The 72,089-nt window shown below is 44.1% G+C and overlaps 1 protein-coding gene across 1 annotated transcript; it reads right to left on the bottom strand.

Moving 5' to 3' along the window:
* Window positions 1–21,889: 21,889 nt before the first annotated feature.
* LOC311111230 (cyclic AMP-responsive element-binding protein 3-like protein 1) lies at window positions 21,890–49,680 on the bottom strand. The gene is made up of 12 exons (XM_084153946.1): window positions 49,351–49,680; window positions 39,397–39,601; window positions 33,377–33,543; window positions 32,452–32,536; window positions 30,369–30,526; window positions 29,668–29,817; window positions 29,418–29,476; window positions 28,800–28,868; window positions 26,629–26,728; window positions 26,113–26,242; window positions 25,053–25,302; window positions 21,890–24,825 (listed from the first exon to the last, which is right to left on the bottom strand). The coding sequence occupies exons 1-12, from the start codon at window positions 49,450–49,452 to the stop codon at window positions 24,789–24,791; spliced, it is 1,512 nt and encodes a 503-aa protein (XP_084010072.1). The 5' UTR covers window positions 49,453–49,680; the 3' UTR covers window positions 21,890–24,788.
* Between the last annotated feature and the right edge of the window lie 22,409 nt (window positions 49,681–72,089).

Raw genomic sequence — 72,089 nt, forward strand, 5'->3', positions numbered from 1 at the left:
CTGTTGGGGGTGCTGGAGGACCAGGGTTGGGAAACACTCCCATAGAGCAGGTATTGATTTTGAGCATGAACAGACACAATGGCAGACACTTCCTGGAAAACCAGATTACTTGACTGTGAGAAATAATAAATAACTCCCACAGACAGGGCAGTCTTTGCAGAATCAGACAATTCAGAGCCCTGGCAGAGTAAAATAGGCCACCGGAAACTTTCAGTTTTGTGCAATCGAGGTGTGAGAGAGTCATGGTCTGAGAACAAAAACTTGTCGTGGTCAGAGATACATGTGACATATGTATCTCTGTCTAGCCCAGACTTTCTCTGACACATACAAAATACACATATGTATTTCTTTACAGTTCTTTTTTTAAAGTCAGGGTTTGTTGTTTAAATGGAAATGTACCCTGTTAGTAATTGTGTGCAGCACAATAATCAAAAGTAATTTGGTAAATGTGGGTAATTACAAATAACTCTCTGGAGAGAAGGGTTTACGATCAGCATCCATTAGTGTCAGTGGTCGATGGAGAGTCCAGATGAGACAGTTAGTTCCCTTCATTAGAGGGGCTGTAGCCCTGCATCTCCCTCAATCAAACCACAAACAGCCTTAACGGGAGAGTCAATAGAGCCATAAGGACCTACCTTATAGGCGACCGACCCATGGCACAGAGACAGAGGACCTAATATGAGCTGAAATTAGCCTTGTCTGTTTGTTCAGTGTAAATACAGCCTGTTAAATTAGATTTTGTGTCAACACTGAGTGACCCAATGTCAATGACAGGATGATAATTTCCTTAATCTTTATAACATGCAAAAGACTCAGGAAAGGAGTACAAAGGGTATTCTCCATATTTCAGAGAGGCCTGGTTGCTTTAATGTCATTATGCATTTCAATGTGGAGCACGTCGTCGTGCAGGCTTTACAGAGGGAGGCACAGCTGGTGCTGGTTCATTTCAGTAAGGATGGATCTGGTCCGGTATTGGACTCTTATCATCTACGTAGGTCAACACTGTCTCCACAGAATACAATATATCATAGCTCTCATCGATGAAACAATCTCATCGGTTTTCATCACTGAATGATCTGGAGGGCCGGTTGCACCAGTTGGGTCTAAAAAAGTTGGTCTTAAATGCTAGGTCGGGCGTAGCTACGTCCGACTTTGGGATGAGAATTTACACCTGTTAAACCAACCAAAAATAAGACTAGTCGTAGCTAAATCCGGCGTAAGCAATGCACGTTCATGAGATTTTATGCTTCATTATGATGGTTGCTAGGCAGTGCCGTTACTAGGCTGTTACCATCCTCGTGGCAGTTCTAAACTTTGCGAGGGATGCCCCATCACTTCGCAAAGCTCACCACTATGAATGCACGTTTTCTTAACCACAACTGGATGGATCCATAAAGAATTACTGTGGGAATGAATATCACTGAATGATGAAACTACTGGAATGAAGTAGACTAATGCCATTGAAGGCATTTATCATATCGCTGCTTATTGAAACTCCCAAAGTCATCCAACCGTTTTAAATACTTTAAAGCAATAGTCAACTATAATTTCAGCACCGTTATGATTGGGACAGAGTTATCGCTCTGCTTTGAGACAAGCGTGGGGACATCTTGATAAATCAATCAATGTCCGATCAATCAATTTGTTTTGACAGAATTTCAATTTCTATATTTGGTTACAATTAGGCTGGGAAAATTTTAGCCAAATTGAGGTGAGTGTTTATGATGATAATATTTTGTCTAGTTTGCTCGTCTAACAGCGTTATCAGAACATTTTGCTAGCATGTTATGTTGCCTACGCTAGCCTAGCATAAAATCTGGGTGGTCCTCTGTAGCTCAGCTGGTAGAGCACGGCGCTTGTAACGCCAAGGTAGTGGGTTTGATCCCCGGGACCACCCATACACAAAAATGTAAGCACACATGACTGTAAGTCGCTTTGGATAAAAGCGTCTGCTAAATGGCATATTATTATTATTTATAAAATACGGATTATTTTGCTCTTCACTCACGTAGTAGCCTAGGCTATATCCCGACGGAGATTCAGTGAAACAAAATCACATTGATTGATTATCAGAAGTTCTGATAATCAATCGTGATTTTGTTTCACTGAATCTCCGTCTGTATATCTGGTTATTTGATCTCTGGCTGGGGAAATAAGTGGAGGTGGCAGCTCATCTATTAGTTTGTTAATATCTAATCAGACACATTTAGCATGCTATAATGTAGCACAAATCAAGTGTATTCTTTTGCTATTGACTCGTGCACAGGCCACTTGAAAAGCCTGCGGAGGTTTTGAAATATGAACACGAGACTCGCATCATTTTGAAAATATAGATTGCTATTATTTTCTGTGCATATCATGGAAGATAGTCCCAGGCATAGCTCATAGAGGTGGTGCAACAGGTATAATGTTTTGGTACAGCGTAAAGCACATTTTACGTCGGATGTAGAGTTACGACCCACTTACGACCAACTAGTGGAACAGGCTTGATGTGTTGGTGATCTGATCTAAAGCTCAGGATAAACTCAACCTTATCCTGAACACCAGAAACAACATTCTGCGATGAAATGGAATTAAAAATCTCTACCTTAATATGTTGCTCCCATTTCTCCACATAAAAATCCAAACATTTAGCAGACACTCTTATCCAGAGCGACTTACAGTTAGTGAATACATATATATATATATTTATATACTGGCCCCCCGTGGGAAACAAACCCATAACCCTGGCGTTGCAAACACCATGCTCTATCAATTGAGCTACATCCCTGCCGGCCAATCAACTTGTAACTTCTCAGTCATCCTTTACCCTTACTTACACTGCATGGCACCATTTACTTACCAGGTTAATCCCATTGAGATTAAATAGGTTTCTTTCCCTTTGTCTGGTGGCCTAGAAACTAAGCCTAATTCATCCTAGTATAAAGATTGTGAGAAAACTTGGGACTTAAAATGTTTTGCTGCCATTCATGGATGTGTTCATTTTGTAACTGTTCAATTTCCCCCAGTTTTAATCTGCTGGACAGAAGAGCACGCACCAGTCTGTGTCCTTGAGCCTGCCCCAAATAACAAACGAGAACAATTTAGCATTCAGAGAGCGGAAAGCCTGGAGGTCCAAATGATCAGGACTGTTACTATAAATCAGGGTTTGGAACTGAGATTATTTTCCAATCGTTTCGTTCGAACAGAACAATTTTTTGGTTTGTTTCCGTTCCACTGTTCCGACGAGCAAAATAAAGTTCTGAACCGGTTCGAACTCCGAAAAAAGTAATGGTTTATATCATTCCTTTCTAAACCTCTGAAATATATATTTATATTTACATTTGGCTCGACACTAAATGACTTCACCAATCAATGTGGATAGAGCAGCTTGCTATGGAGCGGGCAAACTATACAGTTGATTACATGCATTGGACAGACAAGTGTCGGGCGCGAGATGCGACTGACATTTTGCGGGTGGGAGAGAGCGAGAGAAGGTGGAGGAGGCTTGGCTTGAAGCGCAGGGCATCTTGTTATGGCATGCATTATATGAATTAGGCCCACGGAAGAGCGGCTTCTATGAAGGAACTTTTAATGTCTTTGAACTTCCGAGAGTTGGCTTAACGTTGGACCAGAGCTAGCTAGCTAACAAGAGCGGCACCAGAATTAAAATAAAAATACGTTTTACCTTTTTGTAGTTTATAAATCTAATGTGAAACGTGATAACTATAGTATCCTTAACTAGCATTAAAAAAGTTAATCCATTCTTCTTTAAAAATCTCTCCCTAATTTCTGAATCACACTTGTAACGTCAGTAAACTACAGTAGCCTATGCTTCGGAGGGGGAGGGGCAGGTATTTACATTTACGAGACGCTCTTATCCAGAGCGACTTACAGTTAGTGAATACAATTTTTTTTTAATACTGGCCCCCCGTGGGAATCAAACCCACAACCCTGGCATTGCAAACACCATGCTCTATCAATTGAGCTACATCCCTGCCGGCCATTCCCTCCCCTACCCTGGACGACGCTGGGCCAATTGTGCGCCGCCCATGAGTCTCCCGGTCGCGGCCGGCTGCGACAGAGCCTGGATTCGAACCAGGATCTCTAGTGGCACAGTTAACACTGCGATGCAGTGCCTTAGACCACTGCGCCACTCATGTATATAGCCTACACACGCACTGGCAAAGATTTTCAGCTGGCAGGCAGACACTAAAATAATTGAGGGTGAGTGAGGGCTTTGCATAGGCGCTTTGTTGTGTTTTTTTGTGGGACTGGAAAAAAATGCCAGGAACATAGTATAACAATAGAACAGACCTAGTGAAAATCCTTCACCTTAGGTTGAGCAATACAGTGAGCTCCAGTGAGAAAATTACAGACACACAAATATCATACCCCCAAAAAATGCTAACCTCCCCTGTTATTGTAATGGTGAGAGGTTAGCATGTCTTGGGGGTATAATATTTGTGCATCTGTAACTTTCTCACTCATCATTATTCACAATCCATTCAGAATTATCCGTAATCATGGAAGCATCTACATTAATGTAGAAGTGTTTAGAAACGTATTCTATTCTTATTTACAATAAAAGTGACTCCAAAAATCACACAATACATTATTTACCATTCATTTCTATAGGACACAAAATAATCTGAAACACAATCAAAACAAACAGCAAATTCATTTCTATTGGGCACAAAATAATCTGAAACACAATCAAAACAAACAGCAAATTCATTTCTATTGGGCACAAAATAATCTGAAACACAATCAAAACAAACAGCAAATTCATTTCTATTGGGCACAAAATAATCTGAAACACAATCAAAACAAACAGCAAATGCATCTAACAAATGTGTAGAGTCACAATATTGATGTAGTCATTGCGTGCTATGAATATGGGACCAAATACTTAACATTTTACTACTTTAATACACATATAAGTGAATTTGTCCCAATACTTTTGGTCCCCTAAAATGGGGGGACTATGTTCAAAAAGTCCTGTGATTTCTAAACGGTTCACCAGATATGGATGAAAATACCCTCAAATTAAAGCTGACAGTCTGCATGTCATAGTCTTTGTATCATTTCCAAATCCAAAGTGCTGGAGTACAGATTCAAAACAACAACAAATATTTCACTGTCCCAATACTTTTGGAGTTCACTGTAGATTGTGTATTTATCAAAAATATCAGCTTTTCAAAAAATCTACAATACTCATTGAATTGAAAACAAAACAAAAGAAAGTTATCATTACTATGCAATTATACAACAGCTTTGGTGAATAATCGATTCTGATAGGAGACTGAGGGGGGCACATAATTTTTATAATGGACGGGTGCAGTTTGGTCTTCAATAACATCTGAATCACACTCGAGACCACTACCCCAGGCATTGTAGTTTGAGTCACTATATTGACGCTGTTAGTCACAGACACAGAGAAAAGCAATGGGTAATCTGTGTTTATGTAGCCAGACTGACATGGCCTCAGCCTCACTCACTGCCAGGCCAGCCTTAACCATCCAGCATCATCAGGCCTCTACGGACCATGGACCAGCCAGTCAGCCAGTGGATGCAGCCAGCCCAGCCCAGCGCTCTGCTCACTAAGCCCCTTTCTTAAACGCCTCTAATTTACAATGCAAAAAACCTCCTGATCCCTAGCTGCTGCTGCTTCTCATCCCATTACATAAGAGCCACGAATGCATCACAGCATCCACTGGCAGTGACAGACTCTCAATAACCAGAACCCAGGGACCAGAGTCACATCATTCTACACAGCCCGCACAGAAAAAGGGTCCCTCAAATCCTTACATAAAATGAAAAATATGGAATGTGAGTCAGTCAGGAGTACAGACAATTGCGCCATCCTCTACAATCAAGCTAGAAACAGTTGGGATTGTGGAGGAAAAACTACATTGTAAACCAAATATTTTGTATGAAGTGGTCTGCTGGATGTTATACAATGACAGATTATACGGTTATGCTGTATATCAGTCCAAATCTTCCTGTACACCAAATCCTGTACTGAAGCCAAATCCTTTGTATTTTTTGGGGTGAACTAACACTCGCACTTTACTTTTTTCCCCCTTACTAGCACTGACTTTGCTGATAGCTACTTTATTGAGGGAAAATGTACTTACTATGACTGAGATATGTGATTTCCCACCTAGCTATTTTAAGATGAATGCACTAACTATAAGTCACTCTGGAAAAGAGTGTCTGCTAAATGACTAAAATGTAAAAATGTAACAGAGAGTATGGTAGTAATGTCTGTGTGAATGTTTAATAAAACATGTCCAAGGGTCATGTGTAAGGGGTCATGGTCAAAGGTCATTCTGTGCATCACTGCCTCCTTACAGAAGACTGTTTTGCCTCTAGCAGGCAAGTTGCTCGCTCTGTCATGTCATTCACTTGCACAGCACACTGAGTTACAACAAACATGGTCAGGAAACCGTCAACAGCCCTCGGGCAACCAGCCAAATATACAATACTATGAACCAGTTGAAATAGCCCGGATTCCAATAAGAAGCAAGATTTGCAGTCCTAAAACGCTAGTCTGAGATTATGAAGGGTCATGTATTTGATCCAAAAACTCAGAAATTAATGGAGTGAGGTCTGTGTTATGACTGAGGAGGACACAGAACTATTTTTTCTTGACATCCCCATTCCTGACATGAATGAGCATGTATTTACTATACTCCATAGGACATCAGCAGGTGCTTTTAGTAAGAATGATATTCATCAGTGTGGTAACTGAACATTAGTATGTCCTTGCTGACAGATGTGATATTGCTATTGCTATAATGCTATAAAAATGCTATAGTGGATTATGTAGCCTAATAATAACTTTTAATGTAGATCTATTAGATCAGGGGTGTCAAACGTCCAGGCCGCGGGCCGGATCAGGCCTGCAAACGGGTTTAATCCGGCCCGCGAGATGATAAAAAAAATATATAATAATAATAATAATAATAATAATAATAATTTTGTAAAGTATAAAATGCGCTGCAATTTTTCAATAAAATAAACTGCTGTTCCAATTGCGTAGCAATTGTGTTAAGCAAGCAAACTGTTTATACCGGGGCAGAGCAAGTAGGTCAATCACGTGCAGCCAATGAGCTACTTTGTTTTGCCCGCGATATTTATTACGGCTTCTACTTTTAACATTATGTGCTTTGTCACCCTCATTGCCCCAATATGTCTCTGTCAAAAAAGAGAAAAGTGGACGCAGAGTGCAGAGTGTTCCAAGAAAAATGGTCATCCTATTTATTCACTGAATTGAATGGGAAAGCTGTATGTTTGGTGTGTTCAGAGCATGTTGCAGTGCTGAAAGAATATAACCTTCGTTGCCACTATGTGAGTCTTCATGCCGACAAATATGACAACTTTCAAGGACAGCGGAGATGAGAGAAGGTGAATGAACTGTTGGCGGGTCTGAAGAAACAGCAGTCTGTGTTTACTCACAGCCGAGACATCAGTGACGCTGCAGTGAAAGCTAGCTACCTCATTGCTAATGAAATCGCAGTGGCTTCAAAACCATTTAGTGAGGGTGAATTTGTAAAAACATGCATGATGAAGGCAGCGGAGATTGTGTGCCCTGAAAAGCGGCAGGCTTTTGCAAATATCAGCCTGACAAGAAACACAGTTGCAGACAGGATTTCCGATCTTTCAGTGGATTTGGACAGCCAGTTGAAGCAAAAAGTAAAGTCATTTATTGCGTTTTCGGTTGCAATTGATGAAAGCACGGACATTACAGATGTTGCACAACTGGCCATTTTCATCCGCGGAGTTGATGACACATTGACCGTCACCGAGGAGTTCGTGGAGTTGGTGCCGATGACAGATACAACGACAGCAGCTGATATTTTTACCGCACTCGTCTGCGCGCTGGACAGGGTCGGAGTGGACTGGTCCCGCGCTGTCAGCCTGGCTACAGATGGTGCGCCCTCAATGATCGGGAAAAAAGCAGGCGTTGTGACAAAGTTCAGAGAGAAAGTGCAATCTGCAAATGGAGGACGTGATTTTTTGACTTTTCACTGTATTTTGCACCAGGAGGCTTTGTGTTGCAAGTCATTAAAGATGGATAACGTCATGAAGGTGGTCATCCAAACTGTTAATTTCATCCGATCCAGAAGCCTGAATCACCGTCAGTTTGACAGCCTTCTCAGAGAGAAAGACCACATCTATGGCCTGCCATACCACACTGAGGTAAGATGGTTAAGCCGAGGTGCTGTGCTGAGGCGTTTCTTTGATTTACGAGAAGAAATTGAACAGTTCATGGAAGAAAAGGGCAAACCAGTGTTAGAATTTCATTCCGCAGAATGGATGCAGGACCTTGCATTTATGGTGGATGTTACAGAGCACCTGAATAACTTGAACAAACAGCTGCAAGGGCGCAACAAAGTTGTCACGCAGTATTATGACAGCATACGTTCTTTCAAGTTGAAGCTGTCATTGTGGGAGACGCAACTTGCCTGTGGTGATGCAGCTCACTTCCCCTGTCTGAAAAATGTGTGCGCGACCCAACATGTGGCAGACATGAAGCGGTTCAAAGATAAAATAACGGGACTGTTACGGGAGTTTGAGCAACGCTTTCAGATTTATGTTTATATGTTTTTATGTTGATGTGCTATTGTTTTTAATTGATTTTATTTTATTTGTATATTTAACCTATTCTTGACTCTGTGGTTCTTGCACTTGTTTGGGGAACAGGATTTCATTATTTTTATCTACATTTCTGCCTGAGAAATGACACCCTGATATAGTTCTGTGATCTGTGAAACAGTTCTGTTAATCACTGAGGCATTGTGTGTTTGTGTGTTCTTTGTCCTCAGAACTTTCAAATAACTTGAGGTGTTTTATGATTAATAGTGATGTTGTGCTTTTGGACACTGTCCTCAGGCTCCAGCTTTATGTTTATATGTTTTTATGTTGATGTGCTATTGTTTTTAATTGATTTTATTTTATTTGTATATTTAACCTATTCTTGACTCTGTGGTTCTTGTACTTGTTTGGGGAACAGGATTTCATTATTTTTATCTACATTTCTGCCTGAGAAATGACACTCTGATATAGTTCTGTGATCTGTGATATACTTCTGTGAATCACTGAGGCATTGTGTGTTTGTGTGTTCTTTTTCTTTAGAATTTTCAAATAAACTTGACGTGTTTTATGATTAATAGTGATGTTGTGCTTGTACTATTTTGGACACACTGTCCTCAGGCTCCAGCTTTATGTTGTATGTTGATCGTATTAAAACAAAGAAAACAATCTGAAGTTGTTGTTTTTAAGTTATATATACCATGATTTTTCCGGTCCGGCCCACTTGGGAATAGATTTTCCTCCATGTGGCCCCTGAGCTAAAATGAGTTTGACACCCCTGTATTAGATGAAGAACCATATTGAAATGGGGTGTCAGCTCACATGAACAAATGTTGTCTAGCTGCCACACTAAGAGGTGCATTATCGGGTGAGATAGTGATGGCTACAGGTGATGTTACAGTCCCCTGTAGCTCAGTTGGTAGAGCATGGCGCTTGCAACCCCATGGTTGTGGGTTCGTTTCCCACGGGGGGCCAGTATGAAAATGTATGCACTCACTACCTGTAAGTCGGATAAGAGCGTCTGCTAAATGACTAAAATGTAAATGTTGACTTTTTCAAGTTGCAATTTTGAGAAAACTTTACACATTTGGTAGCCAATTTAAGTAGTTATATGAAATATCGTGCGGGTATGGGATAGGAAGTGCGGATAAATTCCAAATGTATTACCTGTATGACACCTGCTTCCTAATATTGAGATGTAAAAAGTCGTTCTCCAACTGCTCTGCTGTCAATCCCCCCGCACTTCCCAACCGCGTTGACACTTTTCCTGGACAATCTCCCGTTTTGAAGACTGGACAAGGTGATACCATTTCGGGCAGGAAAACGTCCTCCTCCTCAGTCAGTTCTTCTAAGGTTGGTGGCACCAGTATCGCCGTGGGTGAATCCGTAGAGCTATGGACGATACGGGTTATACGGTCCCCGGTATCCCGTGCCTCAGCCATCGATACCGTGCTGTGTAGCAACTGTGGAGCGCGGTAACCTAAAAAAAGTAGCTTGTTTCCAACACTGGAAGTCCAAAGCAAAACTATGACTTGTCTTGTAATGTGACAAATATGCTTACAGATACTGACTTTGTTACGCAGAATATACCTGGTTGTAGTCGCAAGTATTCACGCGAAGAAGGAAATCCTGTGTCCGTAGGTTTACAGAGTCGTCACTAGTTTCTACAGCCACAAAGTCATAAACCCGCCCATTTCTACAGTTGATCTTCTTAAAATGTGATTTTAAACCTAACCCTAACCCTAACCGTAACCACATTGCTAAGCGTATGTCTAACCTTAAATAAAGAACAAAAAGCTATTGTTTGTTATAGTCTGCATTTTTACGGTATAGGCATATATGACTAATGACTTTGTGGTTGTGATAACTAGTAGAAACCGGTTTTACAGTTGTGCGGCTCGCTCCCGTCTCTCATCTCGCTGATCTCTGCGCGTAACCACATGTGGGGTCGTGAATAACATTAGCTTGATCACAATAGTGGAATCCGCGGTTCGCCTTCAAAATAAATATCCCCGATTGAAACTGATGCAAAGGGATGAAAATAGTGGAATCATGACACAATTGTACAAAATAATGCTAAACAAAGTTGGAGTATTGTTGTATAAATTATACAAAAGACAAAAAAAGATTTCAGTTGAAATAGACAATAGACTGACTGGGAAGGTGATTCCCCCTGATTGCAGTTTTGAAACTGCTGTAAAAGTGCAGTAACTGCAGTCGACTGTGGTATTCTGGACGCAGTAATTGCAGAATAACTGCTGAATAACTGCTGAACTGCAGTTATACTTCACTGTAACTGCAGTTACACTGAAAAATTACTGCAGTAAAAATGTGTTATTTTAGACGCAGTTTTTGCAGCATATGGCAGTTATAGTGCACTCTGACTGCAATCTTTTTTCGTAAGGGACACAACCATATTCACATAGAAATGTGAGTTATAGAACTGTCATTTGCATTGAAAGCATGTCTAAGAGGCTGTAGATCTGTTCTATGTGCTCTATTTCTATGCTTCCCGTTCTCACGTTTCGGTTTTTACATCTTTTACTTTCGGTTTTGTACACCAGCTTCAAACAGCTGAAAATACAATAATTTTGGTTATTGAAAATATATTTCACCGCAGTTTAGATGGTACAAGATTCTCTACATTTTATTTGCTTGTTTTGTCACATAAACTGAAATTAGGCAAACTATTAGAATTTTTGCAACCAGGAAATTCTGGAGTCTATACATCCACAGTGCGATTTCAACAGATTTGTACTATTTTTTTGTGTCAAATTAACTAATTATTGTCTTTTGTTGAATTGATATAACAACATTCCAACCTTGTTTAGCATTATGTAGTACAATTGTGGCATGATTCAAATATTTGCATCAGTTTCAATGGGGGACTTAGAAGGCAAACCGCCGATTCCACTATTGTTGCTCATGCTTATGTTGTTCATAACACACTGGTCTCTCCCCTGGCTTTTGCATTCACGGGCGTCAGGCGGTATCTCTGTAAACTCTGTCTGAGAAAATAAAAATACTTTCAATCAAATTAAAGATTGGAGGTAAAACTGGAATTGTTCTAACCTACTTTACATTTTCTAGTGAACCAAACATGTAATTAGGCCTATAGGCTACTCTTCTTCAATAGGGTATGTTACCAAATTGATCCATTGTATTGTTCATAGTTTGCCTATTGTTTTTTTCTTAGGAAGACTACGTCACTGTGGTGACCTAACTCAAACAATACTTTGAAAAGGCCTGAGTGATGATTAACCTGTGTAACCTTATGTTAGTCAACCAAGGTATGCTACACACAATATAGCCTACTTTAAGCCATTCATCAAATCGTCCTTAGAAAGGGCTGTAAAACTGGTTGTACTGGTTAATGCAATTCATTAGGAAACAGGAAACTGCCTTACACAAATAACCCCAAAGGAAAACCACACCCAAACGGATCATTTGCAGTTGATTGGGTTATTTTGGGCATTTTGTTATAGGTAGACTATTGTACTTGATCTTTGATGTAGCCTAGTTTGCTGTAGGCCTAATTAGTTGTTGGACCCACTGCAATTTAGAACTATTTGAATGATTAGTGCAGCGATGTTGGTTATGACAACGGTTACAGTGGAACTGGGGCAATCAATGTCTGACCTCTCATGGGCTATTGTTATATGTGACCTCGTGTTACCCAGTGAGTCAGACCATCACAGCTACAAGGTGAAATATGCCTGAATGATTGTTGGAAATGCTGCCATTTTTCCTAACCAGGGAGTCAAAATATGACTTACAAGTAGGCAAGAACTTGTTTTAGTTTATCAAAAGGGGACAGTTGAATGCGGACATGAACAGTCTCTAACTTTATTCCAATACCAACAAATGTAGAACAATCCATGCGGCACAGAGCACAGCTATATGGATCCGGGTCTTTTTTCATTATGGTCAGTTTATGGAGCATTAGGCTGCGGTTGATTACTCCAGCTAAGGATCTTATGTAGGATAGGAGGATGTTAAAAGGGAATTACTCTAAATTCACTGTGTGATCATTTGGTGGCAGACCAAGACACTGGCTAATGGTTATCTGAGAGCACCACCTGTATCCTATTATCACAGTGAACTAAACAAAGCAGATATAATGTTAGGTCATGGATGTGGAAAACACTACATCAATGTACATCCTTTCATCTCTCAATATACCACGGTGCATGTTCCCGTCAAAGTGTACGTTATAACATGCATACAACATGTTTTGCATTCTGTTCTGTTGCATTATGCATGTATATAAAGTATCATGTACCTGCCATAGACAATGTAACGCTCCAAACATATAGTCATGTAATCAGGCATCCATACAGTTAATTTACATTGCAGTTTGGATGGAACAGTTGCTCTGTCACGACTTCCGCCGTGGCTGCCTCCCCTCCTTGCTCGGGCAGGCTTCGGCGTTCATCGTCACCGGCTTACTAGCCACTGCCGCTCCATTATTCATCATTCCGTTTGTCTTGTCTTGTCAATCACACACACCTGGTTCTTATCCCCTCATTCGTCCATGTATACAGTGGGGGGAAAAAATATTTAGTCAGCCACCAATTGTGCAAGTTCTCCCACTTAAAAAGATGAGAGAGGCCTGTAATTTTCATCATAGGTACACGTCAACTATGACAGACAAACTGAGATTTTTTTTCTCCAGAAAATCACATTGTAGGATTTTTAATGAATTTATTTGCAAATTATGGTGGAAAATAAGTATTTGGTCACCTACAAACAAGCAAGATTTCTGGCTCTCACAGACCTGTAACTTCTTCTTTAAGAGGCTCCTCTGTCCTCCACTCGTTACCTGTATTAATGGCACCTGTTTGAACTTGTTATCAGTATAAAAGACACCTGTCCACAACCTCAAACAGTCACACTCCAAACTCCACTATGGCCAAGACCAAAGAGCTGTCAAAGGACACCAGAAACAAAATTGTAGACCTGCACCAGGCTGGGAAGACTGAATCTGCAATAGGGAAGCAGCTTGGTTTGAAGAAATCAACTGTGGGAGCAATTATTAGGAAATGGAAGACATACAAGACCACTGATCATCTCCCTCGATCTGGGGCTCCACGCAAGATCTCACCCCGTGGGGTCAAAATGATCACAAGAACGGTGAGCAAAAATCCCAGAACCACACGGGGGGACCTAGTGAATGACCTGCAGAGAGCTGGGACCAAAGTAACAAAGCCTACCATCAGTAACACACTACGCCGCCAGGGACTCAAATCCTGCAGTGCGAGACTTGTCCCCCTGCTTAAGCCAGTACATGTCCAGGCCCGTCTGAAGTTTGCTAGAGTGCATTTGGATGATCCAGAAGAGGATTGGGAGAATGTCATATGGTCAGATGAAACCAAAATATAACTTTTTGGTAAAAACTCAACTCGTCGTGTTTGGAGGACAAAGAATGCTGAGTTGCATCCAAAGAACACCATACCTACTGTGAAGCATGGGGGTGGAAACATCATGCTTTGGGGCTGTTTTTCTGCAAAGGGACCAGGACGACTGATCTGTGTAAAGGAAATAATGAATGGGGCCATGTATCGTGAGATTTTGAGTGAAAACCTCCTTCCATCAGCAAGGGCATTGAAGATGAAACGTGGCTGGGTCTTTCAGCATGACAATGATCCCAAACACACCGCCCGGGCAACGAAGGAGTGGCTTCGTAAGAAGCATTTCAAGGTCCTGGAATGGCCTAGCCAGTCTCCAGATCTCAACCCCATAGAAAATCTTTGGAGGGAGTTGAAAGTCCGTTTTGCCCAGCGACAGCCCCAAAACATCACTGCTCTAGAGGAGATCTGCATGGAGGAATGGGCCTAAATACCAGCAACAGTGTGTGAAAACCTTGTGAAGACTTACAGAAAACGTTTGACCTGTGTCATTGCCAACAAAGGGTATATAACAAAGTATTGAGAAACTGTTGTTATTGACCAAATACTTATTTTCCACCATAATTTGCAAACAAATTCATAAAAAATCCTACAATGTGATTTTCTGGATTTTTTTTCTCATTTTGTCTGTCATAGTTGACGTGTACCTATGATGAAAATTACAGGCCTCTCTCATCTTTTTAAGTGGGAGAACTTGCACAATTGGTGGCTGACTAAATACTTTTTTTTCCCCACTGTAAGTGTTCCCTCTGCCACCCTTGTCCTCGTGGGTGATTGTTCATTTGTGAGAGTAGTGTAGCTCGGTGGAGCTACTCGTACCTTGTTATTGCCGGGGTAGATATTTCCCCTATGCCTGTTATTGTTGGAGCTACCGTTACCTTGTATTGCCAGGGTAGATTTTTCCCTGTGCCTGTTTCGTTTGTCGTTATCCAGCGCTATTTTTCTACGACGGAATAAACTCTGCATTCAGTGATTACCCTCCTGCGCCTGACTCCTTCTATCACACTCATCACAGAATCACCCACCCGCTATGGAGTCAGCGGGAGAAGAGCGCATGCCTGGAGTTGTGGCACGGGTCCAGGAGCATTCCATGATGCTGGCCAGCTTGGGGGAAGCGATGGATCGGGTTCTTCAGGTCGTCCAACGCCTGGAGAGGAGAGGACCCGATCTGTCGAGACCAGCTGGCCAACCGGATCCAGCCACCTACACCCCAGCACCCGGAGGGATCCAGATATCCCGACCACGGGCGTTCAACGGGACGGCGGTGCTCTGCCAAGGATTCCTCCTCCAACTGGAGCTTTACTTCTCCATCATCAGGCCGGCGCCATCGGAGTGAGAGAAGGTGTCCGTCCTCGTTTCCTGCCTCTCGGGGAAAGCCCTGGAGTGGGACAACGCGGTTTGGAACGAAGGAGGAGCTGCGTTGGAGGACTATGGGGAGTTCGCTCGCCTCTTTCGGGCAGTCTTCGATCACCCGCCCGAGGGTCGAGAGCCGGGCGAGCGGCTGGTCCACCTGAGGCAGGGGACGAGGACCACGCAGGACTTGGAGGCGTTGGAGTTTCGGACGCTGGCAGCGGGTTCCGGGTGGAACGAGCGGGCCCTGATCGACCATTTCCGTTGCCATCTGCGGGAGGATATCCGACAGGAGCTAGCCTGCCGGGACACCATGTTGTCTTTCACGAAACTGGTGGACATGGCCATCCGTTTGGACAACCTGCTGGCAACCAGAGGACATCCTGGTAGGGGTCTGACCGTTTCCACCCCGGACGACTCGGATCCCGAGCTGATGGAGCTGGGTGGAGCCGCCGTCCGAGAGAGCGGAGGACGACAGCGACAGTGCCACTCTGGTGGCACGAAGGGACAGTACACCACACGTCGTAGTCAATGCTCTTTTTGGGCCTGGAGGCGGCAGGCAGGGCACTCTCGCATCACCCCAGGTATCGAACACCCACACTCGTTCAGAGCCCTGTGCTGCGCACTGTACCCTACCTATCCACTTTCCCGATCACATGGTAGTTCCCCAGTGTAAGGCGCTAGTCGATTCAGGCACAGCTGGGAACTTTATGGACAGGGCATTCTTACACCGTCAAGGCATTTCATTGGTTCCCCTATCCATTCCACACCCATCAGAGCACTTGATAGTCAACCATTAGGGTTTGGGTTTGTAAAGGAAGTCACTGTACCAGTCACCATGATCACCCAGGAGACTCATTGTGAGCAGGTTACTTTTTCGATTATTGAATCTCCTGCTTTCCCTGTGGTATTAGGTATCCCTTGGCTAGCACTCCACAACCCCACCTTCTCATGGCCGCAGAGGGTTCTCACGGGGTGGTCGCGAGAGTGTCAGGGTAGGTGTCTAGGTGTTTCCGTTGGTGCAACCACGGTGGAAAGTCCAGACAGTACCTCCACCGTGCGACAAATCGAGGTATTCGGGGGGAATGCGCACGGTGGAGGTACTGTCTGGACTTTCCACCGTGGTTGCACCAACGGAAACACCTAGACACCTACCCTGACACTCCACAACCCCACCTTCTCATGGCCGCAGAGGGTTCTCACGGGGTGGTCGCGAGAGTGTCAGGGTAGGTGTCTAGGTGTTTCCGTTGGTGCAACCACGGTGGAAAGTCCAGACAGTACCTCCACCGTGCGCATTCCCCCCGAATACCTCGATTTGTCGCACGCGTTTTCTAAGACGCGTGTGACTAAATTACCACCTCATCGGGCAGGGGATTGCGCGATAAACCTTCGGGTAGACGCTGTACCTCCCAGGAGTCATGTGTACCCCCTGTCACAGGCTGAAACGGAGGCTATGGGAACATACATCACCGAGTCCCTGGGCCAGGGGTATATACATCCCTCCACTTCACCCACCTCCTCGAGTTTCTTCTTTGTGAAGAAGAAAGACGGCGGTCTGCGCCCGTGCATTGATTATCGATCACTGAACAAGGAAACGATAAGATTTAGTTATCCTCTCCCCCTCATTCCTTCAGTGATTGAGTCAATGCATGGGGACAGCATTCAGCACAACCACAGGGCATTATGAATACCTGGTGATGCCCTACGGTTTGATGAATGCTCCATCCGTCTTCCAGTCCTTTGTGAACGAGGTGTTTCGGGACATGCTTGGTCGCGGTGTGGTGGTCTACATCGATGACATCCTGGTGTATTCCGCTACGCGCGCCGAGGATGTGTCCCTGTTTCGCAAGGTGCTGGCCCGACTGTTGGAAAATGACCTTTATGTCAAGGCAGAGAAGTGTATGTTTTTCCAGCAGTCTGTCTCCTTCCTCGGATACCGCATTACCACCTCAGGTGTGGAGATGAAAGGAGATCGCATTTCAGCTGTGTGTAATTGGCCGACTCCAACCACGGTTGAGGAGGTGCAGCGCTTCCTTGGCTTTGCCAACTACTATTGGAGGTTTATCCGGGGCTTTGGCAAGGTCGCAGCTCCCATTACCTCCCTGTTGAAGGGTGGGCCGTCCCGGCTCTGCTGGTCTGCTAAGGCTGACCTGGCCTTCAGGAGACTGCGGGGTCTGTTCACCTCAGCCACGGTACTGGCCCACCCCGATCCATCACTACCGTTCGTAGTGGAGGTGGATGCGTCCGAGGTAGGGATATACGCTGTCCTATCCCAACGCTCAGGCACGCCACCCAAGCTCCGCCCCTGTGCCTTCTTCTCTAAGAAGCTCAGCCCGGCGGAGCAGAACTACGACGTTGGTGATCGGGAGCTGTTGGCTGTTGTGCGAGCTTTGACCGTGTGGAGGCATTGGCTCGAAGGGGCGAAACACCCTTTCCTCGTCTGGACGGACCACCGTAACCTGGAGTACATTCGGGCAGCGAGGAGGCTGAATCCTCACCAGGCCAGGTGGGCCCTAATCTTCACCCGGTTTGATTTTACACTGTCATACATTCCGTGTATGAAGAACGTGAAGGCAGACACACTGTCCCGGCTGTATGATACAGAGGAGAGGCCCAGAGACAACACCCCCATACTCCCGGACTCCTGCATTGTGGCAACGGTAGTATGGGCGATGGACGCGGATATAGAGCAGGCATTACGCACAGATCCATCTCCACCTCAGTGTCCAGCTGGGCTGTGGTACGTGCCTGCTCTTATCCGTGATCGTCTGATCTTCTGGGCACACACGTCACCCTCCTCTGGTCACCCAGATATCGGTCGTACAGTGCGCTGCCTGATCGGAAAGTACTGGTGGCCTACCTTGGCTAAGGACGTGAGGGTGTACGTCTCCTCCTGCTCGGTGTGCGCCCAGAGTAAGGCACCTAGGCACCTCCCAGCGGGTAAGTTACAACCTTTACCAGTTCCACAACGACCATGGTCTCACCTTAGTGTTGATTTCTTGACTGATCTTCCCCTCTCCCAAGGTAACACCACCATCCTGGTCGTTGTGGACCACTTTTCCAAGTCCTGCCGCCTCCTTCCTCTGCCCGGTCTCCCCACGGCCCTGCAGACTGTGGAGGCCCTGTTTACTCACATCTTCCGGCACTACGGGGTGCCAGAGGATATAGTGTCCGACCAAGGTCCCCAGTTCACGTGCAAGGTTTGGAAGGCGTTCATGGAACGTCTGGGGTCTCGGTCAGCCTGACCTCTGGGTTCCACCCCGAGTCAAATGGGCAGGTGGAACAGGTAAATCAGGATGTGTAAGGTTCCTGCGGTCCTACTGCCAGGACCGGCTGGGGGAGTGGTCGGTGTTCTTGCCATGGGCAGAATATACCCATAACTCTCTCCGCCACTCCTCTACTAACCTAACGCCATTCCAATGTGTTTTAGGTTACCAACCGGTTCTGGCACCGTGGCACCAGAGCCAGACCGAGGCTCCTGCGGTGGATGACTGGTTTCGGTGCGCGGAGGAGACGTGGGACGCTGCCCACGTTCAACTCCAGCGCGCCGTGCGTCGTCAGAAGGCCAACGCTGACCGTCACCGCAGTGAGGCCCCGGGGGATCGGGTCTGGCTCTCGACCCGGAATCTGCCCCTCTGCCTGCCCTGCCGGAAGCTGAGCCCGCGGTTTGTGGGGCCGTTCAAAGTCCTGAGGAGAATCAACGAGGTCACTTATAGGTTATTACTTCCCCCTGATTACCATATTAACCCCTCGTTTCATGTGTCTCTCCTCAGGCCGGTGGTGGTTGGTCCGCTCCAGGAGTCTGAGATGCGGGAGGTTCCTCCACCTCCTCTGGACATCGAGGGGGCCCTGGCATACTCTGTCCATTCCATCCTGGATTCGATTCGTCGGGTGGGGGGCCTTCAGTACCTCGTGGGGTGGGAGATGTACGGTCCGGAGGAACGGTGCTGGGTCCCGGTGAGGGATATCCTCGATCCCTCCCTGTTGCGGGATTTCCACCGTCGCCATCCGGCTCGCCCTGCTCCGCGTCCTCCTGGCCGTCCCCGAGGCCGGGGTCGGCGCGCTGCTGGAGCTGCGCGTCAAGGGGGGGTTACTGTCACGACTTCCGCCGAGGCTGCCTCCCTTCCTTGTTCGGACAGGCTTCGGCATTCGTCGTCACCGGCTTACTAGCCACTGCCTCTCCATTATTCATCATTCCATTTGTCTTGTCTTGTTTATTACACACACCTGGTTCTTATCCCCTCATTTGTCCCTGTATAAGTGTTCCCTCTGCCCCCCTTGTCCTTGTGGGTGATTGTTCATTTGTGAGAGTAGTGTAGCTTGGTGGAGCTACTCGTACCTTGTTATTGCCGGGGTAGATATTTCCCCTGTGCCTGTTATTGTTGGAGCTACCGTTACCTTGTATTGCCAGGGTAGATTTTTCCCTGTGCCTGTTTCGTTTGTCGCTATCCAGCGCTATTTGTGTACGACGGAATAAACTCTGCATTCGGTGATTACCCTCCTGCGCCTGACTCCTTCTATCACACTCATCACATGCTCCGCCGCCCAAAGTCAATAGGAGGGAGCCACACCTCTGTATAGAGCCCTGACTGAAATAACAGACTGTTGGATGTTTGACAAATACCAACAAAAATAAGTATACATGCAAAGCCTTTGGGGCATGCAAATGACTAGTGACAGTCAACCTCCTTGGAAATGTGGGAAATGTAATGGAGCAGATCAAAAACTATTTTCATTGATTTAGACAAGACATTAGGTTTTAGAAAGGTGTTTGTCTAGAGACTTTTTTCTGACAAAGAATCATTGTATTGTACTGTGGTGAGAAGTGTGCTCAGGTGGTTTGTGCTGGATGAAGAAGAGGTAGTTAGACTGTTCAGCCTTGTGAATTGACGTTGCCATGGAAATGAGAGGACTAGGAACTCTCATCACCTCCAACCACTCACTAGGGTGACTATGAGTGAGAAACAGACAGCCAGGGATTTCCACTCTTTATAATTGTCTGCTCTTTGCCATGGCAGCCCAGTCTTGAGTCTTGAATCAAATACCCCATCACAGGACAAAGCTGTTGCATACTATCATGGTAACAATAAATACATTAAAAACACTTCTCCATAAAACAGAGCAAATGCGCAGAGCAAACTGATCAATCTAAATACATGACTGTCATATATCAGGAATAGTAGGCTCTTGTATATGTGCAAAACAAACAGATATATTAAGATGCACACAGGAGAGCAACACCTAAACATGAGGATGCAAAAACTGAAGCGAAAGACCATTCTTTGGCCTTTATACAGAGATTAAGGCAAGGGCCATATGAGGATTACATAAAACTGCATGGTAAATGCTATTGGGACAAAGCCCCTTCCCCCCTTTCTAATACAAAGAGTGAGTTATCACACTAACATGTAGTTGGTATAAACAAGGGGGAAAGAGGACATTCTGTTTCCTACTCAAATTAGATTATGTGTTTATGAAATGAAAATATAGCAAGAAAAATGTGTGGGCTGTTTCTGACAACAACAATCTTTGAATCTCATTCAAATGTGCAGTTTCAAGCCATCCTGTGCACAATACTGTACCGTGGTCCCTAAATTACACCAAATCAACTACAGATAACTGGTAACACTTTATTTGAAGGGGGTATATAAACATTTTGGTTTCTATCACATTCCCATGATATTCTGCCACTGGATTGGCAGTGAATACTTGTGATTGAACTGGCTCACCACCTCTGGATCACCAGCTCCTATGTTTTAGAGCTGTGATTTCCAGGGTGTAAGTGACCATATTTCCATATTGATACCAAACAAACACTAATGCTGTTCAGTATGTTTGGGTGGGAGGGTTCAGGGACTGGCACATTTAGTCTTCTATCCAACTGTATGAATATAGGTACATTATCATTTGTACACAGTTTCGATTTGGTTTTAGTCATTTTAAAGTATATTGAGTTAGTCCCCCCCCCCCAAAAAAAATGTCCAATACACTGTCTCTCTCTCTCTCTCTCTCTCTCTCTCTCTCTCTCTCTCTCTCTCTCTCTCTCTCTCTCTCTCTCTATATATATATATATATATACATTTTTTTCTTCTCAAACCTCCCTGGATTGGACTGGATTGGACCCCCTTGCAGGCCGGATCCGGCTCGCGGGCTGTATATTTGGCACCCCTGGTGTAGACGGACAGGACAGAAGTTCAATACTAATGTGGGTTATGTCCGGGCAGGCTATGAACAACTGGTTCTGATATAATACAGTGGAGCCAGCCACTTGGGTAAGGGCTTGTGTGTTAGTGTTTTATGATTCAGTTAGGAAGGCACACAGTGGTCTACTTTTTGAGGGATGATGGGGTTAGAATCAGGTTAGCCAGAATAGATTCACTAACAAAGTACGACCTCTTGTGGCGATACTGAGAATCAAGCTTGCCTGCACTTCCCAATTATGTAACAACCACTAGGCACAAAAACTAGATTGCAATGAACGCAAATGATTGCACAGAATGCATTTCTCAATGATATCAGGGCACAGAGACACAGTAACGAAGGAGACGGTGTTATGCTGATGCAATTTTTATATTTTGCTTGATACTAACGCTACTTACTAACTACTTTTAAAGAGACTGATACAGAAAGGCAATACAGAGAGGCTCCTGTGGCTTGCCCAGAAATACATGCATTTTAATGTACAGCCACAGTGTGAAAGGTCAGCAACTGGCCAGTTCCTTCCCAAAGGCGCCAGGTGAATACCAAAATACATTTCAAATACAAAAATACATCCCCCTATTTACAGCAAAAGTATTAACTTTTTCTTATGTACAAAAGGGCACACATTATGTAAGAACGCCAACAAATACATGGAATGTTTGGTAAGATTTGCATCATTTCACTTTGAATTATAATAGCTTTGTAAAATCCCTCACACAGGTTTTGAAACAGGTTTTTACCACACATTTGGGGGACGGATTCCAAAAGATTGACCCTGGTTCAACCAGATAACATAGTCTGACTTGATTTATTGTGTTATGCATGATCACAGTGGTTTAGTGTTGACACAGTCATCAAAGAGCCTGTTCAAGATCAGCACATTTGACAGATTATAGAATATAGAGTAGCAGTCATTTATCCCAGGTACTGCTTTAAGACAGCCTAAAGATGGTGGGGCAGGTAGGGTAGATGGGGCTGGGGTGGGTTTGGGTCGTGAGTGTGGGGGGGGGGGGGGGGGGGGGACAACAACTAAGCAACCATTTGATCAGTAAAAGGTGTGTTTATAGAAGGCAAGTGGGTGAGGGCTGGTCAGCATCCAGAGCATCTGGTTGAACCTTAGTTAAACATCTATTAATAAAACCAAAGGACAAACATAGACCAACAGTATTTTGACAGGAAGCAATCTACATTTTCAATATACACACATTATCAGTGTACTCAGTTAACCAACTCTACATTGGTCAGGTAATGTGCACTAAGATATATGACAGGTGACAACAGGGAATCAAAACCAATGTATAAATTATATGAATCTGATTAATAGGGTAGGTTGTGATTTTACAAACCATTTGACAGAAAATGAATAATGCAAATCTAATGACATGTTAGGGTAAAATACATATTACTCATATGGCAGGATTGTGAGTCTGGCCTCCCCTGATTATTCACAGACAAGACACAGTTGTGAATAAGCAAATGGAATCTATGAAAAGCAACAGACTGGATGTTAAGATAAGACTCCAAGGCCACTGGCTGACCCAGATCCTCCATGCCTCCTCCACAGAGCCTGGGCTGTGTACTCACACCCTCCTACCTAGCATTACGCAATCTCACTGAGCGTCAGTGGGCCGCCCCACGCACTCCTTACACAATCTCTCCCTCCCTCTCGCGCCCTCAAACAACACAGCAGGAAGAGGAGGGAACACCAGAATATCTTCTATTCAATGTAACAAGGTTTTTCACAACAATAACTCTGCATGAAAAGCTTTTTGTATTATATTGCTGCTGGAGTCACTAACGTTTTTCAGAAGCATTATCAACAGAATAGTGTTCTTTAGAGTGAACTGTTTTTTGGGCACTACTGTAAATTGTGATGGAATTTATTTTCCCGCAGTCGATTCTGAGGTTTGATATTCAATTTAAAATATACTCTATTTTCACATTAACAATGACATTAGGCCTGAATTGACTTTTGGCATAATTATGATATTCATTCATTTTTTTGTGGAGAAAATGTATTCTCTTGGTAGTGTATTGACTAAGATTTTTGTAAAGATTAGCAGTTTTTCCGAGTATTTTGGACTAGAGAAGGCTTTGCTCCAGTGAGGGAGTATTGTACACCCTTGGTATGTATTTACACTGATTGTCCCTGTTCACGTTTTTTCAATATATACAAAACTTTCTTGATACAGAAATAAATACAAAAACAGACAAACTGTGTAACAGTTAAGACAACAAGATCATGTAAACATTACATCATAATTGATATCATAAAAAGAAAAGTTCACAATATTTTTTTGCATAAAATAAATATGCTATTTTTTGATGCCAAGAATACGTATATATTACATATGATTTAGATTGCATAAAGAGTAAAATAATACAATTAACAACCCCATGTGGATGGTGTGAGAATACAAAAACTGAAAGAGTTTGAAGGCACTTATACCCATTAGCTTGCAATGTCGACCTGAAGAAAAAAAAAGTGCAATGCATATACAAGCTTAAACATTATGGGACAAGAAATGCCATTGAATGATGTATAATTCTAGCATGAGGCACTAGAGTCCATTTTAAGCGCTTAAGCGAAAGGTAATGGAGGACAATCTTTGGAATGTATGTATTAAAAGATTTGCATTACCAATTGTAAAGTAGGAGAGGGAATTTCTATAACAGAACAAATGGAATTGTAAATACAGGCCCCCGTATTCCTATCCCCCTCACCCTCCAATCCAATTTGCTAAAGATCCGCTTCACCCTTCACCTGAAGTACCCCATGTGTTCTAAATATTTTTTGCAGTCCTTGAAAAAGCAACAGTGTGATGGAATCTGAGGACCACTTCATCTGCGCAGAAGCACTGCAACCACACTCACGCACTTGAAAGTGCAGGCAGACACACATAGCACACAGAGGTTTCAACAAGTCACTAAATTCAAGCCCCTCTCACACACCCTGCTTATGCCTCCAGTCAAACACAGCAGTCAAAGATGAAAAGTTGCTGTGGAGCTTTGATTGGAGTTGCCCATCATTTCTATCTTCTTCACATACCCTCTTCATCCACTCTATCGGGTGGGACTTCAGGGAATGGGGTGGAACAGGAAGGCAAGGGAGCTACTGTAGGAGGTCAGGGAGTGCAGGGAGAGGTGGGTTGGGGATGGCACACTAGGGGGCGCCGTAGTGTCACTACACATCCACATGGGTAAGGTGTCTGGAGAGCTGTGTGTTTTTGGCAGCTCCGCCCCTAAAGGTTAAAAGTACTCTGCTCCTCCTTCAGGGTTTGGCTCTCTGTGGAGGGGAGAAATAGTCCATCAGTATCACAACATACACCACTTGGCAAACTCTGGTAACCTTACAATCTCATTCAAATAAATTATTCTTGTTGATGTTTGAGTAATTACAAGGAGCACTGATAAAATAATGAGTCCCTGGTTCTGAAGTGCAATTTGTGAGAATCCTCTCATAAACACAGATGGAGACACAGATACAGCCCTACTTGTCTGGCCTCAGCTTACATTTTGTGGTACTGCGGCTCTTCTTGGAGGAACTGGGCGCCGGTCCTGTTGTAGTCCACCGGGTCGGAGTGAGCCTTGCTGAGGTACTTGGTGTTCTCGTGTTCGCCTCCGTGGCTGTCACGTGCCGACCGGTCCTCGGTGTAGTCGAGGGGCGCCCCCTCCGAGCCGTCCCCCTCCATCTTCAGGAAGCCCCCGTGACCGTCCTCCAACGAGGAGCTCTCGTCGTAGAAGAGTAGGCTGCGGGAGCGGACTAAACAGACACAAACAGAGACAAATAGAGGATGTTAATCACTGCCTTGGTCCTTCAAACACTACAAAGGAACATAGAACCATCCCTATATTGTAATTGTTTTTAAACAAACAGTCAAAATTGGGTTTCTTTTGAAGAATGGAATGGTTTTGAGCAGGATGGTCATCTTTATTCAGCAGGTGTATGACGATCATGTGAGTTCTCCAGGGAGAACAACTCATTACAGCTTCCTGTGCCATGCTGACCTCAGGTTTCTAAAGCAACCCAGCCCTCACCAACCAATTCTGAGTAGTCAGTAGGTCCATGTATGATTTCCATTTTGTGGTCATTAAGCTGAATATTATAACAGAAGGATATTGTGATTTCAGCTAACATACTCGCCTGAGTCTGTTGCTTTTGAAATACTACAAGATAAGATGTAATGCCACATTGACGTGTTATTCAACTACACAATGTTCCCTTTTACATTATTTCCAGAAATGCTGGCGGGCAAGCAACATATGACCTGAAAATATGTGATATGTATGGGACAACCAACTAAAGACTTTGTGTTTCTCATGCTGTAGATGGTAGACTATTCTAGGTCGGGGTTTCCCGAACTCGGTCCTGGGGCCCCCACTGGATGCACGTTTAGTTTTTTTCCCTAGCACTACACAGCTGATTCAAATAACCAACTCATCATCAAGCTTAGATTATTCTAATCAGCTGTGTAGTGCTAGGGAAAAAACCAAAAGGTGCACCCATGGGGGTCCCAGGACCGAGTTTCCTGAAACCCTGTTCTAGGTGACAGGTGAAGGGTATGGGACATACCCTGGCTGGCTGTGTAGACATCAGCCGAGGGGAGGGGCGAGGAGGACTTCACGGTATGGGACAGGGAGGAGAGCTCAGGCAGACAAGGCACAAGGGAGCCCAGCACCAGGAAAAAGCACAGCGCCACCACCTGGCGGGAGGGAACCAGAAACCATCAACAAAAGCACATGGTCAACATGAGCGACATGAGCACAGTGTGCTAGTGAGGTTCTGTTCTCCAGCTGAGAAGGCTTTTGCCAGTTTGAGTTTATGGGGTCGCCTCAGTGTGTTATAGTAAAGTAGGGCAGGCCATAAGCCAGTGACCCTGTCCATTGCAGTGAGTCTTTTCACAAACAAAGCAGTCATTTTCCATTTTTGACAGGCATGACTATCCGGTCCACGGAACACTAAACGCACAGTATTTTAAGTCAGTGGGGAGCACAGAAAAATCCCCACATTTTTATGGGATTTTGCATTGTTTAGGAGAGTGAGAATGATGGTGCATGTGTGTATGAGAATAAATAGTATGCAAAGTACCATAAGGCATGTTCCTGTTTGCGTTGAGGCCATCTTGCAGGATTGGGGCACTTTTCCTGTGACCAGGGCCTGGAGTTTCTGGAGCTGCTGTAGTAGAGTTCTGGAGAGAGGAGGTAGAGAATCCATGTTTCAGATTGACTAATAATACAACTGTATTCACTTACAGAATCTACAATACTGATCCTCATGTGAACTTAAAACATGTTCTCCATAACCATCCAGCTTAGCTCCAGCTGTTGGATAACACAAGGCTAGCCTTGCAAATAGTACACACACAAACACGCACAGATGACTGACAGTGAAATTTCCCAGAAATGTATTGTAAATCCAAAAAATTATCCCTCTCCATCTGGCTATTTCCATGACTTTAGAGTGAGCACAAAGTCAACTAAGACTGAACATAAAATAAAAATTACAAAAACAATCATAATTGTCTGGCTCTTCTGAGCATCCAGGACATTGAAGTTCATCTCTGAGAAAAAAGATCATGTGAGGATAACACATTGAGGAATCAGAACTGGAAATTATATAAGACATCTGTACTTCTAGTGTGTGAGCCATGCTCCCACAGTCTCTCCCTCACCACAAAATACAAGCTTTGCCAAAATAGAAAGCAATTCAAAACCACTAGCAATGCAGACGCCCACTCGGACTCTACCTCCTCCATACATTTCTCCCTCTCCCTCTCCCTCTCCCTCTCCCTCTCCCTCTCCCTCTCCCTCTCCCTCTCTCGCTCTCTCTCTCTCTCCCTCTTTAGACATTAATTACTGAATGGTAGACAGGCATGAGTGTTGGGTCGGGCTGCAATAAGAAATAAAACCAGGTGAACTTTCATATTTTCACCACGAGAGGGAGCATGTTGTACACTAATGCTAGAAAAGACATATCCAGTGTTGGCCTTCACATTACCCAAACACCATGAAACTATTTGCCATAACCACAATATGTGACTATAACACTTGTATAAAGTTTAAACACATGCAAACAGCTATACTAACATTATATTGGTCCTTTGGGATACCCCAGATACACTATAACAATTTGCATGCTGTTAATACCAGAGATTGAAAATACAGTATATTCTGATAGAAGAAGAGCTTCATACAATGGTCTGTTTGGATATGAAGGTGATTATATATTTTTTGTCAAATCTTAACAGGATAATTCTCATGGAATCTCTGGAAATGGAACATTAACGTCCCATATGAGGAATGTCCATTGCATCATCACGTTTGAATTGAATCACGGTTGGTCAGTGATTACACAGTTGTGATCTATAAACCATATTGTTCCCAAGGGACTAAAATAGACTGTGTAAAAGAAAAAGAAAAACACTAGTAGATCTTGACTGGGAAACATCTGCATGAGGGACTCTGTGACTCCTTCAACTTCTCAAGAGCTACCTTGGCCCTCCTCATGAACCAAACCTTTTCAGCCTTTATAATTTAAAGTACAGCATGCACCTAGTATCCAGCTAACTGTATGCAAGATGCATACATCACCAGTAAAAAAATAAAAAAATAAACTTGAGTACATTAGGACAACAGATTGCTTGTTGGGCTGCCATCGTGCATTGACAGATAAGCCCATTTTGTCCTCTCTTTACCAGCCAAGGCATATGCTGTTGGAACACACGCCCCACAAGTTGTTGCTAGCTGGCTCCTGTGTGTTCTATTTGGACTGCCTGCTAGGAGCTGAGTCAGAGGGATCTGTCTTTGTAGGAGGCCTGTGGTTTCCTTCTCAGGCCTCAAATTATTATGAGGCAGATTCGAGTGAGCACTTTTTGAGATGGTTCACTCTGTGCTGTAATTAGGGAGAGGTATACTGTCACGCTGTTACTTTGATCCAAGCAACTTTAAATGCCCATTGTAAATTAAAGGCTGGCACAGTATAGTATAGTCTGTGTAGTCTGTGATGCCTTTTATTGAGCCCAATAACTTGCATTTGCACAATGGTCAACACTGTGAAAATGTCCCACCTAATGAAGGCTGTCGTAGTCACTGTTGAGTAGCAGTCAAATCAAAGACAGGTATCATGAATAGAAAAAGTTATCCAAGGCTTGCTTGAATCTTAAACTGGTGGTTCAGGGATGCGTCTTGCATCACTCAGAGCGTGCTCACACATGCACACACTCACACACATAAAGTCTTTCACTCAACGTCATGGCTCACCTGTTAGCACTCTCTAGTGTTTCCACCTTCTTCCACAGGTCACTGTTCTCAGACGTGTAGTTCTCCACCCTGTAAGACACAAAGTCACATACAGACATTCAATCTGCACCTAGAACAACATAGAAGAGTGAGACAAATGCTTGCTGTGCTGGAGAATTAGGCTGTTTGACTGGCTGTCTGACTATTTGGAATATACATTCTTGATAATCACAGACAACATGGGCTATTGAAATACAGTGCTTGAATATTGGATGCTAACACAACACAGTCTGTGGTCCTAGGAGGCATAGTGGTAATCCTATAGTAACCTCTGTACCTCTGTAATGTACTTAGGTCTTACATATTAACTAAAAAAACAACAATGACCATGGATGGAAAGTTTCCTGGTAAAGAACAGTGCTCTCCAGAGGCCTTTGCTAGAGTGGACTAGGAGTGTTTGATTGTGTGTGACTCAGATGGCCCTGTGTGACCACATGCTTTAATGGACAAACGCCATTGGCATTAGCTAAGGAACAATCAAACAATGAAGGAGTGGAGAAATGAAAGAAGTGGAGAACAGGATGACGAAGAGAGAGGAGGAAAAAAAGTTGGCAGACAGGAAAGGGGATGGTGTCCTACTTTTTCTCCAGGCACTCCACGTACTCCTTCTTCTTCCTGCGACTCTCCTGGGCAGATATCTAGACAGAGAAGGGAGAGAGGGCTCCCCAAATCAATAACAGCTCATATGATAAAAGGGAGGATATTAAAACATGAATATTCCCCATGGAAACACTACTTTGAGATTACAGGTTTAAAAAAGTATTGCGGTTACAAATAGATTTTCTTGACTGAATCTACATTTTACTTTCCAGGATGTAAGGGTGGGTACCTTATTTTTGATTTTCCTGCGCACCCTCTTCAGTGCCTTCTCCTCGGTCTTGGTGAGGGGCAGCTTGTTGGGTACGGGGTAACCTTCAGCGATCAGGGTGCGTTTCTCCTCCTCTGTCAGCATCAGGGGCCCTGAAGTGCCCTGTAGCTTCTGTGGAGAAATAAAGACACATTTTATGAATTGGTTAGGAATTGGGGAATCTATGGTACTGTGTGTATTATCTCTGTACAACAGGGCAGGTCCTAATGAAACGACTAAGGTGCTGGTCAGGGTCAGTGTGAGGATGTGGATATGAACTCCTAATATGTCCAGCAGCTGGGTTTGTCTGCAGCCCAGCTCATCGTGGGTGGCTCTGACTCTACTGACGGGAAGGGCTTGGAGCTAGGCCGGGGAACCTCCTTCACTGATAGGGAACCATCCACAGCACAGCCCAAAGTCATCAGGAAAGGCATACATACCACAGATCAGCCTTAGGCTTAGATACTGTAACACTGCATTTGCATGCACATACACTGACTCAAATGTACTCACTGACATTCACTCTCACTCACACCCACCCACAGACACTACAAACAACTTAATGTACACACAAATACACATTGGACATTTATCTTCCACTTTTGCTCTGATTGGCACCATTCCCAAAAGCCAAACGGTATGCTGCTGGGGGGTGTGGCGAGTGGGACGGCCTCAGTACTTACGTGTGGGGCGGTAAGAAGGGGTGAGGAGGATATGGCAGCGGAGGAGCGGGCCTGTAGGCGGGCTGGGCTGGAAGGGGGCATGGAGTGGGGGCTCTGGGATCCATCACTGTCACTGCCATGGCTGCTGGGAGGGGTTGGGGGGAGCTGCAGCTGATCATCTGTGGGGGGGGGGGGGGGCAGAAAATAGGGTTCCAAATGCATCACTTGACCCATATGCTCAAAGCCTTTGCCCATCTAACCTCATGATGATATACAGTCACTGTATAATGAGACAGAGGGGACAAAAGTCTGACTTCATCTGTCGTGTGAGATCGAGCTGAAAATAGTTAATTTAACTTAAACAGTGGAAAGGAGCGGTGCAAATCCAGACCTCATAAAACGGTCCGTTTTGCCAAGACGTCCATAATTAAAATGGCAAATGACTTCCAGGACAGAGCCAGTTCAAACAGAGAGACAACTTAATTCCAGTAAGTAAGGCAGCCAGTGCTACTCTTATTCGTATTGCTTGATCCCATCCTCCCATCCACTTGTCAGCAGTAAGCCTCTGTGTAAGTATCTGAACTGAGCTCATACAGGGATGGAGTGAGGACTGTGTTTTCTTAAGATATCTGTGCCAGGCAGAATTTCCCCCGACATAGTTCCCAAACACCAGGCCAGACCCATGCTGGTATGACCCATGCATTTAGTTTGGTCTGAGTTCAGAGTACACAGGACCCAGGTTTTATTCTGTTATTACTGGAAACGGAGGTGAAGAATGGGAGAAAATGGGCTTTGTCAAAGGCAGAGGCAGACACAATGCAGACGTTATTGTTCAGACTGCACTCTGTGGAGGGAGGCAGGGCTAGACTGGACATGTGCTGCTGCTGGCTTGTGGTTACTGAATATAAGATTTATGGTCAACCAGATGGGATTCAGTCTTATATGGAGGTATTCCTCTGCACCATGAAGGCCGTCGCTGCAACCCCTGAACCAGTAAAAGTGTCTCTTTAACCGGGCTACTTTAATCTGCAGGCTGGTGGCTGAACAGGTCCAGCTGCATCTCTACAGGTGTATCTGGTCAGTTCTAGTTTCTACTCCAGTTGAATCCCTCTGTTGCTGAGGGAAGTCATTCCCTAACTCTCTGATACACTCTTTAAAAAGATTGGGCAATCTGGTGCTCCAGACAGAAATATTGAAAATGCGAATGCCAGATAGTATCTTGCCACATCAAAAAAGGCATTAGTGTGCAGAACTAAAAATATTGCCTTTCTTGAGGAAGGGATAGAAGAGGAGAGGGAACAGAATCCTACCTAGCTGGTTAGATCAACACTCAATCACCAGCACCACTACTCTAATAATATACTTGCAGCTTTGCTACTCAATGGGCTTTTTGCATCTACCTTCATTAGCAATTAGATCAGAAAAAGACTACATGAATGAACAGAGACAGTCTCGTCTCGTATGTGTAGGAGAAAAATGGAAAAGGAAAAGCTAGCAGGCTATAATTGGAAACACTTAATATCTGAAATGAGCCATCACTAATAGTGGTTCATAGTGAAATACCTATTAGGAAAAGAACACACTATACATAAAAAGCAACACTTTTCATTATGTGTCACACTTGCTTGCAGTAATTGTTATTCCCATCCACCACAGCCTATCCATTTACAATCACTTGAACTAATATTGACTAATTCAGCTGAACAAGAGAGAGATAGAACATGCAGGAGAAATAACATGCAGACCACTGTCTGGAAGAGGGGTCACCGGTCGTGTGTCATCAGGAATACACTGTAGTGAGTCACTGTGACGCACGCTTCATGTTGGGTTTTTCTACCCCCGTATAAATAACACACTTGTAGAAGGCACTATGGCAGAATCAACTGGAGGTAACCGCCTGTGACACCTGCACATAACCTTTAAGATGAGAGGTGGGTCTTTGAGTGTGTAAAGGTCTCAAAAGAAACTGAGGCATCTAAATACTTTAATGAATGTTAAGTTAAAATGATTAAAATCAAACCTTTCTTAGAACAGCTGGATACATAAGCCCTTAATGATGTTTGAATGTCTTTAATGTAATCTTGCTTATTGTAATGGTTCTCACCTGAAGGGATGTTGAGGAACTGGTTGACCTCTCTGGGTTCATCTTTGATTGCGGGCGTGGGGTTGAGGTTCAACTCTTTGGAGCCCTGGAATAAGAGAAATAATATTATTAACAGCCTAGTATTTGTATATGACAAGAGACATTCCAAGTGGTTCTGACAGTAAACACAGCTGAAGACGGTTCAAAACTATTTATATAACTGAAGAAAGGGAATCCATCTCCACCAATGGTTCTTGGAAGGGATCCAACTGGGAACCATGTAGCCAGGACACTCACCATTTGGAGGCCATTGGGCTACAAGGGTGAGACTTTTATAGTTCATTCTTACAGCTGGAACAAATTGGATTACCGTACCCTAATCCTAAATATTCACAGAACTTTAAATATCCTATGAATTTGAAGATGTTCAAACTAAAATAACTATTGTGAAAAGAAACGGTACTGTAGTCATGTGTACAGGGCTATAGGCCTGGGAACCAGTGTTAACTGGTAATAGCTGTGCTGGGGTTCACATCTGACTGCTAAGCCCCACCTCAGCCCCACAAACCATGAATTACTCCCATGGACAATGATGCATGAGTCACAGTGCTGGTCCTGTAGGGGTGCACTGTGTGAATGGTTTATTTCCTCCACTTACAACCTCAGTTTCTTTTCCTTTTAATGATCACATTTTGACCTACATTTTGTGTCAGAAATTAGATTTTAGGCTGCTGTTCCAGCAAAACACTAGACTCCAAATTTGAAATTCATAGCTCTCCTTCAAACAACTCAAGTTTTAGTTGAAGAGGAGAAAGCCAGGAGAGAGCCTTATGGCTTATAAAGAGGCTTAGTCTTCCATAGCTCTTGACAAGTAGGAAAAACGCTTTCCGTAGTAATGGATTAGGATAGGTTCTAGGTGATAGGTTCTATGGCTGCAGTTTCTTACTGTATCCTCCGATGAGCTCCTGTGAGGTGGTGGGGCGAGGTTGAGAGGCTGGAAGGATGAGTTCCCCATGAAGGGGACTGTAGAGGAAGGCTCTGCCTGTTGATCAGGCTCCTGCTTTACCAGGATGGCCGTCAGGTCCTGGCTGAAAGACCACATTCCTTCAAACTCTGGGGTGAAGAAAAAAAAGACAGGGTAAACTAATTAGTTGTATGTCTCAGGGATATCATTACATAACTAGCCATTCTGTAACATACAGTACTTTACATGAAGACCATCAGGGGCTCAAACCAAGAAGCCCCCTGTGTATTTCAAAGGGACACCTTGGGACACTACTAGAGGTGAGCAAGGTTGGGTGAGAGATCAGTGTACATTAAAGCAGCAGGTGTGACGCACATCTACAGAATGGATCCTCTTTATGATCCAGGGCTAATGCGAAGCAGCTGATTGTGAAAGCCAATAGCTTAAACTTAGAGGACTCTCTGCCTCCAAAATGAGTTTCCTCCTCCGTTAATAACCTCTGTGAAGATGGCAAACAGTGAGAGGCCACTGAGTACAAAGCCTCTCCTGAAGAGGGACCGTACTGCAGTTTCAAAGTCAGGAGTAAAAGCACTCACAACCAGGGGTCCTCGTTAGCAGCCTGGTTTTTCCCTCATTTGTTTGCTGGCACCCCGATTGGATCGATAAAACATTACCGAGGCTTATAAAAAGGTAGTAGGCAGGCTTTCAAGTTGTGCTCCTTAACAGAAGACAGGTTGGGGTGTGGGCGAGAATCCCATGGAGAGGAGAGGAAAGGGAGCAGTGGGAGACTGATTATGGGGAGGGTGTAAATCCCTCCCCCACTGGGGTTTTATGTCCACAGACTTTACCCCACGGGGGAAACCCGAAGTGGCGTCAAAATCTTCAATCCACTCAGCAAAGTCTACAGTATTGGCAACCTTGGCAACATCCTAAATTGTCCACAAGGAATAGATTACATTTTCACTTTGCTAAACACAATAAATAATGGACTGTAAGATGAGTGAAATATTGCTTATTACATGACCAAAAAAAATACTTATTTTACAGTCGTAACAACTCCCTAGGATTCTACATCAACAAGTCATGGCAATATTATGATGAGGCCTTGGCATTTCTAAGGGAAGAGTCCATCAGTGAAGCAACAGGATGCACTGAATGAATGCGATCAAGGACACCACTATCTGTAACTGGCATGTCATCACAAATAATGAATGCAAACCAACAGAACATCCAGGTCATTTTATGTACAGTATCTAGACATTACATTACATTCAGTAGCTCACATCTCAGAGGATGATCGCCTGAGGTAGAGTATCTCATGATAAGTTGTAGACTACACTATTTACCTAGAGAGTTTTCAGTTTTTCATACATAATTTCTACCAGCATGTTAAATGTGCAACCAGAGGAAAAAAATACTCTAGACAACCTTTACTCCACACACAGCGATGCGTACAAAGCTCGCCCTCCATTTGGCAAATCTGACCATAATTCTATCCTCCTGACTCCTTACAAGCTAAAACTAAAGCAGTAAACGCCATTAACTCGGTCAATAAAAAGTTGTCAGATGACGCAGATGCTAACCTACAGGACTGTTTTGCTAGCACAGACTGGAATATGTTCCGGGATTCTTCCGATGGCATTGAGGAGTACACCACATCAGTCACTGGCTTCATCAATAAGTGCATCGATAACGTCATCCCCAAAGTGACCGTACGTACATACCCCAGCCAGAAGCCATGGATTACAGTCAACATCCGCACTGAGCTAAAGAGTAGAGCTGCCGCTTTCAAGGAGCAAGACTCTAACCCAGACGCTTATAAGAAATCCCGCTATCCCCTTAGACAAACCATCAAACAGGCAAGGCATCAATACAGGACTAAGATTGAATCGTACTACACCGGCTCCGACGCTCGTTGGATGTGGCAGGGCTTGCAAACTATTATAGACTACAAAGGGAAGCACAGCCGCGAGCTGCCAAGTGACATGAGCCTACCAGACGAGCTAAACTACTTCTATGCTCGCTTCGAGGCAAGCAACACTGAAGCATGCATGAGAGCATCAGCTGTTCCAGACGACTGTGTGATCATGCTCTCTGTAGCCGATGTGAGTAAGACCTTTAAACAGGTCAACATTCACAAGGCCGCAGGGCCAAACGGATTACCAGGACGTGTACTCCGAGCATGCGCTGACCAACTGTGTCTTCACTGACATTTTCAACGTGTCCCTGACTGAGTCTGTAATACCAACATGTTTCAAGCAGACCACCATAGTCCCTGTGCCCAAGAACACTAAGGTAACCTGCCTAAATGAAGTCTGTAGCCATGAAGTACTTTGAAAGGCTGGTCATTACATTTGACATTTTAGTCATTTAGCAGACGCTCTTATCCAGAGCGACTTACAGGAGCAATTAGGGTTAAGTGCCTTGCTCAAGGGCACATCGACAGATTTTTCACCTAGTCGGCTCGGGGATTAGAACCAGCGACCTTTCGGTTACTGGCACAACGCTCTTTACCACCGCCCCCCTGTGGTAATGGCTCACATCAACACCATTATCCCAGAAACCCTAGACACACTCCAATTTGCATACCGCCCCAACAGATCCACAAATTATGCAATCTCTATTGCACTCCACACTGCCCTTTCACACCTGGACAAAAGGAACACCTACGTGAGAAGGCTATTCATTGATTACAGCTCAGCGTTCAACACCATAGTGCCCTCAAAGCTCATCACTAAGCTAAGGACCCTGGGACTAAACACCTCCCTCTGCAACTGGATCCTGGACTTCCTGACGGGCTGCCCCCAGGTGGTAAGGGTAACAACACATCTGCCACGCTGATCCTCAACACGGGGGCCCCTCAGGGGTGCATGCTCAGTCCCCTCCTGTACTCCCTGTTCACCCATGTCTGCATGGCCAGGCACGACTCCAACGCCATCATTAAGTTTGCAGACGACACAACAGTGGTAGGCCTGATCACCGACAATGATGAGACAGCCTATAGGGAGGAGGTCAGAGACCTGGCCGTGAGATGCCAGGATAACAACCTCTCCCTCAACATGATCAAGACAAAGGAGATGATTGTGGACTACAGGAAAAGGAGGACCGAGCACGCCCCCATTCTAATCGACGGGCCTGTAGTGGAGCAGGTTGAGAGCTTCAAGTTCCTTGGTGTCCACATCACCAACAAACTATCATGGTCCAAACACACCAAGACAGTCGTGAAGAGGGCACGACAAAGCCTATTCCCTCTCAGGAGACTGAAAAGATTTGGCATGGGTCCTCAGATCCTCAAAAAGTTATACAGCTGCACCATCGAGATCATCCTGACTGGTTGCATCACTGTCTGGTATGGCAAATACTGGGCCTCCCACCGCAAGGCACTACATAGGGTAGTGCGTACTGCCCAGTACATCACTGGGGCCAAGCCTCCTGCCATCCAGGACCTCTATACCAGGCGGTGTCAGAGGATGACCCTAAAAATTGTCAAAGACTCAAGCAACGCCAGTCATAGACTGTTCTCTCTGCTACCGCACGGCAAGCGGTACCGGAGCGCCAAGTCTAGGTCCAAAAGGCTTCTTAACAGCTTCTACCCCAAAGCCATAAGACTCCTGAACAGCTAATCAAATGGCTACCTGGACTATTTGCATTGTCCCCTGTGTCGTGGCCCTGAGGAAGCATCAGGGTTGCCTTTGAAGTTTACAGGCAGGTCAGTACAGTTAGTGGGACTCCCCTCACTCAGAATCTGAGTGGATTGGGGCAGGGCCTGGGAGCTCATTAGCCAGGCTATGAGAGGGGATGGCAGTTTGATCTCCACACATTACACCTAGGAGGAGAGCAGTAAAACAGCTAGACACCCCTTTTTAACAGCCAACCTCTTTAACAATGGGCTTTTTACAGTGATTGGGGCAAAGGGGAGGGGGAATCAAATCTGCATTGGCAGCAGTGCTCTCTGGGTGCCTCTGCTCTGTCGACAGTTTGTGAACTTGACTGCTATGGTAGTGCTGTGCTTCTACAGTCGTGGTCAAAAGTTTTGAGAATGACACAAGTATTGGTCTTCACAAAGTTTGCTGCTTCAGTGTTATGAGATATTTTTGTCAGATGTTACTATGGTATACTGAAGTATAATTACAAGCATTCCATAAGTGTCAAAGGCTTTTATTGACAATTATATTACGTTTATGCAAAGAGTCAATATTTGCAGTGTTGACCCTTCTTTTTCAAGACCTTTGTAATCCGCCCTAGCATGCTGTCAATTAACCTCTGGGCCACATCCTGACTGATGGCAGCCCATTCTTGCATAATCAATGCTTGGAGTTTGTCAGAATTTGTGGGTTTTTGTTTGTCCACCCGCCTCTTGAGGATCGACCACAAGTTCTCAATGGGATTAAGGTCTGGGGAGTTTCTTGGCCATGGACAAAAAATTTCGATGTTTTGTTCCACGAGCCACTTAGTTATCACTTTTGCCTTATGGCAAGGTGCTCCATCATGCTGGAAAAGGCATTGGTCGTCACCAAACTGTTCTTGGATTGTTGGGAGAAGTTGCTCTCAGAGGATGTGTTGGTACCATTCTTTATTAACGGCTGTGTTCTTAGGCAAAATTGTGAGTGAGCCCACTCCCTTGGCTGAGAAGCAACCCCACACATGAATTGTCTCAGGATGCTTTACTGTTGGCATGACACAGGACTGATGGTAGCGCTCACCTTGTCTTCTCCGGACAAGGTCTTTTCAGGATGCCCCAAACAATCGGAAAGGGGATTCATCAGAGAAAATGACTTTACCCCAGTCCTCAGCAGTCCAATCCCTGCACCTTTTGCAGAATATCAGTCTGTCCCTGATGTTTTTCCTGGAGAGAAGTGGCTTCTTTGCTGCCCTTCTTGACACCAGGCCATCCTCCAAAAGTCTTCGCCTCACTGTGCATGCAGATGCACTCACATCTGCCTGCTGCCATTCCTGAGCAAGCTCTGCACTGGTGGTGCCCCGATCCCGCAGCTGAATCAACTTTAGGAGACGTTCCTGGCGCTTGCTGGAGTTCATTTTCATGGCAAAGAGGGACTTTGCAATTAATTGCAATTCATCTGATCACTCTTCATGACATTCTGGAGTATATGCAAATTACCATCATGAAAACTGAGGCAGCAGACTTTGTGAAAATTAGTATTTGTGTCATTCTCAAAACTTTTGACCATGACTGTACATGCACACTTTCATATTGACATTCAGTGGAAAGAATGTATGTGGCCATGATCCCAAATGAATCGATTTCATTAGATTCCATCCATTTGTGGATTCCATCCATTGTTCCATACATCTTACTGGGGATTCCTGTATTCTTTTTGGGGCCAGTGATTTAACGTTCCATGTGTGAGACTGTGGTTTTTAACACACTGTTTAGTCCAATGTCATGCATTCAGTCTACTCTAAGCCCAAACTCTGTGTGACGCAACCCTTTCTGAGAGCCACTGGCCCCAAGCACAAGGGAAAGAAAGGAGAAACATTTGCAGCTTGGAGTCATTGCAAGGGCTGCAGAAGCCACATGGTGTGTGTGTGTGTGTGTGTGTGTGTGTGTATGTGTGTGTTGGCTGACTGCCTGGAATCCCCTGACTTGCTTCCTTGATTCCTCCAGGGTGGGCAGGGCTTGGCTGGGAGTGTACTATGTGAACTCGGCTCCTTGGATGGGTTCTCTGTGCGGCACGGGAGCGTCAGGAGATAGGGCAGGAGCGGAGAGCGCGGATACAAGAGGAAATAGATCGGATATAGCTATTCTAGTGACGTAGGACTTATACTACTGTCAGACTAAAGACCTTGTACCCCTAGCAGTCCTGCTGGTGGATCTCTTGTTTTGGTCCTGAAGTAATATTTAGCCAAAGCATTGTGCTGTAGATGTATTGTTTCTTGTTTATTTTGGCCAAAGCATCAATACATTGCCAATTAGCTGGGAGGAAGAGAACTTATGATGAACAAGATCAAAGAAGAAGAACCAAAAATAATTATTTTCATACCTGCTTCCTCATCCATTTTGATGGACATGGAGGGGCTCTGGGGAGCAGAGTCTCCGCTCAGGGAGTAGCTGTGTTCTTGCTGGATGTCAGGGTTGGGTGGGTCCATTTCCATGTCCAGCAGTGGGTTCCTGTCGGCCAGGAGGTGGTCATCAAAGAAGCTGCTGAACAGCTCGTTGGAGAAGTCCTCCATCTGCTCCGAGAAGTGCTGCAAAACAAAATCACCAACAAACATTCATCACATCGGACCGCCTTTAATCAGAAAATTATGTAAACAACTCCCATACCAAAATATACAAATGTAGGCCTGCTCTTGGAAGTATGAGTCATACCATTTCACACATGGAGTCATTGGGTTCTATGCATTAGGCCACCAGTGCATGCTTCAGTTTTTCCACTACTTTAGTTTAGCTAGCAGACAGTGAGTCACTGCTGGTGTGCAGAATCAGAACAGCTCTATTAAAATCCCTAGGGACACAGTCTGGTACTCTGGCTGTGCTGTTTTAGATAACCCCTGTATTCCACATTACAGACCAGTTCACATATACTTTCTCTACACTCCACCTCCTCTCAAACCAGCTATGCCTAATCAATCCCAACAACACATACCACTAATTGCATGTCAGGCACAATGACCAACATGACTAGCTATAATTAAAAACAGGCCAACAGGCTCCACACGTTTTCCCAGATGTGTAACAGCTATGCTCTAAATACTTTATATCACCCATGATATGCAGAGGGGAAACACAATAATAGCTAGAGCTGTTATAAAATGCATTTTTACAACAGTAAACGTAATGTGAAGAATGCAGATTATGTCAGGCCCATTATCTGGTTGAAAAAAATTCATTTAATTACAGCTCAGAAATAATAGAAACCCCATAGATGGCAGCTGCACTGTGGAGTCAATACATGTATGACTGTATTAGTCAATCCAGAGCCTGAAGGGCTTCATTATTTGCATTGAAGGACATCAATATCACAGACATGTTGAGACATGTTGAATCACCCTGAAAATAAGACAATTTGTGGAGATTTGTGTTTCATTTGAACATATCTACATCTTTAATTACATCAATTGCACATTAATGCTTGCTTCTGGGTATGGATTTGAAGGTAGGTTGACATTAATCACAGTGAATAGAATTCCAGAGCCACCATCACTCCATCTCTTATCAAAGAGATGAAAGTTGTTCATGTCCCTCACCAATGTACAGTATGTGAGTTGTATACCTTTACAAGTATGAGACATGTGCAACTATTCACAGTACAGCGACCTGTGGGGCAGTTTGTTTGCTGTAGAGGGGAGTGTCTGAGGTGTGACCTGTAACCCAGGCATGAGAGCTGCACAGCTGTCAAACAGAACGCAAAGTACGCCGCCTACAGCGCCAAAGACATCCCTGTTTCACCATGTGCTGGGCCTCTCACACACCTAAACATTGTGAATTCTGTGACAGGAAAACCAACATAGATCAAGCCCTGGCCATGTGTGTGTTTCCACAGAAGGCTGTATCATCATACAAACAAAATATCTACATTTGTTGATAGTATTTAGGCCTAACAGTGTTAGACCTTTTGAGATGATCTTCCTAGTGGAGGTGAATCAATTCCAATCAGTACTACACATTCACCCTACTTGTCATGTTCTCATGATAAGGATTGGGATAAAGTGCAAGGGAGTCCATAAAAGGCTCACTCTCCTTAGTTTGCTCCTACATTATCTATGTACACAAAACTTAACCGGATATCAAACACCATTAAATAGAGCTGATGTCAGTCGAGAGCAGCATATGCTAAAGAAAGGCACACTGGCAATACTAGATGATCCGGCTTATTTATTGATGCAACACCATTGCCGTCAGCAGGCACACTAACCACTATGGCTGAGTGCGCAACAGAATAAACAGTCCCACCCAGAACCTTTCATCTACAGCAGGAGGTTCCTGTTGTGCACTGTGTGTGGCGGATGTGCTTGCGGACCAAGATAATCCAGATTGAACTGAGTGATATGTTTCACTACCAAGCCAAGAACAAGGTGGCCATTATGGTGGTTGGAAAAGACAAACACAATCACAATGTGTATATTAACCAGATAAATGGTTGGTTTTGCGGGCTGCAGGTTGTAGCCTCATTCCGTTGGATCACTGCCAGAATTTCCGAAGCAAATTAGAAATTTGGTTTGGGGAGTTAGCTCCTTTGAAAATGAACACGCCGTTTCAAAACAAACAAATACACAAACAAATTGAAAACTATTTCATAAAGTCACACAATATCACTTCAGCGCATGCTCCTGTGCTAGAGTTTCTCGGTACTCTGGTTCAGTCTGTGATGGTGATGATGATGCAACCGTTGCTGATGCAAGCCCTCAAAAGTTTCACATGGCCTTGTCCTCAGCACCCCAGAGACCAGGATGTGGAATTTCAGAGGCAGACAGAGGGGCCTTTTCTCCCTCATGGCACTTAAATAGCCTTTTAAGGAGACCCAATTATTGAATTTGGGTCATATTTGGGACGTAATAAAAATAACATTACACTTTTTCTTGGTGGAGTTACAATGACAATTGTTTGCACATGAACCCACTAGAAATGTAAGCAGGAAAGCCAAAAATATCACAGTTCTTTGGGAGTTGCCCCTCATATGAAATTGTCTCTAGATTGCTAATTATGTTGTGGCTAAAGCACCACACAGCAGGCTTTGAAGTACACCAAGTCATACCAAGATGGTAATTGCATGCAAAATGATTGAGGGAACATTTTGATTCTCAGCTTAGAATGAGACAGAGAAAGCTTGCTTTTTGAACAGCAAACAGGTCATGAGAATTCATTATAGTTTTGGCACTCAAGTTCTTCTCTCGTCTATCATTTTAGCGGTGATGATGGCAGACAATAATTACAGTGGTCTGTCAGAATGGGATGGGAAGAGAAACACACTTAAGCACCTTGAGGGAAACATATCTTCCCTGTCTGGGGTGGAGAAAAGACCCTTTCTGCTGCCCCAGATGTTCCCTCAGCCCTCGCTGGCCCATCTCTCCATCTGGGGCAGCTGGTACAGGTCTGGACAGACAGGAAGCCCCCTAGAGGGGGAAGGGCTGCTGGGTGCTACTCTTTCTGGAAGCCCTCTCATTAAAACTCTCTGTGGCTGAGAGAGAGAAAGATAGACCACTATGCTATAAGGAACCGAAGAGGTTAAAATGCTCCAGAGAAACTCGACTCCCTACTCTACATCACCGCCTTAGCAATTAGGCTCCGGAGCTTTGTCTGTGCAGATACCTAGCAGCCTGTCTAAACACTTTGCCCTTTAAAGCAAACTATGATAATAGATGCAAGAAGACCTCTGCAGTTATGAATTTGGAAACCAAATTGTGTCTTTTCAGAAACCACAGGCACAGGGATAAATGTACAGAATTCTTGGGAGTATTGTACTAACTGTGATTGCAAACAAGGAAAGTGTTTTGTTTGGCTTGTTCAGAAAGGGTGGAATGTTAGCATATCTATCTGCAACATTCTAGACATTCTACCACACACTAAATAAGCCCTATAAACCTACCCTCTTATCATTGAAGTGGTGCTAGTATTTCTAGTGAGGCATAATCATATCAAGTATTGCACTCTCTCCTGGCACACAGTATCACATTTGGTGAAAAGAAAGCATAAATAAATGTCTTAGCAGTAGAAATAGTAAACGCTGCACTGAAGTCAAGCAGCTCATAGTAATACCAATGTGCTTCTCAGCATTCCTTCTGGTGATACAAAAACTATGTCAGCTCTGTGACCAACCAGAGCAAAGCATGCAAATTAGCCAGGCACTTGCAGAAGGAAAACTGGAGTGCAAGGTTCGCATGGAGCAGCTCAGCAGCAGGAGAAAATGTGCGTTTGTAAAAGGAAAAATAAATCGGCCAATAAAAGTTTGGGCCGGGGGCCCAAGCCAAGAAAGCTGCTAGACTCTCAGATCTACAGGAATTACTGTTATGCAGCTCAAATGTGGCTGGTCTGTGGAGATTTGCCCTTGTTGTTGTGAGAGGAGAAAGAATAGAAGCAGCATATTAGCATATTTATAAGAACAATTATTATTTGGAAAATGGTGCTTAAGGATGCAGTTAAAAACTGAAAATCAACAGAGAACATGAGCACAATATGACTGTTGTGATCTGGGCTACGTTAAGTTTGACATACAGGAAGAATATCTAGAAGAAACATGCTACATTAGTACAAGAGAGGAGGAAATGCCAAGCGAAAAGCATATTCATTCAAATCAGCTGTGATCCATAAAGTTCACTTTTGACAGCTTGACCTAATCTGACCTCCAATGAAAACCTCTTAAGTAAGTGCAAACATTTGGACTTGAGACTGCTGCCTCCAAATGTTCACATCTGCAACTTTAAGGGCCTGGTCACATGTCTTCGCTTGTCACATTGCCGCTGGCTCCCAAATTGGACCAGATGCTACAAGATTAGCCTGATATGCATCTGATGCTTTACAATTTACTATTGATGTGCATAATGCTAAAGTGTACACACCTGAAGCCCTTAGGATAAAGGTGCAGGGAGGTTTTGAATGTACTCCACATCCCCTGATTCTCATCTACTACCTGCTGTTTGAGGAAGACATTTGGAAGTAGCGCTTCCATTTAAATCAGAATTACAATGAGGTCCAACAAAATGACATAAGTGTATTAGACACAATTTACATACTGCTTGACATACTGTATTATGCATGTAATCACTGGTATTTCTGAAGCTCTCAAATCAACCAGACTTGACACTCACTGACTCCTGCTCCTCACTTTAATTTATTCATCTAGTGTTTAGGTTAAGGCAGCAGCCAGCAGTCAGCAGTCCCATGGCTTGAATTCCCCTCTGCATGAGCAGCGAGTGAGCACCCTAAAGTATAGAGTAGACCCATGAGCTCCCATCCCCCACTTTCCCTGAGTGGAAAGGCCTGGTTTCTTAATTCCAGTGCAGATGCTTTCTTTAGCAAGCAGAGGGGTTTGAAAACCACAACCACTGGAGACAGGCTTCTGTGTGTCACTCTGACTGGTTTCCTGACCTTTAAGGGACTGTTTGGATCCATTTTGAGTCTGTGATAGATTAGAGGAAGCCCAGAAAATATTATTGTTGAGGGGGATCACCTTCTCACTGAAGCTCCAGGGTCCTGAGAGTCTGGAGTTGTACTTTGCTGTGGCATCTGTGGCCAACCAAGTGGACTACAAAACTAAAGTCACTTTAATCACTTCTCAATATTATCTCCAGCTTGCAACCTCACAGTCCCAACCATTCTCTCTCTGACTGTTTGTCCCCAGTTTCCTGTGCTCAGCTTGGTCCTGCAGTCTGTAATTTAGTTGCTGCTTTTCCCATTGACTCCCACTCAAGACAATGACCATTTCTCACTGCATGTTGCACTTCCTGTGACTGATAATGGACCTTAAAGCACTTAATAGACTAAAGTGTGAACTTCAATTACTATCTTCTTGAATAATCAAAATTACCATTGGAAGCTTTGAAAGAATCTACAGCCTTGTTCCAGCAAAGGTTAACACCAGTCCACAATGTTGACTCAGTCTGAGAGAACCAGCGAGGCATGGTATGAATTAACTGTGGTCGAAATGGGTCAGGGAACAGGAATCCAACGGTTATATTTGAATCCAATTCATATCAGTATGACAGTCATTCAAAGGTGATAACAACCCTGTTTAGTCTAATCCTTCTAATCATAAGTCATAAACAGATAATGAGCCAGATAGCTAATTGACTTAATTTGGTTACTAACATGGAATGTGGCTTTTCAGACAGGTTTTGTCTGACCGGTACAGCCAGTCATAGAGATGTGTAGGTGGATATGACAAAAAGACTTGCCTAGAACTGTCCCTGCTATGTGTCCTGCATGCCTCTCCCTGAAATCTATCCCTGAAAGCTCCATCCTAACAATGTGTTCCAGATTAAGTCTGTCTTCTTCTGTTCATTTACAGAGCTGGTCACCAGACACTACAACAGTGGACTGATTTACAGACTGAGAAAACTGCCCACCAGCCTATTATACAAAATAAAATAGATTAAATAGACATATCTACTTGTCTCTGGACACTCGATAAGCCAAACAACTCACAGTTCCATTTAGTACCATATAGGCTAGTCGGAAACCACAAGGCTAACATTCATAAGGTGACTTATGATACAATGCTGCAGATATCTGACTCTTTGTAAGCTTGGAGGATGGGTGGGTACTTCAACTACAATGGGCATGATCCTCTTATTACAAGATGGTAAACAAAGTGATACCTTCAGGGATGTGATGAGAAGGAAATGGGTGAAGGAAATACTCATGCAGAAATAAGATAAAGTACATGAGAACTACCCTGAAAATAGGCTATAGGCTAGGTCCAGTTCAGATTTGTTCAGATGTCTAAATCAATATACTATTTCGGAAAGGCCCATAATATAGCTGGAGGCTCCATTATGTAATCTATTTCAAATGTATATTGATAGAGAACACATCATTTCTGGTTCTAAGATGTTCTAAAATCCACATTTTCATGGGCCTACAGATGTTATTCTTCTAAGAGCAATAGACATGGGCAAATGTTTTTTTTAAACAAGTTTGACCGGCATTTTTAGCAATTCAGTGAGGACAATATATGAGGCACGCACCATCACCAAAGACAAAACACTGACTGGTTTGACAGTACATGCTTTCTAAATTGATCACAGCCTGCAAAATGTAGCGCTTATTTCCAGGGTGTGTGCTCTTCACCTGACTGAAAGGCACCACCACACCTTTGCTATTCACCTCAGAGACACAGTTGAAGGACTGATAATAGCACCTTGAATGCTTCATCTTTCCCATGACATCTTAGTTCATCACGTTTCTCTTTATTGAGCCTTCCATGACAGACACACATTATTATTTACAGAACAGTGCCTTAAGAAAGTATTCACACACCTTGATTACACAATGTCTCTGCAATGTCAAAGTGAAAATAAACTGGAAAAGAAAACATTGGATTAATGGAAAATAAAGTATTCAACCCCTTGAGTCAATACATGTTAGAATCATCTTTGGCAGTGATTACAGCTGTGAGTCTTTCTGGGTATAATATAATAATAATAATATGCCATTTAGCAGACGCTTTTATCCAAAGTGACTTACAGTCATGCATGCATACATTTTTTGTGTATGGGTGGTCCTGGGGATCGAACCCACTACCTTGGCGTTACAAGCGCCGTGCTCAACCAGCTGAGCTAACCTGGATTGTACAATATTTGCCCATTATTCTTATAATATTTTTAAAGCTCTGTCAAGTTGGTTGTTGATCATTGCTAGACAGCCATTTTTAAGTCTTGCCATAGATTTTAAGCCGATTTAAGTCAAAACTGTAACTAGGTCACTCAGGAAATTCAATGTCGTCTTGATTTATAATAAAACTAATCACTGACTGATACACTATTATATACTAGCATTTTGTCTGAATTTGTCACACCTGATCAAGTTATAGAGTAGAATCACTTTATTGACCACTTGAAAGTGGAAGTTTGTAGCTGGGGTTTATGTTCCTTAGCAGAGAACACATGTAGCAGAAAGTGTAAATGATTGTGAAGATCTAAGAGCCATTTTGGTAGACTGGTTTCTGTCTGGCTTCTTTTGCATGCATGCATGAATTTTCAAAATATTACATAACTTTGTCATAGCCATCCATTATGGACTGGCTCCAAAAACAGCAGTAGGAAGCTCAGAGCAATGAGTCCCTGTAGGAACCTAGTGAGAAGGAATGCAGCTAGATGGGCCCTTTACCCCCTCCCCCTGCCAAAATCTCCTTTCCACCCCCACTCTACATTAGTGTGTCTCGACTGCAAGGCCCCGACTTGCTGGAGTTTTTGGCATGCCCAGTCACGCTCCATCACCTATGAGCAGAACTAGCCGCTGGCTTGTGTGGGCCCCAGGTGTGTTGGCCAGTCACCTGCCAGCTGGGATCACCCCTCTTCCACACAGACACACAGACACACACTTGCAATGCGGCACTTGCAGGTGCAGTTCCATTGTGTGCATCCATGCAAGTTAATATTTAACTTCTGTAGTTAACTACAGTATGCTACTGACCTTTTATCTGATAGGAATTTAAATACAGTGGGATAGACCAGACTGCCAAATATGAAGATAACCTGCAAACTCATTACAAAGTCGGTAAGCCATACAAAAGGAATGAACACCCTCACAAGAATATGCAAATCTCCACACCATAGGCATCCTCGGTAATGTGGCCACACTTTCTGATCTTAACAGCTACACAATAGCCTGCAGCTTATCTGATTTACCCACCCATGCAATTACCTAAAATGTAGGGTGTTTAAGTGCTTGGCAAGAGTGTCATCAAAAGCAGCATACGAAAACCCCAAGGCAGCCATGGAATTCTAACTCCAAGCTATAAATAAAAAAGTAGCACACAGAAACTTAAACAGTTGAAATCCTTAAATGACCCACCTATATTTAAACCCCAATAATAGTTGGTAAAACAAACACTGCCTATTACTTGCCTCCCCCTTCCCCCAAGGCTGTCAGTGTGTCATTTTGTTGTAATCTTTAAAGGTATAAAAGGGTTCTTTCACTGAAGAGGCCCCGGCCTGAACCTCATCGCTTCTGCCTACAGAGGGGCTTCAACAGAGTGCTGTGCAGGGGGAAGCAGTGGCAGACCGGTGAGAGGTGCTCACTGCACACACACAGAGCCTCATTCACTCTCATACAGCACTGAGACGGCAGTCAGTTGCTAGAATCTGAATTTATTCACACTAAAGACAGACTGGTCCTCTCCTCCCTGTCTCTGTCCCCTAGAAAGGCCCCACCACAATCAAGCCATTGAGGGCCAGGGGCCAGGCTTGCTACATACCCTCACAGCTTGGAGGGACATCTGGGTCCATTATAAGTCTATCAAATCCCCATTGAGAGCACCCTCATCCTCAAGTGTCCCAAGTGCATTACTAGTTGAGCTGATGTGCGGATTCAGTGTGAATGCCATTATGTCACATGATTTCCCATTCATCTGTGTGAAGCATTTCCAGTTAAACCTCTGTATAGCCTTTATATAGGTGCCTGGATATGATGAAACATTGACCATTGGGGAGTAGTTAAAGATACAAACCACCACCACTCTCTCCTCAGAAGAATGAGTCATCATGGAACATACAAAGCCTAATGGGATCCTTTCCTGATTGCTCACCACTTCTGTAATAGCCCATTGGTTGGTCCAGTTTTCCACCACCTAGTAACAATTCTGTACTTCATCTCTTTGTGGTGGGGATGTTTAGTCTTGGTACAGTTTGTCATTTTCCAGTGACATTTACTCTTGATCCCTGTATGTAATGTGCTGAATATTTAACTTAACTAAGAAATGGGGAATATTCTCTTCAATTGGATCAGAGTCATTTATTGAGGGCCATCATAAAAGTGTGATCGTTTTCACATCTGTCACAACAGTCTTTACAAATGCACTGAAGCCGGATGCATGAGCAGGATCAACTACACGTAACACGCCCACTTTAGGTCCGGCACGATTGGGAAAGAGAATTTGCTGAATTACACAGCTAAGCAAATTAAACAGCAGTAGCATACATGCCGGCTGTTTATCTTTCGTAATCGTTTCAGACACGCATGTGACGAACCCAGCACCTTTCTCTGACGTGCATTGGATATTTGCAGTGCAGACTCACAGTTTAATTCATCCATAAATCAGGTTATTACAGCATAATAAACACATCTATCACAATCGAGACAGAAGAACACTGCTGACACCGTAGACATTGAAGCATTAATCGCATAAGCTATAGGCATACAGCCGAATAATAGATCAACAAATCTGGAGAATAACAGCGACACACAATTTACGTTGCATTACAGTTTGTCAATCACTATGTGCGTAAAGATAAGTGTTGATAATATGTAGACTAGAAAAATTAACATCTGCACATACCACATTGTTGAGAAAATCCCCTTCATTCAAATCCTCAAGGTCCAACAGGTTGGCACTGGGGAAAAGTTTATCCGGGGCGAAATTGTCCAGAATGGTGTCCATAAGTGCAATTACTATAATTAAATTCTATGTTAAAATATATTTTCACAAAAGCAATAGAAGGTAAATAGTTTAAAATGTTAAAAACGGATGACAGCAGCTGTTTTAGGCTACTCTGTTCTGAGCTGTCTCTTATACAACTATAATTTTGTTATGCATCCCCCGACTCAATAGGTTGTTGTGCTTATTAAGATACTATTTTAGATTTTATATGCGTTATTATGATGTGAGGTGTCCTCCTCTAGTTCAATCAAATCAGTGACATCCAGCTGCGCTCTGTCTCTAAGGAACAAATCACTTGATTAATATTCATGATGGTACTGCCCCACGTTCTCTGCACTCATCCCCGCCTCTTTTTACATTTTTAAAGAAGCAGTAGCCTCGGTTTTCGCTGACTCTTCTCATAGCTTTGGGGGTATTTTGAGTGGCATGTAGAAAGTGTAAATCTCCAATGGAAATGGAAATGTTGCACAATCAATCGGAAATGGACAGCTCATGGTGCTGAAAGTAGATACATTCGAGTAGTTATAATTATTTTCATCCGTCCTCATTTAATTAGACTTTACTAACAAAAAGAGGGCTTTGTGTTGGAGCATATTTCTTCCTATTTAAGAAATGAGGTAGGCCTACCTGTTTGACAGAAGAAATTAGGCTATAGGCTGCTATATCTATAGATTTGTTGGTCAATTCCTCCACCCACCATGCACTCTTTAAATAGCCTACCTCCATGTCAGTGAAGGACTGTTAAGTTAAAACCAAGACTCGAATTGAAGGGGGTATGAGAAGGTATGCCATAGGCCTACCTTTTATTAAAGGAAATAGCAGTTTAAGATTTAAGAAAATGTTGAAGAAAATAAAACTGAACTGATTATCTCTAACAGCGCTTTGGTTCGCAATGCTTTATAATATATAATATATATATATATATATATATATATATATATATATATATATATATATATATATATATATATATATATATATATATATATATATATATATATATATATAATATAATAATATAATAATAATATAATATGCCATTTAGCAGACGCTTTTATCCAAAGCGACTTACAGTCATGCGTGCATACATTTTTTTTTTTTTTTTTGTGTAGAAACAAGCTGTAAAATACATGGGAAAGGCATGACTGATGCATATGGGGATATCATGGTTTCGTTTGTTTGACATTCAAAGGCTGACTTTGCTTGGGAAGTCATCTAATTCTGTCACTATCAATTGATTAAGATTTTCACTTTCTGTACAATAGAAGATGTTTAAACACAGACAGCTTTTAGGGAAACAAAAATGATAAAATGAACACATAGGCCTATCTCTCAGTCCATTCTTAGCCTGTAATGTTGGTAATTTGTGTTGTATAAAAAATATGTATTATTACGTAGAATTGCATGAAATGTTTATAAAAGCACGTTTTTTCTCGGACCTACAAATATGATGATAGATTCATGCAATGCTTTTACTATAAATGGGATCTTTCCACCCCTACTCTTGTCCACGGTCATCTGTGAACCCACAACCTTCTGGCCCGCAGCCCTATGCGCTATCAAAATTCCCATGTTGCCATGTAAAGCTCACAGGACGAAGAACAGTTTCTAAAACTGCATATCTAAGGCTTTGGCCTGTCCAAGAAGTGAGGGTAGCCTAAATGGTAGACATGTTCTCTACTACCCACTTTGTTTTAATTATTATTTTGGGTATAGAGTACCACAGTATCAGTCATAATACCCATAAAACCTAGCGGTCAAACAAGGAAATGGTTCCAATCGTTTTTCCACCATTCATTTTTCCCATAGGGGATTTTAGAAACACTGTCACGCCCTGACTCAGGGGACGCTTATATGTTGAGTCAGGGTGTGTATATTCCTTGTTGTGCTTGTTCTATGTTTAGTTCTAGTATGTGTGGATCTATGTTGGCCGGTGTGGTTCCCAATCAGAGGCAGCTGTCGCTCGTTGTCTCTGATTGGGGTCCATACTTAAGCAGCCTATTGGCACTGTCTAGTTGTGGGATCTTGTTCCGTGTAAGGTTAGTTGTGTGTCTACCTTAGGACTTCACGTTTTGTTTAGTTTGTTGTTTTGTCGTGGTGTTTAATAGTTAAAATAAACATATACACATATCACGCTGCGCCTTGGTCTGACCCGTCATTAAACGAAAATTGACAGAAGATCCCACCAAACGAGGACCAAGCAGCGTGCCCAGGCGGAGCGAATAGCCATGTCACAGGTGGGAAATTTGTGGTCATGGGAAGAGATATTTGCGGGGAGAGGACCATGGGCTAAGGTAGATGCCCAGGCAGGAGAGGTGCAACGGCCTACACGGAGGAGGCCGGTCGAGGAGGAAGCCCGAGAAGCAGCCCCAAGAAAATGTTTGGGGGGGGCACACGGGGTGGTTGGCGGAGCCTAGTGTCAGAGCAGAGCCAACTCCCCGTACTCACGCGAGGAAGCGTATGACTGGGCAGGCTCCGTGTTATGCGGAGCTACGTACTGTGTCGCCAGTGCGCCGGCACAGTCCTTTACGTCCTGTGCTTGCACCACGCACGTGCCGTGCGACGATGGGCATCCAGCCAGGACGGGGTGTGCCGGCTCAACGCTCCTGGACTCCAGTAAGCCTCCTCGGTCCTGCATATCCTGCGCCGGTTCCACGAACTGTATCGCCAGTGCGCGTGCACAGCCCAGTGCGTCCTGTGCTGATGCCTCACACATACTGTGCGGAAGTAGGCATCCAGCCAGGACGGGTTGTGCCAGTCCTCGCTCCAGACCTCCAGTCCACCTCCACAGTCCAGCCCGGCCTGTTCCTGCTCCTCGCACCAAGCCAGTGGTGCGCGTCGCCAGCCCGGCCCGGCCTGTTCCTGCTCCTCGCACCAAGATAGTGGTGCGCGTCGCCAGTCCGGCCCGGCCTGTTCCTGCTCCTCGCACCAAGCCAGTGGTGCACGTCGCCAGTCCGGCCCGGCCTGTTCCTGCTCCTCGCACCAAGCCAGTGGTGCGCGTCGCCAGCCCGGCCCGGCCTGTTCCTGCTCCTCGCACCAAGCCAGTGGTGCGCGTCGCCAGCCCGGCCCGGCCTGTTCCTGCTCCTCGCACCAAGCCAGTGGTGCGCGTCGCCAGCCCGGCCCGTTCCTGCGCCTCGCACCAAGGCAGTGGTGCGCGTCGCCAGTCCGGTCCGGCCCGTTCCTGCCCCTCGCACCAAGCCAGTGGTGCGTGTTCCTAGTCAGGTCCGGCCCGTGCCTGCTCCTCGCACCAGACCAGTGGTGCGTTTGTCCAGTCCGGCACAGCCCGTGCCCGTTCCACCGGTGCCTGGTCCGGCACCGGTCAGCTGCTCCACTCCGGAGCCAGAGCAGTCCGCTCCACCGGTGCCTGATCCAGTTCCGGTCAGCTGCGCCACTCTGGAGCCAGAGCAGTCCGCTCCACCGGGGTCTAGTCCAGCTCCGGTCAGCGGCTCCACTCCGGAGCCAGAGTAGTCCGCTCCACCGGTGCCTGATCCAGCTCCGGTCAGCGGCTCCACTCCGGAGCCAGAGCATTCCGCTCCACCGGGGTTTAGTCCAGCTCCGGTCAGTGGCTCCACTCCGGAGCCAGAGTAGTCCGCTCCACCGGTGCCTGATCCAGCTCCGGTCAGCGGCTCCACTCCGGAGCCAGAGCAGTCCGCTCCACCGGTGCCTAGTCCAGCTCCGGTCAGCGGCTCCACTCCGGAGCCAGAGTAGTCCGCTCCACCGGTGCCCAGTCCAGCTCCGGTCAGCGGCTCCAGTCCAGACCATGACGTCAGCCCCTCTCCAGGTTCGGGGTCTCCCACACCAGGGTCCAGAAAGGGCCTGGCGTATCGTGGGAGGAAGGAGAGGGGAAGCAGCGCGCCGAGGTCCAGACCAGACCAGGGGCGCAACAGGGAGGCGGAGAGTGAGAGGTCGTCACGCCCCGAGCCGGATCCGCCTCAGAGGCGGAATGCCCACCCGGCCCCTACCCTTTAATGTTTATGTTGTGCGGTCGGAGTCCGCACCTTTGGGGGGGGGGGTACTGTCACGCCCTGACTCAGGGGACGCTTATATGTTGAGTCAGGGTGTGTATATTCCTTGTTGTGCTTGTTCTATGTTTAGTTCTAGTATGTGTGGATCTATGTTGGCCGGTGTGGTTCCCAATCAGAGGCAGCTGTCGCTCGTTGTCTCTGATTGGGGACCATACTTAAGCAGCCTATTGGCACTGTCTAGTTGTGGGATCTTGTTCCGTGTAAGGTTAGTCGTGTGTCTTCCTTAGGACTTCACGTTTTGTTTAGTTTGTTGTTTTGTCGTGGTGTTTAATAGTTAAAATAAACATGTACACATATTACGCTGCGCCTTGGTCTGACCCGTCATTAAACGAACGTGACAAACACTTAAAATAAGGTCTGTGTTTCGTGTAAGCTTACCCTGGTGTGACATTTTGATAACCGTGTAAATCTCTCTAGGTGACTTATATAAATATATTCGCCTGTATTTACCCCCCAAAAATGAAATGCTAATTAGCTGCTAATGTGACAAATGCCATGATGATCTGGACGAGACTGCCGAATCGAGGCAAAGGTAAGAATCTCTGGATTAACTATCTAATGTTAGCTAAGTTTAGTAATTAATAAATTGGATGCCCTGCTGTCCTTGTCTGGCCTGATGCAGCAGTGTGTTCTTGAGTGCAGTGATATACTGACTGTGTGTGTGTGTGTGTGTGTGTGTGTGTGTGTGTGTGCGCGCACACGTGTGTGTGTGTGTGTGCGCACACGTGTGTGTGTGTGTGTGTGTGTGACGAGAGGAGTGGTGTAGTGTGGCTGGCTGGCTGAGTGTGTCAGCCAGAGGACGCTACTCTGATATAGTGCTGCGGTGAACCGAGCTGTCTCAGCTCACAGCCAGGCCTCATTTATGCAGCAGGGTGTCAGGTTCAGATCCACTACCATGACCAGAAAGTATGAGAGCTAGTTTGATTGAGTTGGATAACATAATTGAGTGATCACAGGCTAAAATGAGTTGCCTAGTTGCATAATAATGACCTCCTATTTTGCAGGATTTAAAGACATGAATTAAAGAACACATTTATCTTGAGAGACGATTGACAATGACAGTTCACACTTCTTGTGCGGAGCTGATTTTAGTCTCTGATCACTAGGCCGGATTCAGTTCACACCTGGTTACCTGATTTGACCACCTCCACTGAGGGGATGGATCACTAAGCCTGTTATTACTCAGTCAAGCAAATCACACTGTCACTGTAAACAGATGATCTGGATCTTTATGCAGCTCTGGTGGCTTTCAAGAGGGAGCAATAATGAAGATGTTTATGCCATGGTCTTTAACAGCACTTCAGTGGGACAGAGGCCACCTGATCCTGGAAAATATTTCCATTCTTGTGGTTCTTTCTCACCACCATTTCCTCCAGATTCCCAGCTAATGTTACCATTCTACTCTCTGTCCCCTCCTTCAGGGACTGTTTATGTGCCCTGATTTGTAAAAACCTGCCTCATGATGCATTACACTCATTCTTTTGTGTGAAGGTGTTGTTAACTGTGTGTGGTGTGATAATATGTAATTTCAAAACAGTATATGAACAGAATGTAACATGCAGAGGTATTTCTGAACCCTTCTTTTGTCAAGTAGGCTATCCCCCAGGTTTTCAGTGTATATTTGTTTGTATGCTTACATTGTAATGAGTACTGTTTAACACCCACTGATATAATTAATTCCTGTGTTGAATCCTGGATGTGTTTAATTTCTCAAAATCCTGTGATATGTGGCCTAAGGCAGGTCATATTGAATTTATGCCTCATGTTTACCCATCTCTCCTTACCCGTTTGACATGCTAACAGAGGGAAATATTTAGTAATCACTTGTGCACCACTCACTTTCTGTTATTTGACCATTTGTTTATTTTTTGCTCCAGACCAGAGCTGTAACAGTGGCTGTTTTAAAAAGCAGTGACCTTGTTCAAGACTCGCCTGGTATTGATGCAAGTGCCCCTCTAAAAGAAGTCAATGAGATGAGGAGGGACAGGGACAGTTGAAGCTGACAGTTCTGTATTTCTTAAAGTGAGCTTATTATCCCTAATTAGGAGCACATTCTAACTGGAAATGACTCTTCACCCGGGTCTGATGAAGCCATCACTTGTCGAGTGGCTTCAAGTAGCTTGGTGATTACCTATAATTCCCTGGTCAATTAGAATACAGACAGGGGCAACATTTGGCAGAAACAGCAGCAGGACCAGAGATGAGATCAGATGAGGACACTGTTAGCTTTCTTCATTTTGTCTTTGTCCAGGAGCATAGCTGTTTTGTCATTATACAGCACAGCACGACTCTCACTGGCATATATTCTCACCAATTACTCTTTGTAGCAACAAGACAAGATGGAAGTGTGACTAAAACAGGACAAGATGAAAGTGGCAACAAGACAAGAAGATAGAACGTGGCTAAAACAGGTTGAAACACAACACGAATTTCACCAATGCGCTTTGGACTTCATATGTCATACATCATATTCCCAGTCCTTACATGTGTCAGGCCATACATTAAATACTTCAGGTATACCATGGCTTCCTCTCACTCTTGTAGCTAATGATAGTTAAAACAAAGTGCCATAGCAACGCAAACACCTGGCAGGAGGGGGCTGTTAGCGCTGCTTCAAATGGCTGCCTCAGGACTTTTACTGCCTCTCTGAAGCCTCTCTACAGCGCTTACGTCCGCCCTGTACGGTTGTAAATCCCATCCCACTGCAGATGATGACTGGTTGGAAATGTACCATAAATCCCCTGAAGTTTCCTTGACAAGATTGTGCCTCATTAACATAAAATGCAAAGGTGACATATGGCATCAAATGCAAAGGTGTCAACACTGGTTTACTGTGAGATGAAAGAGTTTGGTACTGTATGACTGAATGGACAATGTCATTTAATCGTAGTGGTTTATAGACTGAGAAGCAGGAGGGTAGAACCATGGTAATGTTACATAATGCCTATGACGTCCAATGCTGATGATGCCATTGCAAGCTACAGCAAGGAAAGAATACCCAGGTCTGGACTATGAGGAATTCAATTGCAATCAACTACAGTAGCTGGTGCACAATGGTACTAAACAGTGCTGGTTTAAGTGAACTCCAGACAAACAAAAGCTTAGTTATTATGTAATTATTATGTAATTAGAATTTCACTGTGCACTACCTTAGTAAAATGCAAATACGAGGTGAATAGTGGAACGTAGCATAAAACATGACAACATGCCTGTCACAACGTGACTATTTGTCCACACACCTCACTGCTTTGTTCACGGTGTGGCTTGAATAACAAGACCAAGAAGACTAAAGGTCTCACCTCTTCATACCCACAGTGCATCTCCCTCTGCTTTTTCCCCATTGTCTCCACCTCAGACAAAGCATTATGTAATTACAACCGGCCTCTTACATAATTGCGGGTGGAAAATTGACTCTGTGAAACAGACACCTGTGATTGTCATATATAATATATTATTATAAAGGAGGATTGAAAGAGAGAAAGGGACAGAGGGGGAGGACTCTGGAAGGGAAAGCAATAGATACTACTTATTCTCCTATTGACAAAAGAGCTTAATAAACTGCATAGCTGCCATGGAGCACATTTTTATGTCGCTGATTGCTGCCAGTACTTTGACTCCTACCGAAGATAGCTGACTGGCCACAATGACCATCTGTGTTCTTCTTATTTCACAGAATGAATGGTAAATCAGCCAAAGACATGCGGAATACTGCTTAGGGATTGCCATCCAATATTATTCCATTTACGGCCCTTTTGCGGCTGTATCATCTGCCAACTCTGTTAGCTTGGCCACTAAGTATATCCCTACCTAATCTCGGTTACCCAGAAGTAAAATGTGCGCAAAAGTTTGTCACGTCCACGAAAGATTAATCCCTACCTTATTGAGAAAGGACAAAAGAGCAATGCATGAATAAGAGAGAGTGCATGACACCCACGTACGTGACAAACCAGATGGCTTCAGTGTGTGACATCCTCTCTTGGCCCGTCCTCTCCATTAACAACACTCATTACCTGTCCCTGTCGTGGTGGTCTTTAATATGTATGCCCAATTAGAGGTTCTATCTCAGATTCTTCCCAAGAATCCTCCAATTCTCTAGAGGGTATCAATGACGGATGAAGAGGAGTATTGTCCAACTGAGACATTTGCAAGGATTTCAACTCGAGAAGCACTGGTATAGTAGAAAGTGGGACTCAAAAACAGTGATTTAGTGACGTACACTGTAGAGAGCAGTTACTCATGTAGAGACAGCATATGATCACTGCCTTTCAAAAGAGAGTAGCACTTCTTGTCGCTCTCTGGCCCGTAATGACAGGGCTGCACAGAGAGTGGGATGTGATTATACTGTACTATGTGGTGTAACCGGGTATAACTTGGCTTCACAATTGGGTTCAAGCAAGCTAAAGACCCACCCTGTCAGCGCACGCACGTGCGCATCAGAAAGTCCTAAATCAAATGCTCATACTGTACAGACGTCCTTTAATTGTACCCATTGTTTCAGAGGGTTTCTGAAATTACCATTAAATGAAAATATTAAACCCGAAAGGACTGAAGAATAAAATACAATCAAATATGAATTACTCCATTATAATATACTGACACCAAACACCAGCCGTTTAAAGCAAAAGTACAACAAATTATGTTGCCTCTTCTCAATGGCAATTCTTTGTAGTTTGCTCTGGAGAGGAAACCCTTATTTAACATGTATGCCATTGTGTACTGTACAGTGACTTGTTCTTATACTTTCCAGTGAGCAGACCATTACGCCTCTTTCTTGCATACTGAAGCACATGTATATAACAATACCCTGTATAAATACACGGGTGAGGGAGTACTTACCAGTAAGAACTCTATGGAACATGATAACAGGGCCCGGTGGAAGGAAACTAGCGGAGTCACAAAGGACGATTATGTGCAGGAGAAAAGTAACAATATCCCTGTACTGTCAGGGACTCTGGTAGACAAAGCATGCCTGTGTAACACGCCCTCTACAGCTGAAAACGCAGGAGTCCTGATATTGATCAATGTAGTCCAATATTTCAATAGGCTGCCTGTCCCGCATTCTCCTCTGATCCCAGTAAGAGAGGAGAAGAGCCTGTCAACTGCACCCATCCCATGATCATTATCACAGTGAAAGAGGGTTACTGGAGAGGACAGGTGTGTCCCACCCCTCCAAATAATGTGCCCCTCAGCTCTGAACAACCATGTTTACCCTTATGTCTCTGAAGCTACCCGGAGGCTGAACAACAACAGAGAGCTGATTTCAGTTCAGGTAGGCCTCTGCGCTACAGCAAACAGAGAAAAGTAGGAGGGGTGCTCTACAACAATGACAAAAATCCAACAAAAGGGCTTACCAAGAAACACTTCCAAAATAACTAATTAGAGGCAGAGCTGATTTCATCATGAAGTTACCTGATATTTTCCTAGGAGGGGAAATGTGATGAAGCTGGGTTGACACCTGAGATTGTGACGCATTATATTACATAACCTTTACTAATACTGTGCCTCTATATTTACATTTTAGTCATTTAGCAGACGCTCTTATCCAGAGCGACATACATGAGCAATTAAGGTTAAGTGCCTTGCTTAAGGGCACATCGACAGATTTTGCACCTAGTCAGCTCGGGGATTAGAACCAGCGACCTTTCGGTTACTGGCACAACGCTCTTACCCACTAAGCTACCTGCCGCCCCGTATATATATGTTGTAATGATTATCATCTTGAAACACAAGATAAGGAGAAATTGCTTCTAATGTATACTGTCAGGTATGTACAGAAACAGTCAAGTCTGGTTTGACAGGTTTATCTGAGAGCTAGATCCTATGACAATGCCCAATTGATCCTGGTAGCCTATTTACAATGGTGGCTTTAATAAGCCAATGTACATTTCTGAAGGTAAGAACGTCTGACCATTCGCATGGATCCATAAGTCCTGTAAGGTAGCCTATCTAACCCCACACTCCTGTTTGACCATCATTTGCTCAGATTTTTTGTCGTGAGTATATAACCAAAGTACATGACAATGACGTCATATCTACCAAGGGTCAAACTAAAACTATGACATTTACAGGCACCTTTTGACTGCATAAGAATTGGCACTATTATCAATGTCATTGCTTTACCTTTTTTTGTTTTCAAGGGGATGGACTGCAGGACACAAGGTCCTTGACGTCAGGAAACCGGATAAAACTATGACCCTGACTGACTCACCACTTACTCTGGTAGCATCCAGTTCTGACTGAGGCACCCATGGCTCCTCCGTCATTACGGGAACACTACCCCCTGCTTTCCAGACACCAGCCTTGGGATGCCATGGTAACAGATTTAGCATGGTGAATGAATGAACATAGAGTGAATGTAGTGAATGACGGATAATGTTTGCCATATGCTTTTGTTGTCAGGTGTGAAATAACGGTAAGTATATCTTTATATAGCTAAATATATTGCACTTTTTTTAAATGAAAAAACAACACCAACTGATGTGTTTACTTTCAGCAAACGATAATATCATAATGGCTAAGAACTGTTTTGGTCTATGTTTTCTTGAGATAATTGGAGTAATAATTTCAGATATGTCATGTTTTAAGAATTGAGGTCAAATCGGGGTTATGTTGTTTTACAAGACAACATGCATTGAATAGGCTTTGAATCACCCAATAGCCCATGGAACCACTTCAAATTACACACAAACGTGGAATGAGATCCAGATATTCTTTAGTTCACCCAGGGCTGAACAGATCCTCCGAACTGTTTTGACACAGGTATTTTGCAAGGTATATCACATTTAATACAAGGTAATGCACAAGATAATTATCAGCATTTGTGTCATGTTTCTGAACATTGTTTTGGAGGTTGCAAGCTTTAGTCTAGTTTTAGTCTAGTTTTCATTCAAAAATGGACCATAACAAACCTCTGTTTCTATATTCATGGGGATACTAGCTAGTCACCCATTTGATCACACACATTGTTTTCTTTAGATAATTGGAGTAATAATTTCAGATACGTCATGTTCACAAACATGGAATGAAATTCAATGTCTGTTTCTTTCCATGCGTAAAATCCTGTTTCGTGAACATAACATACTCCCAGATTCCCCAGACTATTGTGTTCTGTATGTCTCCGAGAAATGAGTCAACATTTTATTCTTGTTTTCCAGACCAATATTTTTACCACTTGGAAGGTAATGTGCATATAATCTCATTTGTTACAGTAGCGCAAGGTTTATTCCCCTCACTATTTCTACTTCCCACACAGCAAAAGTCGCCAGATGTGGTGTTTTCCTCCATATTCCATCACTATGAATTACTCCAATTTTTATCTAGCACAGTGATTTACTCCTTTTCTTTCTCCTGTATTGGATGTGACATATCCCATTACATTTTCGTAATGGTCAGATTTTGAAAACCATACTGAGATACACATAAATATGGACACAGGTTATTTTTTGTCTGTTTAAACACAAGGGAAAGCTTCAGGTCAGTCCTATATCAGATTGGGATTGGATTGCAACACTGCCTTGACTACTCTCTACCTGTCTTTTTGTCATAAAGGACATTTCGCCATCTCTTGAATATTGCACCAAAACAAAATATTCTCAAACCGTATTTAACCTCAATGCAATTCAATTTCCTCATGTGCTGTCCTGAAATTGAAAAAAAAAAAGGTTTTGAAAATGCGCTCCAGATTTAGGGAAACATGAGGAGGAGTCTAGAACTTCTCGACCTCTTTGTGTCAACAAACAAAACAGTTTGTTTTGTAGCAAGATCTGTATCCAAGAAATACAACATTTTCATTTAAAGAAAAGGTTATGTTTGAGGTAAGGGGCTTATGGTGTGTGAGCACAGACAGTAAAAGAAGATGGTCAGGATCCAGAGCGCCATGGCTTGTTCTCTAAAGGAAACTGAGCACCAGAGTGAAACTGCCAGGTGGGGCAACGCGATGTGTGAGTGACTGGGTGTATCCTATGGTAATCAAAGCCTGGTCTTGGATGGGTGTTCACTGCACAGGCCAGCTGGAATAGGCCTCAAAAGAGCTCCTTCAAAACCATTGCCAACAAATCGTCTGCAGTCTGCACCAAGGTCAGGTTATGTAAGGAGCATACATGACAAAACCACTCCCGCCACCCTGCCCACTTCATCTTGTAGTTACTACAGGAGCACAGTGGTGAGGATGTTGTGCATGGTCGGGGAGAACAACACTAGAGTTCATAGCAGCTGGACACCACCATGTGTCACACAGCATGACCCCAGCCTCAATGTTTGGGTCTTTACTTCCGGGCGCCCTGCCCGGGCTAACATTCTGTGTCTAATCAGTCACAGAGCCCTGTAGTCTGGCCACCTCCATCGCTCATAGACGTAATACACTCCAAACTTTGGGCAAGCTGAAGGGTCTGTATCGAAACAGTTTTTATCTCTGTTCAGGGACCTGCTCTGAGTCTGGCCTCAGCTTTTGTTCTAGTCCCTGTGAAAGCTTAGTAGTAATAGCTTGGTCTTGTTTTTGCTGGATCTGACTGATCCTCAGCACAGCAGCGTGTTGCTCAGGGGGTAGACCAGACCAGTGAGAGGGCCAGAGGCAAGACGATAACCTAACCACCATCCAAACCACCCCAGCAAGCTTTCATCAGTACTGTAAGCATGGACATCATTCGTCCTCTCACCAAAACAATGCACACATACAGTACTGTACATCTTCATAGCCTACAACCAGATATTCTTAGTTCACCCAGGGCTGAACAGATCCTCTGAACTGTTTTGACACAGGTATTTTGCAAGGTGTATCACATTTAATACAAGGTTTTGCACAAGATATTCATCAGTATTTGTGTCATGATTCTGAACATTGTTTTGGAGGTGACGTGAGGATGCAAGCCTTAGTCTATGATGCGGTCACATCCTGCACCGTTTTCATTCAAAAACGGACCATAACAAACCTCTGTTTCTATATTCATAGGGGTACTAGCGGCGGATGAGTCACCCATCTGATCACACACGTTGGGAAGCAGTGACCTTTCCTATCCTGTTTCCTGTGTGATAGAACAGAGACGCATTATGGTGATCAGATCGGAAAATGTTGCCTCTGCCTCCCTGCTCTGAACTCTTTAGTTGAGTCAATACAGCTAACTCACTGAGACTGTTGTTTATGTATAACGATTGTTGAATCAATGTCCTTATCATTGATTCAACGTCAGAGGCTGGGCATTTATGTTGGTGATAATACAACCATTGTAGCTAGGACCATATGATGTGTACTTTTGCCCAGAATTCTACTGAGGATATACATACAGTTGAAGTCGGAAGTTTACATACACCTTAGCCAAATACATTTATACTCAGTTTTTCACAATTCCTGACATTTAATCCTAGTAAACAATTCCCTGTTTTAGGTCAGTTAGGATCACCACTTTATTTTAAGAATGTGAAATGTCAGAATAATAGTAGAGAGAATGATTTATTTCAGCTTTTATTTATTTCTTTGCTCGCAAACGCTTTTCAGTTCTGCCCACAAATGTTCTATAGGGTTGAGGTCAGGGCTTTGTGATGGCCACTCCAATACCTTGACTTTGTTGTCCATAAGCCATTTTGCCACAACTTTGGAAGTATGCTTGGGGTCATTGTCCATTTGGAAGAACCATTTGCGACCAAGCTTTAACTTCCTGACTGATGTCTTGAGATGTTGCTTCAATGTATCCACATAATTTTCCTTCCTCATGATGCCATCTATTTTGTGAAGTGCACCAGTCCCTCCTGCAGCAAAGCACCCCCACAGCATGATGCTGCCACCCCCGTGCTTCACGGTTAGGATGGTGTTCTTCGGCTTGCAAGGAACCCCCTTTTTCCTCCAAACATAACGATGGTCATTATGGCCAAACAGTTCTGTTTTTGTTTCATCAGACCAGAGGACGTTTCTCCCAAAAGTAAAATCTTTGTCCCCATGTGCAGTTGCAAACCGTAGTCTGGCTTTTTAATGGCGGTTTTGGAGCAGTGGCTTCTTCCTTGCTGAGCGGCCTTTCAGGTTATGTCGATATAGGACTCGTTTTACTGTGGATATAGATACTTTTGTACCTGTTTCCTCCAGCATCTTCACAAGGTCCTTTGCTGTTGTTCTGGGATGATTTGCACTTTTCGCACCAAAGTACGTTCATCTCTAGGAGACAGAACTCATCTCCTTCCTGAGCGGTATGATGGCTGCGTGGTCCCATGGTGTTTATACTTGTGTACTATTGTTTGTACAGATGAACGTGGTACCTTCAGGCATTTGGAAATTGCTCCCAAGGATGAACAAGACTTGTGGAGGTCTACAATGTATTTTCTGAGGTCTTGGTGGATTTCTTTTGATTTTCCCATGATGTCAAGCAAAGAGGCACTGAGTTTGAAGGTAGGCCTTGAAATACATCCACAGGTACACCTCCAATTGACTCAAATGATGTCAATTAGCCTATCAGAAGCTTCTAAAGCCATGACATAATTTTCTGGAATTTTCCAAGCTGTTTAAAGGCACAGTCAACTTTGTGTATGTAAACTTCTGACCCACTGGAATTGTGATACAGTGAATTATAAGTGAAATAATCTGTCTGTAAACAATTGTTGGAAAAATTACTTGTGTCATGCACAAAGTAGATGTCCTAACCGACTTGCCAAAACTATAGTTTGTTAACAAGACATTTGTGGAGTGGTTGAAAAACGAGTTTTAATGACTCCAACCTAAGTGTATGTAAACTTCCGACTTCAACTGTACCTAGCACAGAGTTATACCATTGGAAATATAATAAATATTTAATGCAGCCAATGTTTATGGACAGAACAACTGTATGTCTGTGGCTTACCAGTAAATGCTGAATTAGAAATACACTTCACACCACCAAGCTTGTCAGCAGTGAGCTAAGCAGTTGCCAATAAAATCATATACAGTGTAGAGTGAGAAGAGCTAAATATACCTTTAAACTAGATATAAAGATACACTATATATACAAAAGTATGTGGACACCCCTTCAAATGAGTGGATTCGGCTATTTCAGCCACACTCGTTGCTGACAGGTGTATAGAATCGAGCACACAGCCATGCAATCTCCATAGACAAACATTGGCAGTAAAATGGCCTTACTGAAGTGCTTAGTGACTTTCAATGTGGCACCGTCATAGGATGCCACCTTTCCAACAAGTCAGTTCGTAAAATTTCTGCCCTGCTAGAGCTGCCCCGGTAAACTGTAAGTGCTGTTATTGTGAAGTAGAAACGTCTAGGAGCAACAACTGCTCAGCCGCGAAGTGGTAGGCCACACAAGCTCACAGAACGGGACCGCCGAGTGCTGAAGCGCGTAGCGCATAAAAATTGTCTGTCCTCGGTTGCAACATTCACTACCGAGTTTCAAACAGCCTCTGAAAGCAACGTCAGCACAATAACTGTTTGTCGGGAGCTTCATGAAATGGGTTTCCATGCTTAAGATCACCATGCGCAATGCGCAATGCCAAGCGTCGGATGGAGTGGTGTAAAGCTCGCTGCCATTGGACTCTGGAGCAGTGGAAACGAATTCTCTGGAGTGATGAATCACATTTCACCATCTGGCAGTCCGACGGACGAATCTGGGTTTGGCAGATGCCAGGAGAATGCTACCTGCCCAAATGCATAGTGCCAACTGTAAAGTTTGCTGGAGGAGGAATAATGGTCTGGGGCTGTTTTTCATGGTTTGGGCTAGGCCCCTTAGTTTCAGTGAAGGGAAATCTTAACGCTACAGCATTCAATGACATTCTAGACGATTCTGTGCTTCCAACTTTGTGGCAACAGTTTGGGGAAGGCCCTTTCCTGTTTCAGCATGACAATTTCCCCGTGCACAAAGCAAGAAATGGTTTGTTGAGATCGGTGTGGAAGAACTTGACTGGCCTGCACAGAGCCCTGACCTCAACCCCATCGAACACCTTTGGGATGAATTGGAACACCGACTGCGAGCCAGGCCTAATCGCCCAATATCAGTGCCCAACCTCACTAATGCTCTTGTGGCTGAATGGAAGCAAGTCCCCGCAGCAATGTTCCAACATCTAGTGGAAAGCCTTCCCAGAAGAGTGGAGGCTGTTATAGCAGCAAAGGTGGGACCAGCTCCATATTAATGGCCATGATTTTGGAATGAGATGTTCGACGAGCAGGTGTCCACATACTTTTGGTCATTTAGTGTATTTTGTGTCGTTGTTGCCTGTTATTTTTGAGCATGTCAATAGCCTTCTGCCTCACAGATCAACTTTATAAAGCAGGGGTGTGAGGTTTTGTGAGTTCATTCAAACCCATTTGATTCCTCTTAGCAGAGTGTGCCCACATTGAGGCTGATTATCGTCCCCTGAATCACCTGCATCCTATTCATTTTAATAGCATATCTTGTTAGTAAGAGACCTGCTCTGACACTCTTGACAAGAGATGACTCACCAGACTGACGTCACATTGACTTGGACATGCTGTGGTTAGAGAGACACTTATTAACTCAGCCTTTTTCAATAACAAAGCGTTGTCCTCTGTGCCCCATTAGAGCTGGGATTTTAAACATATTTTTACAAAAATCTATTTCTTTGTGTGGTTTGCATGTGCATATCACATTGTTTAGTGAGAGGCACAACTTTGATCTATATCATTGTTGAAAGCCTGGCACTGGCAGACTATTTCTATTAGTTATACGGACCAAAGAAAGATAGAATTCCAGGAGAAAGTAACTGCTGGTGGCGGCTTGAGAATATTGCCTTCAGAACTCTTCCATTCCCTTTAGTTGACTTCAACAACGACAGCACTGGGAACAGAGCAAAAATGACATGGTTTGTGTAGCTTGGAAGCCTAACACAGAGAAGACTGACAAACCACTAACCAAACCACTGTCTGGAAGGCATCCAGGTAGATCCTTTATCCCATTGTTTGAGGAGAAAGTTTGGTTTGGTAGTCCATCCCCCACTGAAGTTATTCCCAGACTTAGGTTCAGAGGTCCTCTCCTCAACTCCAAGTGTTTCTTTTTATTTCGGTCTCGGAAAAGCCTAAATGAGAGCCTTCTGGCCGTAGCCCCATCACCACCCAGTAATAAGTGGGGTATTTATAGCAAGCCTCAGGGTCACTCTGTCTGCCTGTCTGTGGAGGCTGAGGCAAAGGGCGAGGCTGTAGATTCCATCCAACCATCCTCTCCTCCCCCGGTGTATCAATAATTATATCCATCACCGAGACTGAGGCCGGGGCGTGGTACTTCGTGGTTGGTCCCAACCTCTCTCCCTGATGAGGCAGTGGTTCAACTTCACATTGATCTCACTGGTGGATGAGGTAGGGGTTTAATTATTCTAACATTTAGATGGGGCTGACTCGTGACTGACAACCACAACAAAGCAGAGAACTGTAAGGTGTGTCATGCATTGTGGTTTTTTGTTTCTATGTTGTGACTCATGGTGTATTATAAGGACGTACGCCTAAAGAAATTGTATACTTCTGAAGTACTATGCACTGAGTGTACAAAACATTATGAACACCTGCTCTTTCCATGACATAGAATGACCAGGTGAATCCAGGTGAAAGCTCCAGTTTGGGTCAAGAACTGCAGCGCTGCTGGGTTTTTCACGCTCAACAGTTTTCCGTGTGTATCAAGAATGGTCCACCACCCAAAGGACATCCAGCCAACTTGATACAACTGTGGAAATAATTGGAGTCAACAGGGGCCAGCATCGATGTGGAATGCTTTCGACACCTTGTAGAATCCATGCCCCGACGAATTGAGTCTGTTCTGAGGCCAAAAGGGGGTGCAACTCAATATTAACGTTTTGTACACTCAATGTATATCCAACCTATTCACAATGGACTAAAACAGAGACAGTATATACAGTATACACGGTATATGCTTTCATTGGAGATGAGATGGGAAACAACATCAGGGATAGAGCGTGATTGATGAGGAGGTTCCAGATGCTGTCATCCCTGTGGATGCAGTCTGTCCCTCCCCCACAGTTACAGCTCCTCTAGACAGCCAGCCAGCAACAGTCTCTCTCTCTCTCTCTCCAGACCAGGACCTCCAGAGCAGCATGTCTGGGGAGAACGCTAGTGAGGGAAAAGGACAATTTAGATGGACAAAGGCAAAAGAGACATTCCCAAAAAAATTGAATAACAAGAGGTGTAGACTTTACAGTGGAATGCTTACTTAGAACAATGCAGAGTTAAAAAGTAGAAAATGTAGCAAAAAATAAAAATAATGAAAATAACACAATAAAATAACAATAATGACACTATATACAAGAGTACCGGTATCGAGTCAATGTGCAGGGGTACGAGATAGTTGAGGTAACTGAGGTAATACAGTATGTACATGTAGGTAGGGGTAAAAGTGACTAGGCAATCAGGATAGATAATAAACAGAGTAGCAGCAGTGTACAGTGCATTCGGAAAGTATTCAGACCCCTTGACTTTTTCCACATTTTGTTACGCTACAGCCTTATTCTAAAATGGATTAAATAAAAAATGTCCTCATCAATCTACACACAATACCCCAAAATGACAAATCGAAAACAGGTTTTTAGATTTTTTTGCAAATGTATTAAAAATAAAAAACTGAAATACCTTAGTTATATAAGTATTCAGACACTTTGCTATGAGACTCGAAATTGAGCTCAGGTGCATCCTGTTTCCATTGATCATCCTTGAGATGTTTCTACAACTTGTCCATCTGTGGTACATTCAATTGATTGGACATGATTTGGAAGGGCACACACTTGTCTATATAAGGTCCCACAGTTGACAGTGCATGTCAGAGCAAAAACCAAGCCATGAGGTCGAAGGAATTGTCCGTAGAGCTCCGAGACAGGATTGTGTCGAGGCACAGATCTGGGAAAGGGTTCCAAAAAATTTCTGCAGCATTGAAGGTCTCCAAGAACACAGTGGCCTCCATCATTCTTAAATGGAAGAAATGTGGAACCACCAAGACTCTTTCTAGAGCTGGCCGCCTGAGAAATCGGGGGAGTTGGGCCTTGGTCAGGGAGGTGACCAAAATCCCGATGGTCACTCTGACAGAGCTCCAGAGTTCCTCTGTGGAGATGGGAGAAACTTCCAGAAGCACAACTATTTCTGCAGCACTCCACCAATCAGGCCTTTATGGTAGAGTTGCCAGATGGAAGCCACTCCTCAGTAAAAGGCACATGACAGCCCGCTTAGAGTTTGCAAAAGGCTCCTGAAGGACTCTCAGACCATGAGAAACAAGATTCTCTGGTCTGATGAAACCAAGATTGAACTCTTTGGCCTGAATCCCAAGCGTCACGTCTGGAGGAAACCTGGCACCATCCCTACGTTGAAGCATGGTAGTGGCAGCATCATGCTGTGGGGATGTTTTTCAGTGGCAGGGACTGGGAGACTAGTCAGGATCGAGGGAAAGATGAATGGAGCAAAGTACAGAGAGATCCTTGATGAAAACCTGTTCCAGATCGCTCAGGACCTCAGACTGGGGCGAAGGTTCACCTTCCAACAGGACAACGACCCTAAACACACAACCAAGACAATGCAGGAGTGGCTTCGGGACAAGTCTCTGAATGTTCTTGAGTGGCCCAGCCAGAGCCCGGACTTGAACCCGATCGAACATCTCTGGAGAGACCTGAAAATAGCTGTGCAAATCAAATCAAATAAAATGTTATTTGTCACATGCGCCGAATACAACAGGTGTAGACCTTACAGTGAAATGCTTACTTACAAGCCCTTAACCAACAATGCAGTTTTAAGAAAGAATCACACAAAAAAATACAATATAAAATAGTAAGAAATAAAAGTAACAAATAATTAAAGAGCAGTAGTAAAAATAACAATAGCGAGGCTATATACAGGGGGTACCGGAACCGAGTCAATGTGTGGGGGCACCGGTTAGTCGAGGTAATTGAGGTAATATATACATGTAGGTAGAGTTATTAAAGTGACTATGCATAGATAATAAACAGAGAGTAGCAGCAGGGTAATGCAAATAGTCTGGGTAGCCATTTGATTAGATGTTCAGGAGTCTTATGGCTTGGGGGTAGAAGCTGTTTAGAAGCCTCTTGGACCTAGACTTTGTGCTCCGGTACCGCTTGCCGTGCGGTAGCAGAGAGAACAGTCTATGACTAGGGTGGCTGGAGTCTTTGACAATTTATATGGCCTTCCTCTGACACCACCTGGTATAGAGATCCTGGATGGCAGGAAGCTTGGCCCCAGTGATGTACTGGGCCGTACGCACTACCCTCTGTAGTGCCTTGCGGTGGGAGGTCGAGCAGTTGCCATACCAGGCAGTGATGCAACCAGTCAGGATGCTCTCGATGGTGCAGCTGTATAACTTTTTGAGGATCTGAGGACCCATGCCAAATCTTTTCAGTCTCCTTAGGGGGAATAGGTTTTGTTGTGCCCTCTTCACGACTGTCTTGGTGTGCTTGGACCATGTTAGTTTGTTGGTGATGTGGACACTAAGGAACTTGAAGCTCTCAACTTGCTCCACTACAGCCCCCGTCGATGAGAATGGGGGCGTGCTCGGTCCTCTTCTTTTTCCTGTAGTCCACAATCATCTCCTTTGTCTTGATCACGTTGAGGGAGAGGTTGTTGTCCTGGCACCACACGGCCAGGTCTCTGACCTCCTCCGTATAGGCTGTCTTGTCATTGTCGGTGATCAGGCCTACCACTGTTGTGTCATCGGCAAACTTAATGATGGTGTTGAAGTCATGCCTGGCCATGCAATCATGAGTGAACAGGGAGTACAGGAGGGGACTGAGCACGCACCCCTGAGGGGCCCCTGTGTTGAGGATCAGCGTGGCGGATGTGTTGTTACCTACCCTTACCACCTGGGGGCGGCCCGTCAGGAAGTCCAGGATCCAGTTGCAGAGAGAGGTGTTTAGTCCCAGGGTCCTTAGCTTAGTGATGAGCTTTGAGGGCACTATGGTGTTGAACGCTGAGCTGAAGTCAATGAATAGCATTCTCACATAGGTGTTCCTTTTGTCCAGGTGTGAAAGGGCAGTGTGGAGTGCAATAGAGATTACATCATCTGTGGATCTGTTGGGGCGGTATGCAAATTGGAGAGGGTCTAGGGTTTCTGGGATAATGGTATTGATGTGAGCCATGACCAGCCTTTCAAAGCACTTCATGGCTACAGACGTGAGTGCTACGGGTCGGTAGTCATTTAGGCAGGTTACCTTAGTGTTCTTGGGCACAGGGACTATGGTGGTCTGCTTGAAACATGTTGGTATTACAGACTCAGACAGGGAGAGGTTGAAAATGTCAGTGAAGACACTTGCCAGTTGGTCAGCGCATGCTCGGAGTCCAAGTCCTGGTATTCCGTCTGGCCCTGTGGCCTTGTGAATGTTGACCTATTTAAAGGTCTTACTCACATCGGCTACGGAGAGCGTGATCACACGGTCGTCCGGAACAGCTGATGCTCTCATGCATGTTTCAGTGTTACTTCCCTCGAAGCGAGCATAGAAGTAATTTAGCTCGTCTGGTAGGCTTGTGTCACTGGGCAGCTCGAGGCTGGGTTTCTTTGACTTAATATGGTGTCAAGTCAAAGAAAGTATCAGATAATTAAATATAGAGTTATGCTAGGGGAAGTGGGTTGGTTTGGAAAACAGATATATCCTTACACACTGTTGCATCATACACACAGTCTACAGGAGTTACGTGGAAATGTTTGTTATTAAGAGTTTCACAGAATTTCCGCAGTACATCTGACACCCACTATAATAAGTTTGTGTGTATGACATGCTGAGCTTCTGACTCGAAAGGGTTACTGAGCACTGCCCACAAACCCACACTACACACCAGGGCTTCCCATGTGAAGTTTAAAAAGAAAACTTGTAAAATAGTATTTTTACTGAGGTCTCTTTTTAACAAGCCTACTTTTTTTTTGTTCTAAACATAAAAGATGAAGTACTAAACATAAAAGATGTTGAGACTACTAAATCTTGAGAATCTTACATCCCTTAAAAGTATGCCTCACGATGAGTCGAGCAAAAATTATACAGGGTTGTGCAAATTGTATGAGTGCTTTGAATTGTCTAATATTTTATAAAAAAAACATTTATTATTTTTATCTGAAAATCTCCAGCAGTTTAATATGCCATACTCTGAAGAATGGTCTAATCCAATGTAGAAGATTTTCTCCTTTTGTCTCTCCATCTCAACCTGTCTCAGAGACTAAATTGTCTCATTCTGCTCATAAAACCATACCATGGAGAATACTGCAGCATGAGAAATAGGCCTCGCCATCTTTTGTGACCACAAAGATGAGTCACACCATAAGTTTACACTACAGGCAAGTAAAATATATGATCATGTTTGTTTGGGTGATAGTGTTTGGAAGGTGAAAGTGTGTGGAAAGGGACAAAGGCAAGCTGTATCCCAGGGTGAGCTACATAATAAATGCAAGCAGGGGGCCTTGGGTCTGGGAATTGAAGCTCTCCGTCCTCATTGTGTGGTCATACCAATCCAGCCAAATGTAATTCAGTTTATTGAAGAGTTCAAGGATACTCCCTTCCATTCACAGGTACACTCTTTCAGTTTAAATCTCCTTCAAAAGACCAAGAAGAGATTATAAGCATTGTAACGACTAGCGTTTTCTGAAGGCCTGACATACAAAAAGGTCGATGTTATAAAACCTGCCAGATATACAACTTGGT

Source organism: Coregonus lavaretus (assembly GCF_964263955.1).
Source record: "Coregonus lavaretus genome assembly, chromosome: 37".
Taxonomy (NCBI): Eukaryota; Metazoa; Chordata; class Actinopteri; order Salmoniformes; family Salmonidae; genus Coregonus; species Coregonus lavaretus.

Bases quoted from the DNA above. Each gene is read 5' to 3' on its own strand.
- LOC311111230 (XM_084153946.1), bottom strand. From the start codon at position 49,452: ATGGACACCATTCTGGACAATTTCGCCCCGGATAAACTTTTCCCCAGT. The intron at 33,544-39,396 runs GTATGAAAATAA...TCTTCACCCCAG, and splicing joins CAAAATGGATGAGGAAGCAG to AGTTTGAAGGAATGTGGTCT. The intron at 30,527-32,451 runs GTGAGAACCATT...CCCCCCCCACAG, and splicing joins GTTCCTCAACATCCCTTCAG to ATGATCAGCTGCAGCTCCCC.